The following is a 65276-nucleotide window of genomic DNA, read 5'->3' on the forward strand; positions in this document are numbered from 1 at the left end:
GAGAAGAAGAAGGAAGCTCAAGGAACACAATAGAGAGTGTGTTACTTAGTGTGCAATGGAAAGATAGATAGCCCTAGAGTGATGGGCGTATATACAATGCACGGGGGAAAAAACCTCCTAAAGAGGGAAAAAATGCCCCGGCGGTCCTAGTGTGTTCACACACATCACTACCACATGTATATAGTAACAAATCCCTCCTGGAGTGATGCGGTGAATGAGAGCAGGAACATGAGTAAAGGGAAGTGCCATGCCCTAAGGACATGATCAATCCACACAGGTGAGTAAGCCCAAAGCTTTGCGGAAAGCTTCAAGCTTCTCACGAGACAATGCCTTTGTGAAAAGATCTGCAAGGTTGTCCTGTGTTGGCCCATAAGCCAAGCTGATCTCTCGTGTTGAGAGCCTCTCCCTGGCATAGTGGTAATGCACCTCAATGTGCTTTGTGCGAGCATGAAAAATTGGGTTCCTTGCAACTGCCAATGCGCTCTGACTGTCAGTGTTGATAGTGTTGGCAGTGTCCTGTCCAACACCCAAATCAGCCATAAGGCGTCTGAGCCATACACACTCAACCGTAGCTGTGAAGACTGTCCTATACTCAGCCTCACAACTCGAAGTGGCCAAAGTAGGTTGCTTCTTGCTCAACCATGATATACATGAACTTCCAAGCATGAAACAAAAACCACTTGTGGACACTCGCATGTCAAAACAACCAGCCCAATTTGAGTCCGAAAAAGCATGTAAAGGCTGGCGGCAATGATCCCCCCTTGGGATAAAACAAGCCAAGATGTAAAGTGCCACTAAGGTAGCGGAAAATCCTTTTGACAGCCTGCCAATGCTTAGACCCTGGGCTATGCATAAATTTGCTGACCTGTGAGACTGCAAACTGAATATCTTGCCTCGTGTTGCATACATAAATGAGGCAGCCAACAGCAGTTTGGTAAAGAGTGACATCAGCAGGATCGCCAGCATCATGTAGACTCAACTTCAAACCTGTTTCCATGGGAGTGGCAATAGGTTTGCAATCCTCAAGTCCAAAATTACATAGCAATGTCTCTATGTAACTTTTCTAACACAAGGCAATACCACCATCACACTGCTTAAACTGTATACCCAAGTTATGATGCAACAGCCCCAAATATTTCATCTTGAAAGTAGCATTCAAATCAGCCTTAAATTCACCAATGTGTCTCTCATGTGGTCCAGTGATCAGCAAATCATCAACATAAAGAACCACAATGAGAAGTACATCACCCTCACGCTTTACATACAATGTGCTTTCTGTTGGACTGTTACGAAAGCCTTGTTTGACCAAATGAGTGTCAGCTTTCTCATACCAAGCACGAGGAGATTGCTTCAACCCATACAAAGCCTTGTTACATTTGCACACTTTCTCCTCTTGTCCTTTTATGACAAAACCGTGAGGCTGCGCTACATAAACTTCCTCAAATATGTCACCATTCAAGAAAGCAGTAACAATGTCTGATTGATGTACATCCCAACCAAAATGAGCTGCCAATGCACATAGAAAATGCACAGTAGTCATACGACAAGTGGGAGCAAAAGTCTCTTCATAATCTATGCCTTTTTGTTGTGCATAACCCTTTGCAACAAGTCGAGCCTTATGGCAATCAATCTCACCATCCGGCTTTTGTTTCAACTTGTAAACCCACTTCGTACCAATGGCCTTTTTGCCAGGAGGCAAATCACATAAAGTCCATGTGTCATTTTCTATAAATGCATCATATTCTGATTGCATGGCCGCAATCCAATTTTCTGAATTCTGTGCTTCATCAAAAGACAGAGGCTCCTCAACATCATGTAAGCTAGACACAGCCAAAGCATAACAATCTGATGCATAAGATGCATGGCGACAGCCTAAACGAGTACGACTAGACAAAGGTGCATCCAATTTACTGTCACGCAAAGTGTGCACCAGCCATTTTGGCATACCTCTAGCCTGCTCATTTTCAGCCCTTTCCTCATCAAGTACATCATGTACATCTGCATCAGTAATAGGATGATCTAAAACATTTTCAAAAATCCCCATAGGTTGTACATTTGCCTCATTGGAACTTACCTTCGTATTTCCACCACTGAAAAGAGGCAACAAAGTGTCATAAATGTCTTGTGAGCTTACATTACTATCTCTAGTACATGACAGCAAGGGCTGAACAGAATCTTCCACAAACACTATATCTCGTTAAACCAAAATACGTTTTGTTTGTGGATGATACAACCTGTATCCTTTGCTTTCAGCACTATAACCAACAAAATAACATTTGATAGCCTTATCATCCAATTTTCTTCGCTGCACTTGTGGCACCAAAGCATATGCCAAATAGCCAAAAACACGCATGTGCTCAATAGAAGGCTTCCTATCATGCCATGCTTCATATGGAGTAATAGACTGCAAAGCTTTCGTAGGACACCTGTTAAGTACACCACATGATGGCCTCAAGCCAAAAAGAATGCGGCAAAGCTTGACTTTTGACCATACATCGTGCCATTTCCGTTAGTGACCTGTTTTTCCTCTCAGCAACACCATTTTGTTGAGGGATATAAGGCACTGTACATTGGTGTTTTATCCCATGACTAGCCATAAATGCATTAAATTCATGAGACATATACTCCCCCCCCTCGATCGGAATGGAGGGTGCCCATAGTACATTTCAATACATTTTCAGCCATAGCCAAAAATTGTTTGAAGCACATAAAAAATTCGGACTTCGCTTTAAGCGGAAATACCCATGCATGCCTGGAGTAATCATCAATGAAAGTCACGAAGTACAGGTAATTGCCCAAGGAAGGAGTTTGCATGGGCCCACAAACATCACTATGCACAAGCTACAACCTGCATGTGGCCCGAACTGAACCATCCTTTGGAAATTTAGAACGCTGCATCTTACCCAAAATACAGCCTTCACAAACATGTTTGACAGGTGCTTCAAGAGGCGGCGAAGAAGCAACCATATCAGATTTCTGCAAACGCAGCAAACTGGCAAAATTCAGATGACAAAAACGTGTATGCCAAAGTTTTGCATCTGAAATAGCCCTTGAATCTGCAACATCATTTGCAAAATTTTGTCCACAGTTGTCATACAAAGTGAGCTTATACAGCCCGCGGCACAAAAGCCAAGATGCAACAATTTCATCACCAAAACTGAGATCATGAACTGTACATCTTTCATCCACAAATTTGACTACAAGTCCAAGTCTAGCAAGTGCGGATACAGACAAGAGATTCTTCTTGATCCCAGGTACATAAAGTGCATCAACAAGTGTGAAGGAACTGCCATTAGCAGTAGTGAGCACAATCTTTCCAACTCCCTGAATCGGATAAGAGGCGTTGTTGGCACAAGTGACTGAATTCCCATGAGGGACAGACTCAAAAGAGGTAAAAATTTCACGATGTGAGGTAATGTGCTTTGTAGCACCACTGTCAAAATACCACACATGTGAATCTACAACAACTGACAAGCATGCATCATGGACAGTAGGATTATAAGTGCACTCTGCACTAAAAGCTCATTCTGCATCAACATCAGCAACACAGTCTCCTTTCACAGAAGACTCAACAATGGCTGCATTTGTAGTGGAACCAGCATTTGCAGTGGAACCACCCTCTTTCTTCTTAGCCTCTTTGGCCTTCAACTTAGGACATGACTTGATCAAGTGATCATTGGCTTTATAATAATGGCAACGCATCTTCTTTTTGCCCTCATCACCAGAATTTCCAGACGAATTGCTGCCAGCAGAAGCATTAAGAACATAATTTTTGCCACTCGTAGCAGAACCATAAGAAGTGGCTGCATTGATGTTACCACCCTTTCTTTGAGAAGCAATAAAAGCCAGTTCAACTGCTCGAGGAAAGAGTCATCATAGGATTATGTCATGGGGGTAGACCTTCTATGGAAACCGTGAAAACGTGGATTTGGCAAAATTGGACAAGTAAAAGAATTAAGATCTCTCAAATTTAGTACTTGCCAAACAACTATTATCTCTTTTTTCTGCCCAAGATTGTGGGAGCTGGTCAATGGCTCATTAAAAATACTCCTCTGTCAGTATTTAACTGGTATGCAGGATTCAACCCTACAGGCACTAAAGCCAATGTGTGGATTGATTTCCTTGATCTTCCACTTGAGCTATACCTCTGGATCAAAACTATAGGAGGATGTATGGGTAGAGTCCTAGGATAGAGAGAAATCTCTAATGGCATCAATCCTAAGTGGGATCCTCAGCTTCTGGTAGAAATTGATCTCAGTAAAGATATTAAGCTAATTGTCCCCATCAAATACTCTAGGGGAAGGTATTTACATATACAAGAAGTCGTCTACAAAACTCTGCCCAATGCCTACTTTAACTGTAAACAAGGCCACTATATTAAGGATTTCCCTGACATGAAATCATCTACTGATAAGGAGGATAAAGGGAAAGAAGGACCAAGCAACTCTGACAAGGGTAAAGAAAAGAAGGACTAGAATGACTCCAAAAAAGAAGACTTTTAGCCAGTTGGTAGAAGGAACTCTACTAGAAATAACAAAAACTTTAAAGCTTCCCCTTCCATAAATAAAAACTTGTTTAGTCCTCTTCTTGCTGATGTGTTTGACCCCTTTGTGGTTGACATCCCTGACACGTCTGACATGGAAGGTGAGGATGAACAACAAAGAAAACGAAACCAGGAAGAGGGTTCAAAGCAAGGAACTGGGCAGCAAGCAAGAGAAGAGCCTAACCCAGAAGATCAAGATCCTCGAGATAGTCCAGCTGATAGAGCAAGGGGACTTTCCCCTTCATCCTCTAAAGATGAGGGAGAAGCTATCCCCAACACTCAACCTTTTGGGCAAACCCCTTCTAATCAGTAGGAGAATAAATAGTAGGATAAAGAACAGTAGTCCTTTGAACATCAACTAAATGCCTTGGATGAACAAACCAAGGTTCACCTGGAGTTTAGTACCAAGTCTTGATACTGATACGTCCCAAGCTGAGGAGGAATGGCTGCCTGGACAGGCCAACTCAAAAGCTAAGAGGAAAAACGAAAACTCTAAGGACCCTACTAGAGTCTCAGTGGCAATGGACAAACCACCCAAAAACTCTAAAAAATGAAGTGCCCAACATGAAAGGTTTTACCCTTAATTGTAAAGGGATCACTGACCCTGCTAGAGCTCAGGTCATCAAAAATTGGATAAGTGGAGCTAATCAGATTTATGACATAATCAGATCACTGGCAGGTAAGCTGTTTTAAAGACTCTATTCTACAAACTTCAGATCATGCCCCTGTTTGTTTTGAGTTTCAAAGAGAAGACTGCAAGTTCAAATTTGGGTGGCCTCACATGGATCAAACTCTATTTTGAATAAAAGACGTGGGTAAAAAATTCAAGGAAAGCTTTGATGCAGCCTTAAATAGCCACACCTCACCCTTTAAGGCTTGGGATAAGGCTGTTGGAGAGACTCAGAAAGCTATGATTAGCTTTAAGAGACATGCTAAAGTTATTAGACTTAAAAGAAGAATGATGATAAGGGCTCAGATAGAGGACTTAGAATCCTCTAACCCCCCCCATTTGCCTCCTCCTCCCTCCCTTTTAGAGCTTAAAAATAAACTCCATCAGGAAGCACTTCTGGCTGCTAAGGCTTCCATCCATTGGATGAGTGATTTCTGAGCATGCAAGGTAGACAGGCCATACAAAGACGTGTTTGCTCTTTTTTTTTAAAAAAAGAGTAAGGACTTGTGCCTTTCTCAGGAATAAAGAGGGTATAGTGGCCACTTCTCACAAAGATAACCTCAAAAATTTACATGATTTCTATGCAAAAAATTTATTTGCTCCTCTTGTGAGGGGGGGTGGTCAGGTGACTGCTAGAGCAAATATTGCTAAGGTAAGAAATAAGACTCTACCTGCAAATCTGACCAAGGCCTTTGATCAGCCCCTTTCATTTGAGGAGATTAAAGACTCTATTTTTTCCTTGAAAGCAGGCAAATCTCCTGGTATTGATGGAATCCCAAATGAGTTCTTTCAACAGTATCATAAATTTTTGTGTCCCCCACATCAAAGCCATATGGATGTAAGCCTTTAATATAGGAGCCCTTTCCACTGGAATAAACACAGGACTAGTTAAGCTTATTCATAAAAAGGGGGACAAGGAGGAGCTGGGCAATTGGAGGCCCATTACATGTCTGACTTCTTTGTATAAATTTTTTTCTTTGTCTCTAGCTAGAAGAATTAGCCATGTCATGCAGCAAATTATATTACCTGAGCAAAAAGGATTTATAAAGAACAAATTTATGCTAGATCCTATAATCACCTTGTGGCAAGCTATTGAGCATGCTCAGGAAACTGGTTAGGAGTTTGTCTTCTTCAAAATAGACTTTGATAAAGCTTATGATAGAATGCAGTGGGACTTCATATGGCAGTCTCTCTTTGACATTGGCTTTGGCAAGAAGTTCATTAGACGTATACAAGTTTTGTTTGAGAATGCTTGTGCCAGAGTGGCTATAAATGGTGATATGTCAGATGTGTTTCCTCTTACCAACTCCATTAGACAAGGCTGCCCCATATCCCCCCTCCTCTATGCCATTTGTTCAGATGCTCTTGGTTGGCTAGTGCAGGATGAAATGGAAAGAAACAAGATTAAGGGTATCAAGATCCCCCATGCTGCTAAAGATCTTTGTTTACAATAGTTTGCGAATGACACTAATGGTTCTATGTCAAATGAACAGGAAACTGTTAACACCTTCTAGCAATGTCTAGAGATTTTTTGTGCAGCCAGTGGCTCTGTAATCAACCATGCAAAGACTGGTTATAAAAGCTCCAATGATATGATCTCTCAAGTTGTAACTGATGCAAGATGCAAGCCAATTGGGGATGGGCAGGTATTCATGTTGTTAGGCATACTGATGGGGTTCAAGGTAACATTGAAGCAGAGGTGGGATTGGGTCATGAACAAGTTCAAGCAAAAGGTCTTCAGATGGCAGCAGCATAGCTCCCCCATTGCTTCAAGAGCCTTTGTCTTGAATCATTTTATTTTGCCTAGTCTTATATGTTTTCTGTCTTGCTGGACCCCGGCAAAATATCAACTGGCTCAAGTATTCTCTCTAACCAAGAACTTTCTTTGGGGAGGTAGCATGAGTTCTCAGAAGATCCCAAAGGTTTCTTGGGGGGTTTGTCAACAACCTAAAATTAAAGGTGGTCTTGGATTGCTCCACCTAGAGCATTTGGCTAAAAAGATGGGAGCAAAATGTGTATGGAGAGCAGCCATCTCCAATGACTAATGGGCTCTTCTACTCAAAAGAAAAACTGGCCAGTTCAAAATTGAAGGATACAAAGCTTGGTTTGATCTGGAACTGAGGGAAGTTCTTACCTCCAAAAGGGACATTATTCCTTCTGGTTCCCCTCTAGTGTGCAGATTTTGGAAGTCTTGGAACTGGTCTAGTAATCACTGGAAACCTTCAAATGTGTTTTTTTCTAACTTGCATTGCTTTATGAATGACTCTTGCTGGCTAGGCTTTTTTGCCTGCAGGGCTAAGTCTGAACTGGGAAGGAGAGCTCACAACTGTCATAAGCATGGAATCAGACACTGGAAGGACCTTTTTCATAACCAAAGATTAAAGTCTTCAAAAGAACTTCAGGAGGACTTTGGTATTCTAGGCATCACAGCTGAGTGGTGCCTCTCTAGGGCAAACAAAATTTTGGACAAGTTGACCCTCCCACATAGAAGACATGTTGAGATAAGATCTGCAGCCTCTATATGTGTTGAGATCTACAGACAGATGGATAATAGAGGAGGGATGGAGGAAAGTATGAAGAGGAGACTCAATCAGAAGTGGAAGGTTCAATGGAGCTGCAAGCAATGGGAGTACATATTTAAATGTATCTGGATTTTCCTCTAGCAAGCAAACATAGCCACCTACTATGGTCAACAATGCAACAAGGTATTTGGACTGGCAAGAGAGCCCTCCAGGCCAAAGTGAGCAATGGAATGTGTCCAAGATGTAAAACTTCTATAGAAGATTGTGCCCATCTCTTTTTCAACTGTAGTTACAATAAGTCCTGCATCAGCTTGCTTCAAAAAGCATGGGGTCAGGTCACAGTAGCCCCTTTGATTGTTTAGAACTTGTTGCTAGGCCCTTGCAAAGGTATATAGATGTCATTCTGTGGAACATCTGGAGAGGCATTGTTTTATGGAACAGCTAGCTCCAAAGAAATGATGCCATCTTTGTCTCTTCTCACTCCATGAATCTGGAAGGGTTAAAAAAGGAGTTGTACAAGTCACCTAGCCTAGCATGTGAATCAGTCCAGGACTGCCACTAAGATTTGTCCTTGTTCCAAATACAAAGGGACCACATGTGGAAAAAATGTAAAGGTCTTCTTATAAAGTTTTACTCTGCTCCTAGATTTAGATTTAGAGACTGTATGGAATAATATTCTTGTTCTGAGGCTGACCCACCCCCTACTTGTAGGTCCCATGTACTCTTTTTCCATTCAGTAATTCCAAATTTCAACTTTCCTTGAAAAAAAAATTGCTCTCTGAAAAGTTTCTCAGAGCTACCAGCATAGTTCACCTCAAGATCACACCTAAGTTCACACAAAGTTCACCCCAAGTGCACACATAGTTCACACATAGTTTAGAAATCCCTAAGGTTTATGAGACCAAGGGTTCCACATATTTTGCTCTTTGGAAAGTTTCACAAAGCTAACGCCATAGTTCACACACATACCACACCTAAGTTCACAATTAGTTCACACATAGTTTACCTCGTGTTCAAACTAAGTTCAGAAAGGTGTAAGGTTTATGAGACCAAGGGTTCCACTAATTTTGCTCTCTGGAAAGTTTCACAGAGCCATTCGCATAGTTCGCAACTGTTCACAATTAAGTTCACACTCAATCCACACCAAGTTTGCATTGGTACACGAACTTGCTATGAACAACAAGTTCTCATTAGTGAACAACAAAGGCATAAGGAGATGCATTAAACCATAATTTTTGAGTTTAAAAACACTCTATTAAGTGGTATACAACATTTCATTAAAACGGCTTGCCTCATCAACAATGACTATATTACATTTTTGTCTGATGGCAAATGCCAGGTTACAAATCAGTAGAGCTATATTTCTCAATTCAAGTAGTTATGCCATAGACCCACTAATGCACTTCTTCATCCAAGCCTTCAAGTCTTCCTTTAACGCTTGCACTTGGTCTTGCTTGAACCATGTCTTTGTCAACTGCACAAGGAATACCGTAGAGAAGAATTAGACATCAAAACAAAATAAATAATGAAATTAGTACACATGGAGAAACACTAAAATCGCAATGAAAGGTTGGAATTTGAACTCACAAATGACTTGGACCGTTTCCCATGGGCATCTTCAGTAAGACGCTTTATGTATGTCATGACGTAAAAAGCCACAGTCAATTGCATTAGGTTGTAGAGGAACTTGGAATCCCAAAAGATCCTACGAGGAAGGCAAAGAAAAACGACTATGAGGCTTATTACTAGTCATATCCGAGGACGCTCGCCATGCTCCAATTCATCTCTAGGCGTAACCATGAACTCCTTCAAGGACGGAACCGTGCAATTTGAAGCCATAAATCTAATGCCCTGCATAAAAACACACACTTTAAAGACTATCATTCCATAAATACATACTCACCTGATGTTATTTCCATAAAAAATCAGGGATTACCAATACATGAAAGGCAAATATTCTTTTGTCATCAGATGGCATGGAATTAAGGTACATGACTCCATGGTTCTCCCAAGGAAGCTTTGTTATCTTCTTGATTGCATTATTGTACAACACAAAAAGGCACCAATGATCCCTGCGAAAATAACGTTATTGATCATCATGCACAAGTTGCATTATGAAGTCCTGGTTGACAAAGGTACCTGTCCACAATTGGGAAGAACACAAAAAGATGTTTGCTGGCATCCACACCACTGAAATAGGTTTGCAGCTTCTTAGCGCTTTGGACGTCTCCGATTTCAAAAAGTCAAACCACAAACTGTCAATGAAGCACACACTATCAAGCACGTCTTGTGAGAGAGTGTTTTCCAATCACCTGTCACGATAAAACTGCAAGTTTTTTACTGAGAACGTATGACAATATCGAGGAAGAGATACAAATGCGTACATGCAAAATAATGTCATCGTCCGAGTGGAAGCCTTTTCCTTGCTTATGGAGTCCACTAGCAGTAGGTCTACATCCACGATCAATTTCTTGTGCTCTGAAATAAACTAAATACTTCCTCTAGATTCAAATCTAAAATGAGAATACAAGCCTTTAAAACCACATTAAATTTTTAGCAGTATGGAATCTTACATTGTGGACATTGATGTGTGATTGAACGCAAACCACTAACCTTCCTTCAATTGGAGCTCTCCTCCTGTAATTTTGGATGTCTCGACATCCATGTGAACAGATTTATTTGTCACCAACAACCTGAGGGGAAGAGAAGAGCTTGGCAGTGGTGCATCACTAACCAAGTGCGGAGAGGGACGTTGCACACACAAATGGAACTAACAAAAAAAAATGTGCAATCAATTCTCAAGGAAATATTAGGTGAATGACCATAAAAACGCACAATGCATGTAGAGACAAATGCACGTGGCCTATTTTGCAATTACCTTGGGAAGTGGACTCATAGAAGAGGATATGGGAGACCCTTCAAGAAAAGCCTTTTTGCCATGGATTTTCATTGGCACCAACAAAGGACCTTGTTCATCAGTGGTTTGAAGTCTCTTCTGCAATACATGAACATTCAAGAGACTTTGTACATTTTCCAGACGACAATAGGCTAGACAAACTGATATGACCCTATGCTCGTATCAGTGTTGATCTTGCGGAGCCCTCGTCAGAATCGTGCGTCTCCTCACATTTTTTGGAGTCCTTCTCACATGGACGTCTCTATTGAGTACGACTAACGTCTAAATAGAAAAGATAATATGAATTCTTAACAAAATAAAACAGATGCAAAATAATCATGGACTTACGTGCTTATCGAATCCATCTGCAATCGTTCTACAAATGTTGTTCATTCGTTCTTCACTATCACAAAGGTAAGATTCCATGGCCTCTGATACCTTGAGGTTGAGAAAATTCTCTTTGGAACCTGCATCTATTTTTCCATCTTCCTCAAGCGCATCCCAAGATCTTTTTGCTTTCTTTAACTCGCGCGCTTCTTGTGCCTTTACATTACATTTGAAATTATATTCAACATCTTCAAATCGTGCACGACATTGCTTCTCATATGTTGGTCTTCGGGACTTTGCAATGACACAACCAAAGGGACGACCTCCCTTGCGCTTTGGAATGTCACATTCTATCCCATGGACTTCGAGTAGGTGATCCATCATGTCCCCTCGTTGCAAGTAGCGTACGTGTTGAACCCAACATGCATCATCAACAAGACACATACGTGCTTTTTGCCCATCCTCAAGCACAATGTCATCAAACAATTTTGGCTCACTACTTGCAGCCATGGTGCCTAGTACACTACAACAATGCAGGCAAAGAAGGTTGCATTCGCTTTAGTGTGCATATTGGTGTGAATGGTATGCGTATTGGTGTGAATGGTGTGCCTGAAAGAGTCGGTCGTGTGTATGTTTATGCGTGCAATTATGCGCGTGTGTGAGAGAGAGGGAGAGAGTCGATTTTGCACATACATACATGTGTGTGTGTGTGTGTGTGTGTGTGTGTGTGTGTGTGTGTGATTTTGCACATACATACGGTAGGCCGCCGGATTATTCTTGTGTGTGTGTGCGCGTGAGTCAATTTTGAGAGCGAGTGAATTCCATACAATTGTGTGTGTGTGTGTGTGTGTGTGTGTGTGTGTGTGTGTGTGTGTGTGTGTGTGTGTGAGAGAGAGAGAGAGAGAGAGAGAGAGAGAGAGAGAGGAAGAGAGACAATCCATTAAAAATGTGTCAATAAGCTATGTTGAATGTCTGTATGTGTGTGTGTGTGTGTGTGTGTGTGTGTGTGTGTGTGAGAGAGAGAGAGAGAGAGAGAGAGAGAGCCGGATGGTCAATCACAGGCTTTACTATGTGTGTGTGTGTGTGTGTGTGTGTGTGTGTGTGTGAGAGAGAGACAGAGAGAGACAGAGAGAACGAGTAGCACCTGACAAATCGTGAGCACCCTACAATCCTCAGCTGGCGCGCCCCTTCTCCACGAATAGACCTCAGCGTGCATCCCCTCGCACGCCTTGTGAACTGCCAGTCAATTTGTGTGAACTACGCTTGATATCGCGTGCTGCCAAAATTGGAGGCGGCGCTCTGTTCAACAAATTGATTGCACAATTCTATTATTCTCCAAAGGATTCCCATTACACATCAACGGTGAAAATTCTCCTGGCATCTTGCAACATTGACCCCACCTCCTTTTGGAGGTGTCATTCAGTGCCGAGGCTTATCCTCCCTTCCTAGCCTCTATTTCAACCTACAAAAAGCCTATGACAGCTTAAAAAAAGCCTATGAGAATAACCTCATTCAATGTCCTTGTCTCCTAAATCACACACATTTTCAGTCTTAATCCCTTAAAATTAGGGATCCTTACAAGGCCCTTTTGGGGTTCATATTTTTCCTAATGCAGATGCCAAGTTTCCAACAAGCCTGTGTGTAGCAGCAACGCATGTGCATAGGGAATAAAGCAGAAGATTACGAGAAAGTGCTTTGGGAAATTGGGAGTATTCTTTTCCTACTTTTCCAAGGATGACAAGTGTCGAAAGCCACGACCTTCACCCATAGTGTACTAAGGCCTTTAACAGGCCAAAAAAGCGTTGGGACCACCTACTCACAAAAGGATACTTTTCTTTTTTTCTCTTTTTTTTTTTGGGCAAAATTCACAATCGTGAGTAGATTATATTAACAACCCAAAATAATTACAAATACTAAGCATGCTCGTATCGAGCCATGACATCTTTCAACAACCATCGATACATCAGACATGGGACCATTAGTTGTGGAAAGGCCAAGCCCATAATGCCCCAAATGGATATAGAGTATGAGCAAGCTATATCAAGGAAATCCTAGAGAAGTCAGAGAAGCCCCCAAAGCCCAAAACTGTAAAGGTAAGGCCACTTTTACATATCGTTTCACCGCAGTTGCCCAACAAAAAACGACATGACAAGGACACTTGTCTTGCAAAGAAAATTGAACGAACTTCACCCTTTGAGGACTTAGACCTTTAGCATGTCAAAACAAAAAAAAAAGGTTAAAAGGTTTGGGCAATTGGTGCTTGATATGGTCTAAAATTTGTTGCATGACATTTCGACAACAGGCCTATGTAGACCTTAATTTGTTTGAAGTCGTAACGTGTAAGGGCCCGGGGAGTTTGGAACTGGGAACCAAAAAGTCTTCTTTATGGCTAGAAGGAGGTGTATCCCATCTGAAACCAAAGGGGACATCTTGAAACTTGCGAGGTAGACGGTCAATTCTCCAATTTCCAAGGCTTCCTTTTCCAAAATCTAGAAACAAAGGAAAAGGAAAGGAGAATCGATTGGCAAAGAAGAGTCTATAATTTGACACTTCACCAATTCATCTATTCAGATACCACCTTTGTCAAGAATTTTGAAAGTGTGCAAGATCTTCAACGCAATGAACAATGCCAACAAAAAGCTTACGCTTGACTCCATGTGCATCAAGCTTGCAAGCTTTGAAAAGATTACTTGCACCTTCAAAAGCACACTTGCTCTTTTGGTCTTTGAAGTCCAAATCTTTTGATAACTAGCAGGCACTTTTGGCCATCCTTAGCGACATGAGATTATCATTGTTTGATTAGCATTTTATGATGGTAATTAATCCTGCTACTTTGTCCCATAAAGATTTTAAAAAAAGCATGTATCTTAAGCACCCTTTGGGAATTTGATGGCTAGAAGCCTTCACAAAAAAATAAAAAAGAAAAATCATATCTGCTTGGTTTGTGGAAGGTTTTTTTTTTTGGTTATACACGCAATTGTGAGTGGAGATGTTATATTAACTCAGAAAATAGTATACAATCAACCTCGAGAACTATATCTGTTGAGGGGAAGCACTATATCTATTGAGGGGTATCGCTTTGTAAAGTTTTGGTTTCTGCCAAACTCACAATTGTGAGTGGATGTATTAAATTCTCCAGAAAGAAATGTACAAAAAGTAACCTGAAGCTCATGTCGAGCCTTGAGGTACGCTTGATACATCAAGAAACTACAAAGCGCTACAGACAAAGGCATGCCATTACCCATGATCTCTTACACATTGTTAGCGGTCATGATGGCAACAATTGCCCGTGCCACTCGTCCAAGTTCTTTCTTTTTCTAATGGTAGTAATCACTTCCATGCTTTCTTGGATGATCTCCATGAAGCTAGCTATTGAGAGGTCATTTTTCAATACCCAATGGTTCTTGGCTTTACAAACTTGCTGAAAGTAGTAGAATCTAGCAGTTTATGAACATATTAGCAGCGCTTGGTTTTTTCTCACCTTCCCTCCTAAGAACAAATCGTTCTTGAAAAACCCTATCTTCTAGGTCTTTAGAACCCATTTGCATATCTTGCTTTCCAGTCCTCTAATCGTCGTGCACTCCTTGAATAAGGGAGAGGGGTCCTCGCTTGACGTTTTGCACCCCGAGGACCTATCTGAGCCTGAATAGCTATGGCTAGAATCTTGGTAAAGCAACAGCAGTAGCCACCATGGATTCCAAATGTTATTTTCTACTATCACCCATCTTAATCCCGGCCATTGCTTACCCCAATGCTTGTGGAGGTGTGGGAACCAATTTGTCTTTATCGTTAGAGTGTGGTAGATATCCTTGGTTTGTGGTTTATAAAAATGTCTACTCTTGGGCCATTGCCAGGCTTTTGTATGACCTCGGCTTTGTCTTACCCCCTTGGACATTTTGATGGGTGAACTCACCCCTAAAATTGTTGGAATTAGGGTTGCAGAGAAACACACACAACTTGGAGGAAACAAAGGAAGCTCAAGGCACACCAATTTAGATTGTGTTACTTAGTGTGAAATGGAAAGATAGATAGCCCTAGAGTGATGGGCGTATATACAATGCACGGGGGGAAAAAACCTCCTAAAGAGGGAAAAAATGCCCCGGAGGTCCTAGTGTGTTCACACACATCACTACCACATGTATATGGTAACAAATCCCCCCTGGAGTGATGCGGTGAACAAGAGCTGGCACATGAGTAAAGGGAAGTGCCATGCCCTCAGGACATGATCACTCCACAAAGGGTAATGCATAGTGGTAATGCACCTCAATGTGCATTGTGCGAGCATGAAAAACTGGGTTCCTCAACTCCCAATGTGCTATGATTGTCAGTTTAGATAATGTTGGTAGTGTCCTGTCCAACACCCAAATCAGCCATAAGGTGTCTGAGCCATACACGCTCAACCGTAGCTGTGAAGACTACCCGGTACTCAACCTCACAACTAGAAGTGGCCACAGTAGGTGGCTTCTTGCTCAACCATGATATATATGAACTACCAAGAATGAAACAAAAACCACTCGTGGACACTCGTGTTACCATATACATGTGGTAGTGATGTGTGTGAACACACTAGGACTGCCGGGGCATTTTTTCCCTCTTTAGGAGATTTTTTCCCCCGTGCATTGTATATACGCCCATCACTCTAGGGCTATCTATCTTTCCATTGCACACAAAGTAACACACTCTCTATTGTGTGCCTTGAGCTTCCTTCGTCTTCTCCAAGTTGTGTGTGTTTCTCTACAACCCTAATTCCAACAATTGGTATCAGAGCAGGTTGCGTCCTCCCGGGCTTAGTCGCCAGCAGCTCCAGTACACACCTGCTCACTTTCTTCGATTTCAATGAGCTTTGGCGAGCATTCGCAGGTCGACAAATACTTTGGGACTGCTCGTAGAGCTTGGTCTGCTCAGATTTTTGATTTGGGCTCATTTTGGCCTCCGTTTCCACTATAGTCTGCACAGGCTATTTCGTCATTTTGTGTAGAATTTTTGTCAGTTCCGTTTTCTGCATAACAGGTGCCTTACAGTCTTCTACGGTTTGTGCTATATAGAATGTGTTGTTCCCGCTCCGTTTCTCCTATTTTTGGGTAGTTTTCACATCATGTGCAACATTTACCATGGCTGACAACAACAACACAGATGTGTTCAAGATGTTTGCTGCTGAGGACAGGTTGGATGGGGACAATTACCCTATGTGGGCTTATATGATGCAACATGTTCTTGTGTCAAAGGGCGTCTGGAACATTGTGCAGGGAATTGATGTACGTCCTGGTTCTGAGGATGTAGGGGATGTTGCAGGTCTTGCTGCAAGGATTGCAGCTGTTAGAGTTGTTTTGCCTATGGCAAAACAAGCTCATTGGGATGTTAAGGATGCGCAGGCTCATGCATTGATTGCGTTGTCTGTGAAGTGCACCATTGTTCCTCACATCCGTTCAGCGAAATCTGCAAAACAAGCTTGGGATATTCTAGCTGGTCTTTATGCAAGTCGCAATGAGGCTAAAATTGCTTTGCTGCGTAAAGAGCTGGAATCCAAGATTATGCATGAGGAAGATGATATGGACACTTTTCTTGCTAGTGTCAAGGATATCAATGAGCAACTTATTTCTGCAGGTGAAGTCATTTCAGACGGTTCCCTTGTGCAGACTGTTCTTGATGCCTTACCAAATTCTTACCAGACTTTTGCTAGTACTTGGAGACTTATGACCCAAGGAAATCCTGAAGTTGTCAAGTTTGATGCATTATGCACATTGCTGTTGCAAGAGTCACTTTCTAGAAAAAATAGGACTAGGCAGCGTGCAGTTGAACAGGCTTTTATTGCTTCTCAAAGAAAGGGTGGTAACAGTAATGCAGCCACTTCTTATGGTTCTGCTGCGAGTGGCAAAAATTCAGTTCCTAATGCTTCTGCTGGCAGCACTTCGTCTAGCAATTCTAGTGATAAGGGCAAAAATAAGATGCGTTGCCATTATTGTAAAGCCAATGATCACTTGATCAAGTCGTGTCCTAAGTTGAAGGCCAAAGAGGCTAAGAAGAAAGAGGGTGGTTCCACTACAAATGCAGCCATTGTTGAGTCTTCTGTGCAAGGAGACTATAATGCTGATGTTGATGCAGAATGAGCTTTTAGTGCAGAGTGCACTTACAATCCTGCTGTCCATGATGCATGCTTGTCAGTTGCTGTAGATTCACATGTGTGGTATTTCGACAGTGGTGCTACAAAGCACATTACCTCACATCGTGAATTGTTTACCTCTCTCGAGTCTGTCCCTCATGGGAATTCAGTCACTTGTGCCAACAATGCCTCTTATCCAGTTCAGGGAGTTGGAAAGATTGTGCTTACTGCTGCTAATGGCATTTATTTCACACTTGTTGATGCACTTTATGTACCTGGGATCAAGAAGAATCTCTTGTCTGTATCCTCACTTGCTAGACTTGGACTTGTAGTCAAATTTGTGGATGACAGATGTACAATTCATGATCTCAGTTTTGGTGATGAAATTGTTGCATCTGGGCTTTTGTGTGGTGGGCTGTATAATCTCACTTTGTATGACAAGTGTGGAAAGAATTTTGCAAATGCTGTTGCAGATTCAAGGGCTATTTCAGATGCAAAACTTTGGCATGCACGTTTTGGTCATCTGAATTTTGCCAGTTTGCTGCGTTTGCAGAAATCTGATATGGTTGCTTCTTTGCCGCCTCTTGAAGCACCTATCAAACATGTTTGTGAAGGCTGTATTTTGGGTAAGATGCAGCGTTCTAAATTTCCAAAGGATGGTTCAATTCGGGCCACATGCAGGTTGCAGCTTGTGCATAGTGATGTTTGTGGGCCCATGCAAACTCCGTCCTTGGGCAATTACCTGTACTTCGTGACTTTCATTGATGATTACTCCAGGCATGCATGGGTATTTCCGCTTAAAGCGAAGTCCGAAGTTTTTATGTGCCGCAAACAATTTCTGGCTATGGTTGAAAATGTTTCGAAATGTACTATGGGCACCCTCCGTTCCGATCAAGGGGGGGAGTATATGTCTCACGAATTTAATGCATTTCTGGCTAGTCGTGGGATAAAACACCAATGTACAATGCCTTATACACCTCAGCAAAATGGTGTTGCTGAGAGGAAAAGCAGGTCACTGACGGAAATGGCACTATGTATGGTCAAAAGTCAAGCTTTGCCGCATTCTTTTTGGCTTGAGGCCATCATGTGTGCCACTTATGTACTTAATAGGTGTCCTATGAAAGCTTTGCAGTCTATTACTCCATATGAAGCATGGCATGATAGAAAGCCTTCTATTGAGCACATGCGTGTTTTTGGTTGTTTGGCATATGCTTTGGTGCCACAAGTGCAACACAGAAAATTGGATGATAAGGCTGTTAAATGTATTTTTGTTGGTTATAGTGCTGAAAGCAAAGGTTACAGGTTGTATCATCCGCAAACAAAACGTATTCTGGTTTCTTGGGATGAGTGTTTGTGGAAGATTCTGTCCAGCCCTTGCTGTCATGTACTAGAGACAGTAATGTAAGCTCACAGGACATTTATGACACTTTGTTGCCTCTTTTCAGTGGTGGAAATACGAATGTAAGTTCCAATTAGGCAAATGTACAGCCTATGGGGGTTTCTGAAAATGTTTTAGATCAGCCTATTACTGAAGCAGATGTACATGATGTACTTGATGAGGAAAGGGCTGAAAATGAGCAGGCTAGAGGTATGCCAAAATGGCTGGTGCACACTTTGCGTGACAGTAAATTGGATGCACCTTTGTCTAGTCGTACTCGTTCAGGCTCTCGCCATGCATCTTATGCATCAGATTGTTATGCTTTGGCTGTGTCTAGCTTACATGATGTTGAGGAGCCTCTGTCTTTTGATGAAGCACAGAAGTCAGAAAATTGGATGGCTGCCATGCATTCAGAATATGATGCACTTATAGAAAATGACACATGGACTTTATGTGATTTTCCTCCTGGCAAAAAGGCCATTGGTACGAAGTGGGTTTACAAGTGAAATGCAAGCCGGATGGTGAGATCGATCACCATAAGGCTCAACTTGTTGCAAAAGGTTATGCACAACAAAAAGGCATAGATTATGAAGAGACTTTTGCTCCCACTTGTCGTATGACTATTGTACGTTTTCTATGTGCATTGGCAGCTCATTTTGGTTGGGATGTACATCAATCAGACATTGTTACTGCTTTCTTGAATGGTGACATATTTGAGGAAGTTTATGTAACGCAGCCTCACGGTTTTGTTATCCGCTACCTTAGTGGCACTTTACATCTTGGCTTGTTTTATCCCAAGGGGGGATCATTGCCGCTAGACTTACATGCTTTTTTGGACTCAGATTGGGCTGGTTGTTTTGACACGCGAGTGTCCACAAGTGGTTTTTGTTTCATGCTTGGCAGTTCATGTATATCATGGTTGAGCAAGAAGCAACCTACTGTGGCCACTTCGAATTGTGAGGCTAAGTACAGGGCAGTCTTCGCAGCTACGGTTGAGTGTGTATGGCTCTGACGCCTTATGGCTGATTTGGGTGTTGGATAGGACACTTCCAACACTATCTACACTAACAGTCAGAGCGCATTGGCAGTTGCGAGGAACCCAATTTTTCATGCTCGCACAAAGCACATTGAGGTGCATTACCACTATGTGAGGGAGAGTCTCTCAACAGGAGAGATCAGCTTGGCTTATGTGCCAACACAGGAAAACCTTGCAGATCTTTTCACAAAGGCATTGTCTCGTGAGAAGCTTGAAGCTTTCCGCAAAGCTTTGGGCTTACTCCCCTTTGTGGACTGATCCTGTCCTTAGGGCATGGCACTTCCCTTTACTCATGTGCCAACTCTCGTTCACCGCATCACTCCAGGGGGGATTTGTTACCATATACATGTGGTAGTGATGTGTGTGAATACACTAGGACCGCCGGGGCATTTTTTCCCTCTTTAGGAGGTTTTTTCCCCCGTGCATTGTATATACGCCCATGACTCTAGGGCTATCTATCTTTCCATTGCACACTAAGTAACACACTCTCTATTGTGTGCATTGAGCTTCCTTCGTCTTCTCCAAGCTGTGTGTGTTTCTCTGCAACCCTAATTCCAACAACTCGCGTGTCAAAACAACCAGCCCCAATCTGAGTCTGAAAAAGCATGTAAGTCTTCCGTCAATGATCCCCCCTTGGGATAAAACAAGCCAAGATGTAAAGTGCCACTAAGGTAAAGGAAAATCCTCTTGACAGCCTGCCAATGCTTAGACCCTGGGCTATGCGCTAACCTGTGAGAGTGCAAACTGAATATCGGGCCTCGTGTTGCATACATAAATGAGACAGCCAACAACAGTTTGGTAAAGAGTGACATCAACAGGATCACCAGCATCATGTAGACTTAACTTCAAACGTATTTCCATGGGAGACTGTGGCAATAGTTTTGCAATCCTCAAGTCCAAACTTACATAGCAATGTCTCTATGTAATTTTTTTGACACAAGGCAATACCACCATCACACTGCTTAAATTGTATATGCAACAACCCCAAATCTTTCATCTTGAAAGTAGCATTCAAATCAACCTTAAATTAAAAAATATGTGCCTCATTGGGACCAATGATCAACAAATCATCCACATAAAGACCAACAATGAGAAGTACATCGCCCTCACGCTTGACATAAAATGTGCTTTCTGTTGGACTGTTACGAAAGCCTCGTTTGACCAAATGAGTGTCAGCTTTCTCATATCAAGCATGAGGAGATTGCTTCAACCCATACAAAGACTTCTTACGTCTGCACACTTTGTCCTCTTGTCCTTTCTTGACAAACCTGTGAGTCTGCATTACATAAACTTCCTCAAATATGTCACCATTCAAGAAAGTAGTAACAATGTCTGATTGATGTACATCCCAACCAAAATGAGCTGCCAATGCACATAGAAAAAGCACAATAGTCATACGACAAGTGGGAGCAAAAGTTTCTTCATAGTCTATGCCTTTTTGTTGTGCATAACCCTTTGCAACAAGTCGAGCCTTATGGCGATCAATCTCACCACCCGGCTTGCGTTTCAACTTGTAAAACAACTTCGTACCAATGGCCTTTTTACCAGGAGGCAAATCACATAAAGTCCATGTGTCATTTTCTATAGGTGCATCATATTCTGATTGTGGCAACCATCCAATTTCCTAAATTTTTTGCTTCATCAAAAGACAGAGGTTCCTCAACATCATGTAAGCTAGATACAACCAAAGCATAACAATCTGATGCATAAGATAATGGCGAGAGCCTGAACGAGTATGACTAGACAAAGGTGCATCCAATTTATTGTCACGCAAAGTGTGCACCAGCCATTTTGGCATACCTCTAGCCTGCTCATTTTCAACCCGTTCCTCAAGTACATCATGTACATATGCATCAGTAATAGGCTGATCCATAACATTTTTGGAAACCTCCATAGGTTGTACATTTTTCTCATTGGAATTTACATTCGAACTTCCACCACTCAAAAGAGGCAACAAGGTGTCATAAATGTCCTGTGAGCTTACATTACTGTCTCTAGTACATGACAGCAAGGGCTGAACAGAATCTTCCACAAACACTATATCTCGTAAAACCAAAATACGCTTTGTTTGCAGATGATACAACCTGTAACCTTTGCTTTCAGCACTATAACCAACAAAAATACATTTGACAGCGTTATCAGCCAATTTTTTGTGTTGTGTTTGTGGCAGCAAAGCATATGCCAAATAGCAAAAAACACACATGTGCTCAATAGAAGGCTTTTTATTATGCCATGCTTCATATGGAGTAATAGACTGCAAAGCTTTCGTAGGACACCTGTTAAGTACATAAGTGGCACACATGATGGACTCAAGCCAAAAAGAATACGGCAAAGCTTGACTTTTGACCATACATCGTACCATTTTCGTAAGTGACCTGTTTTTCCTCTCAACAACACCATTTTGTTGAGGTGTATAAGGCACTGTATATTGGTGTTTTATCCCACAACTAGCCAGAAATGCATTAAATTCATGAGACATATACTCCCCCCTCGATCGGAACGGAGGGTGTCCATAGTACATTTTGATACATTTTCACCCATAGCCAGAAATTGATTGAAGCACATAAAAACTTAGGACTTTGCTTTAAGCGGAATACCCATGCATGCCTATAGTAATCATCAACGAAATCACGAAGTAAAGATAATTTCCCAAGGACAGAGTTTGCATGGGCCCACAAACATCACTATGTACAAGCTGTAACCTGCATGTGGCCCTAACTGAACCATCCTTTGGAAACTTAGAACGCTGCATTTTACCCAAAATACAGCCTTCACAAACATGTTTGACAGGTGCTTCAAGAGGGGGCAAAGAAGCAACCATATCAGATTTTTGCAAACGCAGCAAACTGGAAAAATTCAGATGCCCAAAACGTGCATGCCACAGTTTTGCATCTGAAACGGCCCTTGAATCTGCAACAACATTTGCAAAAACTTTTCCACACTTGTCATACAAAGTAAGCTTATACAGCCCACGACACAAAAGGCCAGATGCAACAATTTCATCACCAAAACTGAGATCATGAACTGTACAGCTGTCATCCACAAATTTGACTACAAGTCCGAGTCTAGCAAGTGAAGATACATACATAAGATTCTTCTTGATCCCAGGTACATAAAGTGCATCAACAAGTGTGAGAGAACTGCCATTTGCAGTAGTAAGCACAATCTTTCCAGCCCCTTGAACCGGATAAGAGGCATTGTTGGCACAAGTGACTGAATTCCCATGAGGGACAGACTCAAGAGAGGTGAAAAATTCACGATGTAAGGTAATGTGCTTGTACCACCACTGTCAAAATACCACACATGTGAATCTACAGCAACTGACATGCATGCATCATGGACAGCAGGATTGTGAGTGCACTCTGCACTAAAAGCCCATTCTGCATCAACATCAACATCATAGTCTCCTTTCACAGAAGACTCAACAATGGCTGCATTTGTAGTGGAACTACTCTCTTTCTTCTTAGACTCTTTGGCCTTCAACTTAGGACACTGCTTGATCAAGTGATCATTAGCGTTACAATAATGGCAATGCATCTTCTTTTTGCCCTTATCACCAGAATTTCCAGACGAATTGCTGCCAGCAGCAAAAGCATTAGGAACAGAAGTTTTTCCACTCGCACAGAACCATAAGAAGTGGTTGCATTGCTATTACCACCCTTTCTTTGAGAAGCAATAAAAGCTTGTTCAACTGCACGCTACCTAGTCATGTTTTTTCTAGAAAGTGACTCTTGTAACAGCAATGTGCATAATGCATCAAACTTGACAACTTCAGGATTTCCTTAGGTCATAAGTCTCCAAGTAATAGCAAAAGTCTGGTGAGAATTTGGTAAGGCATGAAGAACGGTTTGCACAAGGGAAATGTCTGAAATGACTTCACCTACAGAAATAATTTGCTCATTGATATCCTTGACACCAGCAAGGAAAGTGTCCATATCATCTTCATCATGCATAATCTTCGATTCCAGTTCTTTTCGTAGCAAAGATATTTTAGCTTCATTGCGGCTTGCATAAAGACCTACTAGAATATCCCAAGCCTGTTTTGCAGATTTTGCTGAAGGAATGTGAGGAGTAATGGTGCGCTTCACAGACAATGCAATCAATGCATGATCATGTGCATCCTTTACATCCCAACGAGCTTGTTCTATCATAGGCAAAACAACTCTAATAGCAACAATCCTTGCAGCAAGACCTGCAACATCCTCAACATCGCCTACATCCTTAGAAGCAAGACGTACATCAATGCGCTGCATAATATTCCAGATGCCCTTTGACACAAGAACATGTTGCATCATGTAAGACCACATAGGGTAATTGTCCCCATCCAATCTGTCCTCGGTAGAAAACATCTTGAACATATCTGTGTTGTTGTCAGCCATGGAAAATGCATGCACCTGATGTGAAAACTGCCCGAAATGAGGAGAAATTGAGTGATACAAGCACGTGCTATATAGCACAACCCACAGCATACTGTATGGGACCTGTTATGTAGTAATTGGCGCTGACAAAAATTATGCACAAAATGACAGAATTGTCTGTGCAAACCTGGCTGTAGTGGAAACCGAGGGCGAAATGAGCCCAAATCAGAAATCTGAGAAAGTGAGCAGGCGTGTGCTGGAGCTGCTAGCGACTAAGCTCGGGAGGACGCAACCTGCTCTGATACCAATTGTTGGAATTAGAATTGCAGACAAACACACACAGCTTGGAGAAGACGAAGGAAGCTCAAGGCACACAACTGAGAGTGTGTTACTTAGTGTGCAATGGAAAGATAGATAGCCCTAGAGTGATGGACGTATATACAATGCACGGGGGAAAAAACCTCCTAAAGAGGGAAAAAATGCCCCGGTGGTCCTAGTGTGTTCACACACATCACTACCACATGTATATGGTAACAAAACTAACCTGGGTTAATCTGATTTTGTGATGATTATTGAGCAAGACCCTAAGGCTATTCTCATTGAGTTTTTTAACCCTCACACTATCGAGTACACACCTTTAACTAAGGGTCCTCCCCCTGAGCATGATGAGTAGAGATCTGTCGGCGTGTCTTTGCCTAATACTCAATAGCATCTCAAAACACTCTCTCCTTCTCTCCCTGTCTCTCCTCTGCACCTTTACCACAATCTCTTATTGGCATAGTGGGGCTATGGCACCCCTAATCAAGTGAATTTTGCATGGATTTTGTAGAGCGGTGTCACTGTCCGTAATCAACAGATGGAACCCTTATTTAAGGGTGAGGAATGCTCCTTTCCCTCACTTAGCTTTGCTTGCATTTGTATGTGTCCTGGAAAGTGATTTCTAGACTTCTACTTTATCATCATCATCGACTGTAACACCAATCGATGCAAGTGACTTACATATGTTCTTTATCTTCAATGAATAGCCATTGATGGACATATTTTTCTTCTACACAATATTCAACTCAGTCTTCAATTGCAACTTCTTTGCCTTTGTGTTGATGGTCACATCCAATCATAGTAAGGTGTCCCAAGCCTCCTTAGGGGTATGTGCATCTTGTATGTGCCCAATCATAATGTCATGCACACTTACAAAAAGCCAGTACATGATCTTCCGAGCTCCCTGATTCCAATCTTTAAACGTCTTTATTTGCGCAGCACTTGCATCTTTCTCTGGTAATGGTGGTGTTGTTTCATGCTCTTCATCAATGTAGTCCGAATAACCTTTACCATAAGGAAATTGATAATTCTGAACTTACAAGCATGGAAGTTGTTCTTTTCCAGCTTCTCACCAACAATCTGGTTAAGCCCATCATTGTTGGATGACATGTTTCCAATTCTTCACCAAGTTTTTGAGCAGCCTGCAAAAAATATTCAGTCACCACCTGTAACCACAATCTGCGTACATACATTTGTTTCACTGTGTTAAATAGTATTTGTGCACACTGCAGCCGAACCAAAGCTTTTTACACCATCTATTTGCAGATTTGCGAAATCCTAAACCTTAGCGTATTTGCATGCGAACATATTCTAACTTCAAAACGGGTCCAATCGCGTCCGAAATGGAAATCCGGCTGCAGATTCTCAACCTCGGGGGGGTCACTATATAGAAATCTTGTATAGCACGTGCATTCAAGAGGTATTTAAAACCCCCCTTATTATACGTTTTTTGAGGTATATAGAGACCCCTTAAGTGCCACGTAAAAAAAAAAGAGGTCTTATGTACCAATTTTTTCACTTTTTCAATTTCAAATACCCATCTGTATGTATATTTTTTGTAAGTTCATAAGAGAAATTGACCCCTTTTATTCTACATAATTTTGAGTGAACCTCTGAGGTCTCAACGAGAGGCACAATCTCTAAAAGGATGCACCTCAATCAGAGATTGTTTGACAATGGCTCTCGAGAATCCCGAGACCGCTACAAGCTCTTAAACACAACCAAGCTCTGATACCATGTTTTGTGTGTGTGTGTGTGTGTGTGTGTGTGTGTGAGAGAGAGAGAGAGAGAGAGAGAGAGAGAGAGAGAGCGAGAGAGAGAGAGAGCTCTTGCAAGCACATACATACACAAAGATGGAGGAAACAAACTCTTCTTCTTCTTCTTCTTTGTTAGGAAATAAGACGTAGCTAAATAGATAATTGAGTAGATTACTTAATGGAGAGAGACAGATTTATATACACGAGATTATAGAGTAGAGAGAGAGAGAGAGAGAGAGAGAGAGAGAGAGAGAGAGAGAGAGTACACACGATATACGTGGTTCACCCAATGTGGGCTACGTCCACAGGAAAGCAGCCACTCAATGGCTTTAGTTCTTCAAAACAAGAAGTAGTTTACAAAGGGATTATACCCTTAATGGAGCTCCCGCCTTGCTTCACTCTCACCACCTCACACTCACCTTGTTGCATCAACTTCACACTATGAAATGTGTGTAGAAATGGCCTCCTTTTATAGGCCAAAAGGGCTGCCCTCTCTTATGAGAGACAGCCATGTGTAACCGCCCTTGTGTGAATAAGTCCAAATCGGACCCTCCAATCCGCCCATGTGTGGCCGCCCTTGAGAAGACAAGTCCGCTTTTGAATTCGGCCACCGACCACCGGCCATTGACTTCCGACCACCGGCCATCGGCCATTGACTACCGGCCACCGACCAACCGACCGGTTGTTTTCCGACCACTTTCCGGCCGCCATCCGGCCATAATATTCCGGCGAAAAAAAAAGTCTCGGGGGCCTCCGCCCCCGAGGCCTTTAAAGTTGCCCCTGATTCTTGTCCATGAAAATTTTTGGTTTCCGGTGAGTGATTTTCCTTCATGCACGATGGCTTCTCCTCATAATGGGGGCCTTACAAATGTGCGCTCTTACCACAGAAAATTACAAAGGGTAAATCAGGCTCCATACTTAACAATCTCCCACTTGGAGACTGATCTCCAAACCAAACCTGTGACTGCTTTCCATTCTGGCTTCTTATCCTTGAATGCCGATTGAAGATGAGCAAAAGCTCAACTTCTCCTTGTTGACCACCTTTGTAAACATGTCTGCAAGATTTTCACTTGTATGCACCTTTCCTAGCTTTAGTTGTCCCTCTTCCAAAAGAGTGCGTATGAAGTGATATCTCACCTCAATGTGCTTTGTCCTTGAATGAAAGGCTGAGTTCTTCGCAAGATGGATAGCGCTTTGGCTATCACTGTACAAGACACAATTGTCTTGTTTGAATCCAAGCTCTTCTAAGAATCTGTGAAGCCACAGAATTTCTTTACTTGCCTCCATCATTGCTACATACTCTGCTTCCACTTTCTGCAGCTTTGAAGCCCAGCTTACTGTTGTGCCTCCAACCGTGAACACATAGCCAGTAGTGCTCCTTCGAGTATCTTTGTCACCTGCCATATCTGCATCAGCATACCCTTCTAGAAAAATATCAGTTCCTCCAAAATACAAAGCATTTGTTGTTGTCCCTTTTAGATACCTAAGTATCCACTTCACAGCTTGCCAATGCTCTTTACCTGGGTTGTCCATGAACCTACTCACAACTCCCACTGCATGTGCAATGTCTGGCCTTGTCCAGACCATAGCATACATTAGAGAACCTACCGCTGCAGCATATGGAACTTTAGACATATAGGCTATCTCCTCTTGTGTCTTTGGACACATATCCTTCGTTAGTTTAAAATGACCAGCCAAAGGTGTAGAAACTGGTTTTGCATTTTGCATTGAAAACCTTTCTAGTACCTTCTTGATGTAATCTTCTTGAGATAGCTTTATTGTCTTCTTCGTCATGTCCCTTGATATTTTCATACCAAGTATCCTCTTTGCAACACCTAAATCTTTCACTGAAAAAGATTTGGACAGCTCCTCTTTTAGGTCTTTGATGTCTTGCATGTTAGCACTTGCAATCAACATGTCATCAACATACAACATTAGGATGATGAATTTCCCATCTCCCAAATTCTCCGTGTAGACGCAGTGATCCGAGTTGCATCTTGTGAATCCATGATCCAACATCCATCGATCAAACTTCAAGTACCATTGTCTTGATGCTTTCTTTAAACCATACAAGCTCTTCTTTAATTTGCAAACCATTTTCTCCTTACCTTTTACTTCATACCCCTTTGGTTGAAGCATGCAGATTTCCTCCTCTAAGTCACCGTGAGGGAATGCCGTATTTACATCCATTTGCTCGAGATTTAGATCATGAGCAGCCACAAGGCTTAAGACAAGCCTAATTGAGTTCATTTTTACAACAGGAGAAAATATTTCATTGACGTCAATACCTTTCTTTTGAGAAAAACCTCTTACCACAAGCCTAGACTTGTACCTTTTCTTCCCACCTTCTCCTTCCTTTAGCTTGTACACCCATTTGTTTTGAAGTGCCCGCTTACCTTTAGGCAACTCAACCAACTCCCATGTTTGGTTGCGATGTAGTGAGTCCATCTCCACTTGTTTGTTTTCTTTCCAAGTAATCTTTGTACATATTTTGTTCATTAAAAATTACATCCCTACTCCTTAAGATTTTACCATCTTCAGGATTCCATAGGCGATACCCAAAGTCTCCTTCTCTATAGCCAATGAAGAAACACTTTTTGGACTTTGCATCTAACTTTGATCTTAGGCTTCTATCTATGTGCATGAAAGCCTCACACCCAAACACTTTGAGAAATGCATAATTCACCGGTTTACCTGTCCATGCCTCTTCTGGAACTCCCCCATCCAATGCTGTTGAGGGTGACCGATTGATTAAGTACATAGACGTACTTACAGCTTCCACCCAAAGCTCAAGCGGTAGGCCTGCATGTAGCCGCATGCTTCGTGCTCGCTCCATGATTGTCCTGTTCATCCTTTCCGAAATACCATTTTGTTGAGGTGTCCTTGGGGTTGTCCTTTGCCTCCGAATGCCATTGCTAGCACAAAAGCTTTCAAAAGCTTGGCTGCAATATTCGCCTCCATTGTCGGATCTCAGGCATTTAACCTTGGTACCTGTTTCATTCTCCACAAAGGCTTTCCACCTTTGAAATATTGAAAATACATCGGATTTATTCTTCATGACATAAACCCATGTTTTTCTAGTCGCATCGTCTATGAATGTTACATAATACAATGAGCCACCAAGTGATGGTGTACTTGCAGAACCCCAAACATCAGAATGAACCAACTCAAGTTTTTTATTTTTTCTTTCATTTCCTGATTTTTGAAATTTTACCCTCTTTTGTTTACCATAAACACAATCTTCACAGAACTCTAAGTCCACTTCTTTCAAACCTGGTAGAAGCTTCTTTGTTTGAAGGATTTGCATTCCTTTGGCACTCATATGCCCAAGTCGGTAGTGCCACACCACACTGTCAACTTTTGTAGTTGCTGCACAAGCTGAAGGTTGCGTGCTAACAGTACACAAGTAAAGTGTACCGACTTTTTCACCCTTGGCAACCACCAAAGATCCCTTTGAGATCTTCCACCATTTGTTTCCGAATGTAATGTTGTGACCTTCATCGTCCAATTGTCCTGTAGAGATCAAATTTTTGCGAAGAGAAGGAACATGCCTAACATCTTTAAGCTTCCATTCATTTTCGTTAGCAGTTTTGACAGAAACTGTACCTTTGCCGACAATCTCACAAGCTTCATCATCTCCCAAGTATACATACCCAAAATTACCTTTGGTGTAGTCTTGGAAATGTTGCTTGTGTGGTGTCGCGTGGAATGAAGCCCCGGAATCTACTATCCAGGAATTACACACATTGTCTAATGAGAGAATTAGAGCATCTTGCTCTACTTTACCTGCCACATTGGCCTCCGATGTTGGCTTGTTGTCTTGAGACTCTGTCTCCTTCTTCTTCTTGGACCAGCAATTCTTCTTGACGTGGCCCTTCTTGCCGCAATTCTGACATTCAAGAACTGACTTTGTGCGTGACTTGCTCCTGTTGGGGTATAGGCGCCTGTGCCTTGCCCGGCCGCCCAGAGTCTGGGCGCCCACTGACTTGTATACCTTATACATAGCATAAGTGTATAGGGGGCTGCTCACTCTTTTGAGTCTCCCCACCCACATCGTGTGTGTGTCTCCTTCTCTCTCTCTCTCTCACTCTCCGTCTGTGGTGCTCCCCGATCCCCTTCAATTGGTATCAGAGCGTAGGTGCGGAAGGAGCGCATGTGGGCACAGTCACGACGACAGCGGAGAGACAGTTTCATTCCCGAAATTGCGTCCGCACGCACACACTTTCAAGAGTGCAAACAGGGTTTCGACTTCGGCATCGGCAAATTCAGCTTTCCGAGAGCGTTTCCAGTAGGCGTCTTGGCGTTTTACCCCCCTTTCGAAGCCATTCGAGCCATCAAAAACTTCATTCGAGCTACGGTTGAGGAGCTGCATTTTCAGCCCTCTTTTGGGAGTTTATGCTGCGTTTTTGGGTCGAAACAGAGGTTTTTTGGCATAGCTTTCACACCCGGACTCGGATACATGTGATCCAGGAGTCTATCTTGGGGTTTTGGCACGCTCCGGGCGCGCTCGTCATATTAGAATTTTAAAATTCTGAACGCTGAATTTTCTGCAGCAGCAGTTGTTTATTGTGTGTCGAAGATTCCACACATGGTTTTGCTCTCAGATGTGACAGTGATATTTGTTGCAAGTTTCCTCACAGGTGGGAGGATACGATGTATGCCTTATGTGGTTTGATGCTCAGAGAGACTAATGTGATTGCATTTTGAGCTCGGCAATGTATGTCTCGAGCATGTTTTCTGGCAGTCACAGGTAGAGCAGATATTTGTGTACTAGATTTGCAGGTGTTTGCAATGATGTATGCAAAGTGTGGAGATTGGTACATGCATTTGGAGTGCGGTTTGATGCGCTTTGGTTGCTCATGGTTTTGAGCATGCAGTCAGTTTGGTTACTGGTTTTGTGGCCGTTTTACTGACGAAACTCTGGTGAAATTTTCCCAGGAGTTTTATGCGTATCATTTATGCGATCTAGGTAGAGATTGCGGGTTGCACTCAGCATTTGCGTGCGGTGTTCTCTGCAGGTGGGAGATTTGTGTATGAGTATGCATCGATACCGCACAGTGTGGGCTTGGTGATTAGCTCACGGGTTTGACAGGCGTACAGTTATCTTGGCACACTCACAGGAGTGAGTATTGTGATGTATGCTTGTGTGGCTACAAGCTAGGTAGCCGGATTCGAGCACTAATGGCTTGAGGTTTTTCAACAGGTTTCAGCTACAGGTTTACAAGTTTACAGGCAGGTTTGAGGTTTTATTTGGGCGCTGAATTTTCAGCCATTGTTTCCTCTTTGCAGGTGTCCATGTATGGCTCAGTTGTAGGCTGATCTAGGACACGTTTGTGACTTGTTTATGCAGCTGTTTAAGAGCTGAATTTTGGGGCTGTTTTGCAGCCATATTTGCGGACTTTTGTTGATGCGATTCGAGCCAGTTTAGGGCTGATTTGGTTGACATTTGCTACTCATTGTTGGTTGCTCTTTTGCGAGCATTATGGCTGATTTTTCATTTGACTTCCAGCGTTATGATCTGACACAGTTTGATGGTGTAGATTTTGTTGCTTGGAAGGAGCATATGCTTGTTGCATTGGCAGATTTGGGGCAGGATAAACCCTTGCGTGGTTTATTGGCGAAGCCCAAGTCTATGCGTGATGATGATTGGCAGGATCTTGATGAGTTAGCCATGTCTACGATTTGTTTGCATCTGGTTGAGTCTGTTTACTAGCAGGTCTCCAGGGAGACTACAACTCATGCTTTATGGCAGAGTTTACATGCTATGTACGCGACATCCATGTCTACAGGGGAGTCTAGTCCTACTTCTATGTCCATGGGAGAGATTGGTCCCACACGCAAGTCTCGACGGCATAGAGACTTGACATGTTGGCATTGTGGACATAGAGGGCACATTAGGCGTCGATGTTTCAGGCGTTTGAGACAACGGAGGCGACATATGCGTGATGCAGATTTGGGCATGATAGATGCTAGTGAGATCAGTATGGTGGTTACTGAGTATGCTTGTGATGGCGATGTCACATTTACATCTAGCTTGTCTTCAGACGATCTTATGTCTACGGATTGCATATCGGATTGCACATTGTCTTCACATTGGTTACTAGATTCAGATGCTACTTTCCATGTCACGTCGCATCGTGAGTGGTTTAGCACGTTTTTTAGTGGGAGACTTGGTTGTGTGCACATGGATGATGGTGTTGTGTATGACATTGAGGGTACAGGAGACGTATGTTTTTCCTTGCCCAGTGGTATGAGATTTACCCTGCGTCATGTGCGTTATGTGCCAGATCTGAGACGGGATTTGATTTTAGTCAAACAGTTACGGGATAGTGGATGTCGGGTATCGCTGCTTGAGCGATCTTTTGCTTTGCATTTGGGTTCGCTAGTGATTGCCAGAGGTGCCAGGAGTGGTACAGGTTACCCATTGCATGTGGATCACGTGAGAGACGGTGTTGTCTCTGTGATCATGCAGCCAGGTAGATAGCGAGAGAGCAGGCGAGTCTCTTTTGCTTATGGGTTGCATGATGCTTTGCATGGAGTGCAGAGTAGTGAGCTCGTTGTGCACACAGTTGGGGCACGACTTGAGCAGTCACACAGAGAGGTGACAGAGTCAGACATGCATGCTTTGCTAGTGACTGAGCAAAGCAAAGAGTCAGTTGTGCGAGATACTTCTATGCAGGATAGACAGGTAGAGCGGTCTTGCTCTAGTGAGTCACGACAGGAGGACGTTGTGAAAGAGTCTATGCATACGGAGTTAGAGCATGAGAGCTCTAGTGAGTCACATCAGATTGAGTGGTCATGTTTGCAGAGGAGGCTGAGATGTCAGCGATTATGCATTCATTCCTTTCTATGCTCGACAGTGAGCATGGGGATATAGTTGTGCAGGATATGTCTTCCAGCAGACACCTAGAGCAGCTGGTTTGCTCTGAGGTTGCACGACACGTGGATGCGTCTTTTGTGGACAGTCAGGAGATGCATGTGGCTGACACGCCTTGTCAGTTAGAGATGCCTATTGCTAGGGATATATATGTTGATGCATGCTCCGTAGAGCTAGCAGGGCCCGCTAGCATTGCATCGGCATTCGGTGGTCTCATGTATGAGATGTTGATCTTGAGACCAGATATCGCAGCTGCAGTGGGAGCATTTGCAGTTGGGGTTGTCAGTCGTTTGTTGACTGATGATGGCATAGTGCACGAGGGAGATATGCAGGTATTGCGTACATACTTGCAGTATGTGTGCGGTACATCTGGTGGTGTATGGACTTACACGGGAGCAGGACAGCCGGATGCACACGATCACAGCCAGCCAGTGGGCATCGGTTGAGAGCGGTTTTCTCTCGCCTTTTGTAGTCTTTAGACTAGGTTCTCTTGGTTAAAGGCACAGTCGCCTTTAAGTGGGAGGTTGTTGGGGTATAGGCGCATGTGCCTTGCCCGGCCGCCCAGAGTCTGGGCGCCCACTGACTTGTATACCTTATACATAGCATAAGTGTATAGGGGGCTGCTCACTCTTTTGAGTCTCCCCACCCACATCGTGTGTGTGTCTCCTTCTCTCTCTCTCTCTCACTCTCCGTCTGTGGTGCTCCCCGATCCCCTTCAGCTCCGCCTTGAGCGATCACGACCCTTTTGGTTTTTGAACCTCTCCTTAAGCCTTCCTCTTGTTTCCACTGATAGTGCAACACTTGATGATTCTCCTGTGCTTCTCCTTCTCATTTCCTCGCTTAGGAGAACACCCACAACATCATCAAACTTAAGAGTATTTGTGCCAGAGATAGAATTACTTACAGCCATCACAAGGCTGTCCCAACTATCTGGTAGAGATGATAGTATAAGGAGAGCTCGTACTTCGTCATCGAAATTGATTTTCACTAATCGAAGTTGACTTATGTTTGTGTTAAAGTCATTTAGGTGTTCTGCAACTGAACCATTCTCTGCCATCTTTAGATTGAACAAGCGCTTCATAAGAAATACCTTATTGGATGCCGATGGTTTCTCGTAGAAGTCGTCAAGTGACTTCATCAAGTCCTCCGTGGTCTTCATCTCCGAAACATTGAAGGCCACCGTTGACGCCAAGCTTAACCGGATTGTTCCCAGTGCCTTTCGATCAAGGACAATCCATGCTTCATCTGCCATTGTTGCGGGCTTCTTCGCAAGACCGCCTAGTGGCAAATAGAGGTCCTTCTGGTAGAGATAGTCTTCAATCTGCATCTTCCAATGTTGGTAGTTTTTGCCGGTGAACTTCTCAATCTTGAGCTTCCCTTCCTCCGCCATAACTCCCACTCAATTCAAGGAATCCTTTCCTTGAGATAATTTAGCTACGAGCAAACCTTGCTCTGATACCAGTTGTTAGGAAATAAGACGTAGCTAAATAGATAATTGAGTAGATTACTTAATGGAGAGAGACAGATTTATATACACGAGATTATAGAGTAGAGTAGAGAGAGAGAGAGAGTACACACGATATACGTGGTTCACCCAATGTGGACTACGTCCACGGGAAAGTAGCCACTCAATGGCTTTAGTACTTCAAAACAAGAAGTAGTTTACAAAGGGATTATACCCTTAATGGAGCTCCCGCCTTGCTTCACTCTCACCACCTCACACTCACCTTGTTGCATCAACTTCACACTATGAAATGTGTGTAGAAATGGCCTCCTTTTATAGGCCAAAAGGGTTGCCCTCTCTTATGAGAGACAGCCATGTGTAACCGCCCTTGTGTGAATAAGTCCAAATCGGACCCTCCAATCCGCCCATGTGTGGCCGCCCTTGAGAAGACAAGTCCGCTTTTGAATTCGGCCACCGGCCACCGGCCATTGACTTTCGACCACCGGCCACCGGCCATTGACTTCCGACCACCGGCCATCGGCCAACCGATCGGTTGTTTTCCGACCACTTTTCGGCCGCCGTCCAGCCATAATATTCCGGCGAAAAAAAAAGTCTCGGGGGCCTCCGCCCCCGAGGCCTTTAAAGTTGCCCCTGATTCTTGTCCATGAAAATTTTTGGTTTCCGGTGAGTGATTTTCCTTCACGCACGATGGCTTCTCCTCATAATGGGGGCCTTACAAATGTGCGCTTTTACCATAGAAAATTACAAAGGGTAAATCAGGCTCCATACTTAACATTCTTCACTAATTCAAGATAAGAGGTCTACAAAACATAAAGGAAAAATACATCATAAAAGGGAACTAGTACAATGGTCTAGTGTAAACCTCTAGTGAGTGAGGTGAGTGGATAAGTGTGACATCACTCCGGTAGGTTGACCAACCAATGTAGTACAACTATAGTATCACTGTCGAAGATATGTGTATCCACCAAGGCACCCTAGTGATGATGACTTCCAGTGGTGGTCATCTAGGAGTCGTACTCGTTGAGCTTGACATCTCAACATTCACAACAAGGGCCTCAAAACCTGGTCCCACCTCCCCACCTGTGGGATCCACTAGCTCATAATTGGCTCACCGACTTAGACCTCTCCCTTCAGTTCAGAGTCAAACCTTGGGAGTTGCAACTTAGTAGGAGCAGGATCAAAGTCTTCCCTTTGGATTTGGTTTGGACCCTCCACCCCCCCCCCCCCTCTAGATCTTCGAGCCTTCACGTGTTCAACCTTAGCAACCGTGTTTGGGATTCATCCAAAACTAGAACAGAAGATGGAAGGTCAATCTCACCCAAAAGCAATGGGACTTCAAATTTAAATAGATTTGGTCGCCGTCAATTGAGCCTAAGAAATTGTACTTCTCTGGCTCATTATGCACAAGGCTATTTGGACATGCAAATGTGCACTCCAAGCTAACGTGGGTCAGGGTTGTTGTTGCAGATGTTATTAGAATATTGAGGATATAACCCATTTATTTGTAGCTTGTCCAGCTAACGCAAAGGTTTTGGCTCCTTTAGTTAAAGTTCTAGGGATTTTTCCTTCCTGGAAACAACTTTTGCTTGGAGATCATGTCGGCCAGAGTAGAGGTCCTTTGGGTTATCTGGAGGCAACGAAATTGTTTGATGTTTGAGGGACTTCACCAAACTCCAAGTCTGAGAATATTGTTGGCTGATATCCATTTGCAGGCGATAAGGATTGCAGACGATAAAGTTACAATCTATTGAACCCAAGAAGGACTTCTTGAAGGACACTGAATTCCATTTCAAGCCGATGAGAGTGTGGGGAGGCTTTTGTCTTGAAGACAAGGACCTTACCCGCACGAGGGGTGGGAGAAAAAGATCGACATCGAGATTTGCCACCTGGAATCTTAGATTCAGAAGGGCACTATTTTATTGAACGGCCCCAAGCGGACCTAGGTGGCTTCCTTGGAAGAAGTGAAACCCATGTATGAAGTCTCTCTTTTGACTTCCTATTGTTTACTCTGATGTACGGGTCCCCCCTCCATGATTGATTGTTTGGGTCGACGAACCCCTCCCTTGTATTTGAAATTGGCCAATGGTAGCCTTCTGAGCTCCACTTTCTGTAATTTTGCTTTTCTAATTCAATTCCCTGCGCTTATGGTAAAAAATAAAAAAAGGGGCACTAGTCTGAACCCGCCCTAAAGAAACACAAAAACTTGAGCAATGAGGACTCAGGAGTCGGTGAAATTCACTGCTAGAAATGTATTACACCGTGTGCGTGTCCGCGCGCGTGTGTGTGTGAAACACAGAGAGAGAGAGAGAGAGAGAGAGAGAGAGAGAGAGAGAACTATAACTACTGCTGAATACCTGGAAGACAGGTGCCTGCAGTGCAGCGCCAGTTCATTTCTGCATCTCCATTCCTTCCACGAGAGAGAGAAGAAGAGAGTTTTAACGTCGTAGGAAACTATCCAGAGAGAGAGAGAGAGAGAGAGAGAGAGAGAGAGAGAGAGAGAGAGAGAGAGAGAGAGAGAGAGAGAGAGAGAGATGCCTTCGCCTCAGAAGGTATATGGGTTATCACTGCTTCCGACGGTCCCACATCAGCACTTAGTGCTGCTCCTTCCACTGTAATCTACGTCAACTAAATGGGTTGTGTTTCTTTCAAGGGCTTCAGCAGAGGTCCTGACGAGGCTAGCTGGTATTTGCCCATGTCGCACAATTCATCCGCTTCTGCGAATCGGCAGTTTAGCGAGGAAAAGGATGCTGATTACGGGCATGTTTTCTCTCTGCCATCCAGCTCGTATGGAGATAACAAAGCAGAGACAGGTCAGGGCAGTTTTCTCAACATTAATAGGACCAAAATGAAGCAATGTAAGGTTCTGTCGCCTGACAATTCTTTTGCATTTGCACAACCAATCTTGCATTGTAAGGATAGCAATGATACCCATGCGAGCAACAAAAACATGGGTATGAAGCCCTTTGGCATACACAAGAGCGGCGCTGAGCTTGACGATGAACAGCAGCATTTTCTCCTGTGCGACTACTTGCATATGCAGCACATGGTGGGATCCAAGGGCACAAAGGGGAGTTGGTTGGACGATGAGAGTAAGGGTCCCTGCATGGGGGATGCTGATGCAGTTGTAAAGAACGAGAGGAATGATGCAGGCATAGACTTCCTATTGCAGGAAGGTGATCATCAGAGCAATGTCGAAGGCAAGAGTTTGGATGTAAGTCATGCTGGTGCGAGCACCGGTTCAGATTTTGCAGAGTTGCTAGATTGCATCGATGAGCGGAAGAGTGGCTTTAGACAACATAACATAGAGATTATTAACATGCATGAGCTTATGGAAGGGCTTGAAGACAATTCAAGAACACCCTCTTCTTTAAGGTCCAGCATTCGTGGTACACTTAGCATACCAGACAGAGAGATTTCATTGAATGCCTTTCCCGGTTTAACAAGTGCACCCAGGGCGGGTGACCTCGGCTCACCTGTATGGAAAAAATATTACATGCCAGACAATGGAGTCGCTTGTACAAATGCTTGGAACAGGTGCTCCCCGGCTTCCGGCTCTCCATTCAATGAATCTCCAAGAAGGGCTCCGTCCCAGAGTTCTTTCCTTGAAGTGGATGATTCTAGAAGTGTCTCTTCTGTTGAGCTTCCTGATGCTAGTGCAATTGGATTGAAAATCCTACTAAGTCCGGCAAATTCATCTTTCCATCCGTCGCCCATGAACAAGGCACATTCTGTTGTTTCAAGCGTTGATGGAATTGCACATGGTACAGATATGACAAACGGAATTTGTGATGGAAGTACTACACATGTATCTGGGTCTTTGTATGAGGTCAATAACCCCTATATAAGCAGGAACCGGAGTCCGAGTATGGAGAGCATGTCTGGAGGATTCATTGAACACGAATTTGTAGGCATTGATATGAAAAATATGTACAAGAGCCCACCAAACATAACAAGATCCAGCAGTAGAAGACCTAGCATGGAGAGTGGGTATGAATCGGGAAGTCCTCTGTTTGATCCATCTCTCATGGCTACTTTTGAAGAGGCTTTGAAGGCATCGACAGGTGCAAGTGGCTATGATGATTGGCTTCCCTTTTCTGTGGATGAGAGTATTACACTTTCTTCATCTTCAGCTAATACTTGGGAGTCGTTCGACACATCTATGGATGCAAAGAGCTCGCCACCAGAGCAAATTACAGGTATGCTTTTTGCCTTAAGAGGTTCCTTTTGAGACCTCAAAATTTGCCTAATGTTTTCGCTATTTGCATTTCCCCATGTATTTTTTTACTATCAGATTCTTATGCCTTCTCATGGACCTCATTATTGCATGAAACTCTCATTCCTTTTCAGAGACATCGCGGCTAACAATCCCGATAATATATGAATATGGAGTAATGAGCAAAGGAGATTTGACAAGCTATGAAATCAGGTGCCCGCCAAGAGGGGAAGGCAAAGTAGTGCTCTACTTTACCAGTCTTAGAGGTGTAAGGAAAACATATGAAGATTGTTTCAATGTGAGACTCATTCTCAGGGGTTTAGGGGTTCGAGTCGACGAAAGAGACGTATGGATGCATTCAGAGTTCAAGAGTGAACTCAGTGACGTTCTCAATGGATTGTTTATGGGTATGCCACGGGTGCCTCAGCTCTTTGTCAAGGGCAGATATGTGGGGGGAGCAGAGACGGTAATGCGGCTACATGAAGAAGGTGTATTATCATGCTTGATGGAGGGTCTAGCTATGTGTTTCATTCATAGTGTATGCAGTGGATGCGGAGATGCTAGATTTATCCCTTGTCTAACGTGCAATGGCAGTTGTAAGGTGCTTAACGTGGTCAATGAAGTCACACATTGCCTTGCTTGCAATGAGAATGGCCTAATTATGTGCCCAATGTGCATAATATGATTCAAACTTTCATGTGTCCAACCGGTCATCAAGAGCACTAAAGCATCTAGAGCACTCGACATTGATAAGAGTTGATTTTTGCCAAGAAGTTTATCATAACATAGAGAGGAGTTTTCGTCGCCATCTCAATGTCATCCTTATTGAGCTCTCTCCACCCTTGCGGACGCTCCTCACACTTGCAACATGTGTACATTTATGAGCATACCATACAAGTAGTTTCAGTGAAATTTTGTTCAATAGCAGATATGGACAAAAGCCTATTATGCCTACATAAGAGGAGGTGTTAACTTGGAGCATTTTACCTTGGGATACATGCGATTAGAGAAGGCACATCTCATTATGGCTAGCTCATTTTGATCTTGCATCCCTTGTTGATAAGTGACACATTCGGAGTTGTTGGACCTGACCTTGGTCCTACTTCTTTGTTGGTATCCCTGATTTTACTGTTTTGAGGTTTTTTGTTATAGCATGATCTACTAGTTTGTGCCCATTACCTGCCCATTGTGATTCACTTCTTCTCCTCATTATTTAGTATGATCTCAATTCAAATAAGGATGATAGAATGGTTTATGCATTGTACACTCAAGCTATAAATTGTAGATGCTCAATAGGGAGCCTTTGTGATGTAATCCCAAGGTTGAGATTCAGTTTTTCACATACAAAAGTCAAATGAATGCCTAAAACCCTTTTTCTTGTTATAGAAAGCTAAAACTACTGTGCACGTATGTTGACGTGTTATGGAAGCCAAAAATAGTCTCACATATGCACACACGTATGCACACTCATGGTAGAAAACTCTCTTATTGAGGGGATGCAAATCCATGTGCAGACGTACAAAACCCTCTTGATCTACATTTCTCTAAAATTATTATCACCCTCCATATACATATTGTTACCGTATACATGTGGTAGTGATGTGCGTGAACACACTTAGAATCGCGGGGGTATTTTTTCCCTCAATGGGAGGTTTTTTCTACGTGCATTGTATATACGTCCATCACTCTATGGCTAACTTATCTTTCCATTGCACACTTTTAAGATACTCTCTATTGTGTGTCTTGAGTTTCCTTCGTTTTCTCCAAGCTTTGTGTATTTCTTGTAACCCTAATTCTAACAATTGGTATCAAAGCAGGTTGTGCCTCTCGAGCCTAGTCGCTAGCAGCTCTAGCACATGCTTGCTCACTTTCTTCGATTTTTGTGTTTTCTTGTAACCCTAATTCTAACAATTGGTACCAAAGCAGGTTGCGTCCTCTCGAGCCTAGTCGCTAGCAGCTCTAGCACATGCCTGCTCACTTTCTCCGATTTTTGTGAGCTTTGATGAGCGTCAGTAGAACTGCGTTTCCACTATAGATAGTATTGCACAAGCTATTTTGTTATTTTATGAAGAATTTTTGTCAGTGTTGTTTTCTCCATAACGTGTCCCTTACAATCTTCTACAGTTTGTGCTTCCTCTTTTCGGGCAATTTTTATATTAGGTGCAACATTTGCTATGGTTGACAACACATATGTGTTCAAGATGATTATTGTTGAGGATAGATTGGATGGAGACAATTACCCTATGTGGGCTTATATGATGCTTGTGCAAAAATATTGTGTAGGACATTGATGTACGTTCTGGTTCTGAGGATATATGCAATATTAAGGATGCAGGTTTTGGTGGTAGGATGGCTGTTGCCCCCAGAGTTGTTTTGCCTATGGCTGAGCAAGCTTGTTGGGATGTAAAAGATGCGCAGGCTCATGCATTGATTGCATTGTCTATGAAACGCACCATTACTTCCTCATTCATTCAACAAAATCTGCAAAACAGGCTTGGGATATTTTGGTTGGTCTTTATGCAAGTCGCAATGAGACTAGAATTGCTTTGTTGCGTAAAGAGTTGAAATCGAAGATTATGCATGAGGAAGATGAAATAGACACTTTTTTTTGCTGATGTCAAGATATAAATGAGCAACTTACTTCTGCAAGCGAAGTCATTTTTGACAGTTCCCTTGTGCAGGCTGTTCTTGATGCCTTGCTAGATTCTCACCAGACTTTTGCTAGTACCTGGAGACTTATGACCCAAGGAAATCCAGGGTTGTTAAGTTTGATGCATATACACATTTTTGTTGCAAAAGTCACTTTTCTGAAAAAATAGGGCTAAACAGCTTGCATTTGAACATGCCTTTATAGCTTGCAATTGAACATGCGTTTATTGTTGTTCAAAGAAAAGGTGGTAACAACAATGTAGCCACTTCTCATGGTTCTTTTGCGAGTGGTAAATCACCTATTACTAATCCTTCTGTTGGCAGTAATTCATCTGTGAATTCTGGTGAAAAGGGAAAAAGAAAATGTGTTGCCATTATTGTAAAGCTAATGATCACTTGATCAAGAAGTGTCCGAAATTGAAGGCAAAAGAGGCTAAGAAGAAAGAGTGGTATTTTGATAGCGGTGTTACAAAGCACATTACCTCACATCGTGATTTGTTTACCTCTCTTGAGTCTTTCCCTCATGGAAATCCAGTCACTCGTGTCAACGTCCTCTCTTATCCGGTACAGAGAGTTGGAAAGGTTGTGATTATTGATGCAAATAGTAGTTCTTTCACACTTTGTTGATGCATTGTATGTACCTGGGATCAAGAAGAATCTTTTGCACTTGCTAGACTTGGATTTGTAGTCAAATTTTTGGATGACAGATGTAAATACATGATCTCAGTTTCGATGATGAAATTATTGCATCTGGCATTTTATGACGTGGGCTGTATAAGCTCACTTTGTATGACAAGTGTGAGTAGAAGCTTGCAAATGCAGTTGTGGATTCTAAGACTTTCTGTTGCAAACCTACGTTTACAAAAATCTGATATGGTTGCTTCTTTGCCACCTCTTGAAGCACCTGTCAAACATGTTTGTGAATGCTGCATTTTGGGTGAGATGCAATGTTCGAAGTTTCCAAAGGATGGTTAAGTTAGAGCCACATGCAGGTTGCAGCTTGTGCAAAGTGATGTTTGTAGACCCATGCAAACTCCGCCCTTCGGCAATTACCTTTACTTCGTGACTTTCATTGATGATTACTCTAGGCATGCAAGGGTGTGTTTGCTTAAAGGGAAGTCGAAAGTGTTTATGGGCTTCAAACAATTTTTGGCTATGATGACTGAAAATGTCTCGAAATGTACTATGGACACCCTCCATTCCGATCGAGGGGGGGAATATATGTCTCACGGATTTAATGCATTTTTTTTAGTCGTGGGATAAAACACCAATGTACAGTGCCATATACACCTCAACAAAATGGTCTCACTGAGAGGAAAACAGGTCTCTCACGAAAATGGCACGATGTATGGTCAAAAGTCAAGCTTTGCCGCATTCGTTTGGCTTGAGGCTATCATGATTGCCACTTATATACCAAAAAGGTGTCCTACAAAAGTTTTGTAGTCTATGAATCCATATGAAGCATGGCGTAATTAGAAAGCCTTTTATTGAGCACATGCGTGTTTTTGGTTGTTTGACATATGCTTGGGTGCCACAAACACAACGCAAAAAATTGGATGATAAGGCTGTCAAATGCATTTTTGTTGGTTATAGTGCTAAAAGCAAAGGCTATAGATTGTATAATCCGCAAACAAAGCATATCTTCGTCTCATGGGATGTTGTGTTTATGAAAGACTATTTAGCTGTTACTATCATGTATTAGAGACAATAATGCAAGCTCACAGGACATTTATGATACTTTGTTGCTTCTTTTCAGTGGTGAAAGTTCGCATGTAAATTCCAATGAGGCAAATGTACAGCTTATGAGGGTTTTCGAAAATATTACAGATCAACCTATTACTTATGTAGATATACATAATGCACTTGATAAGGAAAGGGCTGAGAATGAGCAGGGTAGAGGTATGTCAAAATGGCTCGTGCATACTTTGCGTGATAGGAAATTGGATGCACCTTTCTCTAGTCGTACTCGTTCAGGTTCTCGCCATGCATAGATTGTTATGCTTTGGCTGTGTCTAGCTTATGTGATGTTGAGGAACCTCTGTCTTTTGATGAAGCATAGAATTTAGAAAATCGGATGGCTGCCATGCAATCAAAATGTGATGCATTTATATAAAATGGACTTTATGTGATTTGCTCCTAGAAAAAAGGCCATTGGTATGAAGTGAGTTTACAAGTTGAAACGCAAGCCGGATGGTGAGATTGATCGCTATAAGGCTCCACTTGTTGCAAAGGATTATGCACAGCAAAAAGACATAGATTATGAAAAGACTTTTTCTCCCACTTGTTATATGACTACTCTGTGTTTTCTATGTGCATTGGCAACTCATTTTGGTTAGGATGTACACCAATCAGACATTGTTACTGCTTTCTTGAATGAAGAGGTTTATGTAACGCAGCCTCACGGTTTTGTCATTAAAGGGCATGAAGATAAAGTGTGCAAATGTAAGAAATCTTTGTGTGGGTTGAAGCAATCTTCTCGTGCTTGGTATGAGAAGGCTGGCACTCATTTGGTCAAACGAGGATTTCGTAATAGTCCACTAGAAAGCGCATTGTATGTAAAGCATGAGGTTGATGTACCTCTCATTGTTGTTCTCTATGTGGATGATTTGTTGATCACTGGACCAAATGAGAGATATATTACTGAATTTAAGGTTGATTTGAATACAACTTTCAAGATGAAAGATTTGGGACTATTGAATCATTACTTGAGCATCAAGTTTAAGCAGTGTAATGGTGGTATTGCCTAGTGTCAGACAAGTTACATACAAACATTGCTATATAAGTTTGGACTTGAAGATTGCAAACCTATTGCCACTCCCATGGAAACATGTTTGAAATTGAGTCTTCATGATGCTGGTGATCCTGCCAATGTCACTCTTTACGAAATTGATGTTGGATGTCTCATTTATGTATGCAATACGAGGTCGAATATACAATTTTCAATCTCACAAGTGCGCATATTTATGCATAACCTAGGGTCTAAGCATTGACAGACTGTCAAGAGGATTTTTCACTACTTGAGTGGCACTTTACATCTTGGCTTGTTTTATCCTGGGGGGATCATTGCCACGAGATTTACATGCTTTTTTGAACACGCAAGTGTCCATGAGTGGTCTTTGTTTCATGCTCGAAAGTTCCTGTAAATCATGGTTGATCAAGAAGCAACCTACTGTGGCCACTCCTAGTTGTGAGACTGAGTACATGGCAGTCTTCGCAGCTATGGTTGAGTGTATATGGCTCAGACTCCTTATGACTGATTTGGGTGCTGGATAGAACACCACCAACACTATCTACACTGACAGTTAGAGTGCATTGACAGTTGCGAGGAACCCAATTTTTCATGTTCGCACAAAGCACACTGAGGTGCATTACCACTATGTCAGGGAGAGGCTCTCAGCATGAGAGATTAGTTTGGCTTATGTGCCAACACAGGACAACCTTGCAGATCTTTTCACAAAGGCATTGTCTCGTGAGAAGTTCGAAGCTTTCCGCAAAGCTTTGGGCTTACTCCCCTTTGTGGACTGATTATGACCTAAGGACATGGCACTTCCCTATACTCTATGTGCTAGCTCTCGTTCAGCGCATCACTCCCACGGAGGATTTGCTACCATATACATGTGGTAGTGATGTGTGCGAACACACTTAGGACCGTTGGGGTATTTTCTCTCTCACTAGGTTGTTTTTTTTCGTGCATTGTTTATATGCTTATCACTGTAGGACTAACTTATCTTTCCATTGCACACTAAGTAATATACTTTCTGTTGTGTGCTTGAGATTCCTTCGTTTTCTCCAAGCTGCGTGTGTTACAATCTATTTTTGAAAAAGTGTGGGAACATGCTAGTGAAGATAAAAATTGGTAACTTTTCAAATGCTATTGAATACCCTTGAGGTTGTGATTGTGCAACAACTGGTGCGTCTCTACAATGGCACTCTCCTCTTAAGAGTTGATCTACGTTTATCGTAATCACTTCACATACATATCTCTCACCTTTTAAAGATTCTTCAAAAAAAGAAACTCCTCAAATATTAACCAATGATTTGAGGTTATAAAGTTCATTCTTGTTAAAAGAGCAGAATTTACCGTTCTTTGTTGAGGCTTAGGGCCCATCAAAATGACTCGATTCTGGTTTCTATCGTTTGCCTCAAACTTTGCCTTCTTTATGTAGTTTTTAGCCCTTGCTACCACATTCAATGGTGTCTTCATGCACCCCTTCAAAAATCTACTTCATGCTTGAAAATTTTTATAACATTTATTCCCTTATTATTATTTTGGTTGTATTGAAGTCTCTAGAATGTTGCTTAAGGGTGTAGAACTCCATCTTCTTATCCATCCATGGTATAATAAATAGAGGCAAACCTTTTTTCTACTTTGTTTTTGAAATCGTCCCACCAATTTGGACCTAACTTTTTTCTTTGCTTTAGATATGCCTTCTTTGGTACTTTTTGCAAATGCAACAAGGTAACTTTAGCTTTGGCTTCTCTTCAAAGTGAAATAATCTTTTAACTCGCCAGTCAACCCAAGCTTTAAGATCTTCACCAGAAGGTCGACTCCTTCAAATTCATCAGTTTTGCCTTCTCGAAGACTTGCTTAAGAGTTTCTTCTCCAGCATCCTTGTCATATTTCATTTCTTGTCTCCACCATCTCTATCAGATCCACACAAAAATGATCATCTTCTATAGAAATCACCGCCTCTTGCTCGACGATTTGCAATTTTTAAATCCATATGCAAACAACAAATCAAATCCTCTTGCTACTTAATTTTTCTCTCATATCCCTCCATAGTAGTAAGATCAAACTCCTATGATATCACTTGTACCTCCAAATATAGCAATTGACAAGATACACATTTATATAGAAAGAGGACAGAAGGAAATTGCAATTCGAAAGCAAAGAGAAACTGCTTGAATTATAGCATTGATGTTTACAATCAATCAATAGATGCACTTTGTACAACAGAGCTCAAACCTCCTCACCACTTAACAATCCTAGCTTACATGTAACCATCACAATCGCTATCAAAATCTCGATCTCTCAATCTAAATCGCACTCGCAATCACAATCTCAATCTCTCAATCTAAATCGCACTCGCAATCACAATCTCAATCTTATAAAGGCCTTGTCAAGAATACAAAGTTTTGTCGTTTGGCAAAACGTATTTTCTTCTGAACTCCAAAATTACCCCTAAGAGCAAATCGTCCACTTGCATGTCAACCTTCCAGAAATAGTCAAAACATATGCGCACTACAAAAATAACATACGCAAGAAAAAGACATCAAAACGAGAGAGAATTAGAGTTAGCTTGTGAGCTATCAAAACATTCATATTTGAAAACTCAAGAAGAGGCTGTGAGGGACCTAGTGCCAAGTTTCAGCGCATTTTGATACTGGGGTACTACATGGATCACAATCCATGACCCTTTCTCTCACAGATTCAGCCTAGATTGATACCAGAGCTAGTACTAGTTCATAGGGGCATAATGGTCTTTTCAAAGTTCAATTTGATTTGTGTTTCTTGCAAGAAAAATAGGATTTTGTGTCAAAAGTGCCATAAGATTCTGATTTGAATAGATTTTGACTAAAAGAGCCGCTGTAGACTTATAGCCACCATGTTGGTTTTGTACAAGTTGTGGAAATCAGAGTTTGCAAATCAAGTTTCTATTGATTGGAAGGCTAGATGCACCATAAAAGGTAACAAGTCAGGGTTTTGCAAGCGTAATTTTCTTGATGTATTTGCGATTAAGCAAGTTATATCAAAATAGAAATACTATTGTTAGAGACCAGTCAAGTCATATTTCAAGAGAAGGGAGTCTCAATCAAGGAACTTTACCGACCTTAGAGACAATTTTGGCGGAAGCCTTTTTGATACTTCATTAGAGAGATCTTATACCTATATGGCAGAGGGATCCAAAAGTGCTAGTTTCAAGGAGGAAACCAAAATGGGAATGGGATGATCACAAATAGTACTAACTATGAAACTTTTGCACCTACAGTACCAGTTTGAAAATGAACATGTGCTTATATCTACGAAGATGGTATGGATCATTACTGTGTAAAAATAAAAGACTCGAAGACCAATTTAAGAATTTTGAGACTCATTCAAGTCCCATTTTCTTAAATAGACACTCAAGAATTAAGGATTATTTAGATAATAGAACTTTGTAAGGGATAGCACATAAAGGTTTTCTTATAACTAAAGCAAAGCTCGCCAGGCTAAATCCACTATGAGAATTTTGTTCATACATTTAGATTTGAGTCTCTTCTTAGGATTTTATTACAAAATAGTGAACTAATTATAAGCCTTTATAAATACCATCTCTTAGTTTAATCCTACAAATCTTACTTTTCATATATCCCACAATTGTAACCTAGTGATAGGCTGCAAACAAAAACAAAAGGTCTAGTTGAAACTTAATCTAGAGTAGAGGAGTCAATATAGAGATACCTAGTTTAAAATGTAGTAATCTTAGGAAAAATTTTGTATATCTAGTCATTTTTAAAATCTAAGGATTTCATCAAAGTCCTCATTCAACAAAGGCCTACAAAATTTCAAATTCCAACATTCATTATGACAAGGCATGCTAGGATTTATCTTAGCTTTCTTTATATACATGAACTTGTGGAGTTGAGGCTAAAAATTAAGGTCAAGCCTCAAAATTGAATTTTTTGTTGATGGATGTACAGATCAATGTCCAACTAGCCAATGGAACAAAAAAAAAACTTGTAGATACTAGGGCGTGCATTAATGCTATGCGAATTCTACATACCTCAAACTATCAAACTCCATGATCAAACCAACCAAGATTGAGCCAAAAGCAGCTAACAAAGGAACAACGATTAGTTTGACCAGTGTCTCAATTAACATTGACCATGTCACTACCCACATCAAATCCACATCATGGATGGTACGAACCTTAATGAAGAAATCATCTTGGGAGTTTCATGAATGGGCACTTTCAAAGCAGTTCTAGAATGGAATGACAATACTTTGAAGTACAATCTCAAAGGCATAGCTTATGTTATACCCTTGGCACAAACATATCACATTCGGGGTGTATGTCCTCAGTCATGAGAATCGGTGATAGGGGATTCGCAGTCTGTTATTCAACCGCAACATTCTCTAAGCATTCGTGGGAAAAAGATGAAGCAAGTTTGGGTGAAAAAGTCAATTATGGAAACCAAACTAGAGCAAACATGGGATACCCAAAGCCTTGAATTCCAATCAATCTTCCAACTTGATTGAGCCAAGTTCCAGGTTATCAGCCAATTAATAATAATTTTGAGTAATTCTCTTGTCTTTTTAACCTAATAATGATAAAAAATAAATAAGCAAAGCAAAAGAAATTGGATTCAAGTTTTGAAAGAAAATGCCAAGCCTACAAAGCAAGAGCTTCAAGCATGTCAAATATTAAAGGATTTGGCACATGCCAAAATTTGGGCCAACTTAAAATGGACCAAAATTGTAGAATCATGACCAATTAACGACTAGGTGTCCAATTGACGAGCCGTTTGAGCCGTAGGTGGTGTGACATGGAAAACATGAGCAAGCTAGGTAAGTATGCACAGTGCACTTGGGACAATACAGGAACATATAGGAAAAATGGGCATATCAAGGCTCATTTGCAGTTAGACACTTTGAGAGAGAGAGAGAGAGAGAGAGAGAGAGAGAGAGAGAGAGAGAGAGAGAGAGAGAGAGAGAGAGAGAGAGAGAGAGAGAGAGAGAGAGAGATTTTTTGACGTACAGCACTCCATTGGGTTTTTTCCTGCTACAATCACATCGGACACCCACTCTACACTAGATTTCATAGGTATGATCATTCTCAGTACATGAGTAGTTGTATACGGTCATATCTGCACAAAAATACAAACAGTAACATAATCAATCAAATTTAAGATGGGAGTTTGGGAAATTGTTAGAGCACTCTTGGGAGGGTTAACTAAGTCTAAATTCATAAGAAAATTGATAGGAATGTTCCAAATTGCAGTAGAACCAGGCCAAATCATCAAAGTATGAAAATGGGGTAGAACATAGATCGCGATCCATGACCCCCCACTTCAATTTGCAAAACTAAGTGGTGCAAAATGTTGATGGTGAAAGTGACTATCCACTGCTGCAGTCACAATTTTCTTTTTTGTTGCTAAACATGCATCACAATCCACGCCCCACAACTAGCCCAAACACAAAATTTGTGGTACATCGAGTTTGCAAATGCCTTGGGGAGTGTGCCCTACAAATGTGGTGTCAAATGGACATGAGAACCACCAAAAATTAAAAAAACTTAGGATTTCAGACACCAATGGTCATTTGACCCACAAATGGAAAAAAATTATCCAAACCTAGAAAAAAGCGCACCAATAGCATAAGGAACTGGGTTTGGGTTCAGAATATGGATCACGATTCATGACCTCTACAAAAATTCAGTCTTTGTTCATATAAAGTGCTTCATTCAAAGTTTAGCAGTGCCAGAGTGTTAGAGACTGACAGTGTGTTTTTGGTCACAATGCAAAGTCAAGAGAATTTGTGAGCTAGTGTTAACTCAAGAAAAGCCAGAAAATGCTTGGAAAGTGTTCCTAACTTCCCAGGGAGACTAAGTTAATCAAAGAGACTCCAATTGGGCCATAAATCCACATATTGTTGGGATTTGGACACTACTTCAACTCCAAATCATCAGAAAAGAAAAATCCTAAACAAAGTGATCACCATCACGGATCAAAGTTTCCAACCAAAACCAAATATGGCAACCTTGCTCTCCACACTTGAAACACTTGTTATCTTTATGATAACATTCAACCTCTTCAAGAGAAATTTTATTTTTACCTTTGTAGTCGTTTTCTTTTGCCTTTCCTATGTTGTTGTTGTTGTTATCCCTGGGAGAATTCTACATAACATCGTTCTTCCCGCTTTGGCTTATTTAATTCTTTGGCTTTTGTTGGCTTTAATCCATTCTTGGTCCCTTCTTGGAAATGAATCCTCAAAGCAACCATAGTATGATGTATGATCTCTGTAATAATTTTAGGTCTTTGTGAGTTGTCATACTCACTCATCTCCTTCTATAAGCCAACACAAAATCGTTTCTTTTGTTTTGCAAAGTATATCTTTCTGTAGACAGTGGCTTTGAGATGTAAGCCCCAAAACTTATCCACATACTTTTGGACAATCATATGTGGGGCTATCTTCAAGATTTGCCATTCCGTGAGGAATTTGTCTTTGGTATCACTTGGAAGGAGGTGCTTTGTAATAGCAATCCTCAAAGATTTCCAATTCTTTGAAGCTTTACCTCGGCTACGTAAGATTGCCCACCATTGATGGGCTGAATTTTGGAAATACATAGAAATATTTCGTAGCTTTGAAGATTTTGAGACATATTCATCTCCAAAAACTGCGTCAAATTTTTGGATAAGGGCCAACACTTTATCAATTGTGCTTCAAAGGTTCCATCATAGGTAAGAAAGCCAATGTACTTTCCTTCCTCTTTGAATTTCTTCAACTTACTTGACCTCTTCCATGCCGCATAGCTCCTCCGTTTACCCCTTCTCTTCTGTCTCCTAGATGGAAAGTGGCTATCCACCGTGTCTAAAGATGGGGATGATGATGAACAGAAAGAGGAGGAAGAAGCTGAAGACACTGACCGCTTTCTTCACTTCCTCTTGCTTGGATCTATTTCTCCCTTCTTTGGCATGTGAGGGAGTACTTGACTCACTTCATCCTCCTTTTCGGAGGAGTAGGTAAAAGACGTGCCCGCCATCTTATTGGGACAAAATCTCTTTCAGAGGTAGATAAAGTGTCACTTTCATGCCTCTCCCTTGAAAGTTGAAGGTGCACTTTTTATTCTCAAAATGTTCACCTTCAAGGTCCTCCGGAATCTACTTTTTATTACACAAAGAGATTCCTCTTTTGGAGGCCTCATTAGGAGGTCTTGCAAGAACTCTCTCCTCCTAGACATGTAAGGTAACTTGAGCTTGAAGAGCTCTAATTTGGCTTTGATCCTCTTCTTACAAACTAGGGTTTCCCATTGCTTCTTGTAACCTATCAACAAGGTAGTTGATGACTCTACAACCTTCATCAAATGTTATATCATACGCCAAATCTAAGTTCCCCATATTAATTACATTATCTTGATTATGTTGGACCATGATTAAATTTCTTTATAAGTGTATGCTAATTCTTTCTTAGATTACTCAAGGACCTCTCTTCTTAGGCAAGAAAAGAGAAACCTTGGATTTGATACCAATGTCAAAGAATCTAATGCTAACTTTTAGATTCAGCAGAATTTAACTATGAAAGAAGATATTTTTCTTTTAAGAGAAAGATAGCAAGGAGAACATAAGTTGTGCCAAGCTAATTACTTTACACAAATAAAAATGAAAAATTTAACCATGTGCATAATTCAAAGATAATAACCAATCAAGATTGACAACACCAATTAAGATTGACAAATTTGCTTAGAGCCGGTCCCCCCTCTAAAAGTAATTGTATTATAATCCTCTCAAAAGAGATCTTTGATTACAATACATGTTTGTGCTCTTGCGGAGGCTTGCTTGAATCAAGAAGATAGTATCTTAAATATTCCAAGGTATAACCCTCCTTCTCAAACCCTAAACACCCAATGGGGAGAAAGGAACTGCGGGAGAAGAGGAAGATGAGGGTGGAAAGAAGTATTTGTGAAGCAAGGGAATGGATTCTTTGAATATGCTTGATCATGATCAAGATCTAAGCATAGCATAGTATAACAAAATAGTAGAGATGGTGAAATAAAAGATTTCATTGGCTTGGATTTGGATTTATAGTCAAGAGCCTGATCATAGAGTTTGTCTCTACTAGAGATTTCATGAGAGAGGGAGATAGAGAGAGAGAGAGACTGCTTTGACAACTTGGTCACTTGAGAGAGTGTGTGAGAGGAGCAAGAAGAGCTAAAAAATCCAACGATCCCTCTCTTATATAGCTATGCTACTGTGAAACTAGACTTGAATTAGAATGCTTCACACTTGACCAATGAGTTGGGAACTCCTCCAAATGTAACTCAAGCATGCCAACACTTGTCCACTCTTGCCTCACATTCTAAAACCTCTCTAAAAGTAATTGTATTATAATCCTCTCAAAAGAGATCTTTGATTACAATACATGTTTGTGCTCTTGTGGAGCCTTGCTTGAATCAAGAAGATAGTATCTTAAATATTCCAAGGTATAACCCTCCTTCTCAAACCCTAAACACCCAATGGGGAGAAAGGAACTGCGGGAGAAGAGGAAGATGAGGGTGGAAAGAAGTATTTGTGAAGCAAGAGAATGGATTCTTTGAATATGCTTGATCATGATCAAGCTCTAAGCATAGCATAGTATAACAGAATAGTAGAGATGGTGAAATAAAAGATTTCATTGGCTTGGATTTGGATTTATAGTCAAGAGCCTGATCATAGAGTTTGTCTCTACTAGAGATTTCATGAGAGAGGGAGATAGAGAGAGAGAGAGACCGCTTTGACAACTTGGTCACTTGAGAGAGTGTGTGAGAGGAGCAAGAAGAGCTAAAAAATCCAACGATCCCTCTCTTATATAGCTATGCTACTGTGAAACTAGACTTGAATTAGAATGCTTCACACTTGACCAATGAGTTGGGAACTCCAAATGTAACTCAAGCATGCCAACACTTGTCCACTCTTGCCTCACATTCTATAACCCCCCCCCCCCCCCCCCCCCCCGCCCCCCAAGACTCATCTTGACAAGTGGAAACACCACATACACTCACACACACTTGTTAAGTTCACTCAAAGCTAGTGTAGGCTACTTTGGACATGTGGCTTAATTAGCTTAGTAAACCAAGACTAGAGTCAACTTACTAAATGAGGAATGGCTGATCTAGGTTTAGTCTTTATCTTTTCCCATTTACCTTTTTATTAATTATCTCGGGTGCAAGCCTTTGCAAAAACCTTGGAGGCTTATGAAGCTGGCTACATCCCACCTGCTAATTTAGGACCTACTAAATTAGGATAAAGCTTGGTAAAAATAGAATAAACCTTTGATCAAGGCTGCCCAAGATACATTTATCCTTCCTTGACCTGAACTTATGATTGAGATAACTAGTTAGCAATTACCCTTTCTCTTTTATGGACTTCCCCGTTTTGGTCCCAAGCCTGGACCGATTGGTTCATTAGCACTTAATCAATTTCACTTGTCCTCTTTTTTTTTCTCTCTCTCTGGACTTAGTGGCCAATTTATGTTGGAAAATACTTTTAGGAGGCTAGAAACTAATATTCATGACACGTGCTTTCTCCTATAATGATGAAGGGTCATGATATGCTTCTCCTCTAGTGTGGTGGGTCATGTTTACTTCTTATCCATTATGGGAGGTCCTCTTTTTTTGGATCTGTAATGCATAAAGCCTATTGGTTGGCCTCCCAAGGGTCCAATAGCAATTTAGTCAATTTAATTAATTGTTTATGCATTTATCAAGTCCTCTCTCTCAAAGGGGAAGGGGGACACTTGTCCCAAGGCTATCCCTTGTTGATTGATATGCACTAAGCATGTGATTGTCCAGGCTTGAGGAGGTCCAATGAAGTGAAAGCTAGTGCTAGAAGAGGGGGTCGACCAAAGCAAGGAGGGGGCTAGCTTCGGGGGGTATACTCTCCTACACACACACACACACACACACACACACACACACACACACACACACACACACACACACACACACACACACACACACACACACACACACACACACACACACACACACACACACACACATTGTGGAGTTGCAAAGTGCAAGAGCTCCATCTCCTTCTCCAAGCTTGTAGAGAAGTTGAGAGCCTACACCAACACTCTTGGTTGTGGAATGCAAATCCAACCAGGAGCCATGCTCCAATGCTTAAGCTTGCCATCTTCACTACTATGCTATTATGTATGCTAAGCAAGAAGAGTGATAATAAGTGAGGAATGTTTCTTTCTCCGATGAATGTTTCTCATTCCTCTTCCCTAACCTCATTCCCCGCTAGCTCTTTCCATATTTGAAGGTGTTTGAGGCCTTGGGACTGAGGCTGGGGATGGTTAATGATTTTTACAAAGTCTATGTTATGCTTGTGATGCTTGAAGCTTCCCATATTCATTGCATCACCTAGGTCACAAGGAACACAAAGATTGTATTGTACCAAGTCTCTCTTGATGGGAGAATCTATAATACAAAATCCTATTGGAAGAGGGACCGGCTCCACGTAAGTCCGGTCCTCAACTGTTGTCAAGTTCTCTGAACTCTCTCTCTTGCAAAGGTATTATTCATGCCAAGTTAATTAAGTATTATGGTTATGTTTCTACCTCTAATCAAGTTCACCCTGTATGTTCTCAAAGTAGTCTCACAAAAATGCTCACTCTAATTCTCCTAATTCCACTATTCTAAAAGCTCAAAGGCCATTTCCATTACATTGGTATCAGAGCTATTGGTTTCTCTTTTCTTGTTTAAGAAGAAAGGTCCTTAAGTTTTCCATGAAAGGTTGGGCCTGTTTATTGCAATAGGGTAAGTGGGATAGGGATCTATTATCTTGGTTGAGAAGGACTTAGTTCGAGGTACACCGTTGGGAACTACAATCTTAATAATGGAACCTCTCGGGGCTTGCCTTTGGCTTAGCCATTATTGAGCTACAAGCAAGCTCAAAAGGAACCATAATCAATCGAGAAATGTTAGACCCTCTCCACTAGTCTTTGCAATCAATAGTGTCTAAACCACATGTGTGGCTGCTTGAGAACTAATTTTCAAAGGTAAAGAAGAGTAGCGACTAAGGTTTTTGAGGATACCAAATCACAAATTAGTCTATACATAAGTTTAATTAGCATGACTGACAATAACCAAGAGAGTAGAATGAACATTGATAACTTTGATTTTGCATATGAAGGTGCTAATGATGATGCCCCCATGTTTGCCAGTTATCTTGCTACTAGGTTGCAACAAGCTATGGGCAACCCTGCTTTACAAGCCAAAGTTACTCAACAACTTTGTGCTTATGGGATTTCCCTTCCTCTTCAAGAGGAGAGAGAGCTTAGGAGGCCTATTGATGAGACCCCCAAAAGAAGACTCTCTCCAATAAGAGAGGAGGAATCTAAAGAACGAGAAAGAAGCAAATCCCTAAGTCCCTCTGAAGATGTGGCTCCACGAAGAGGCCGGTCTAGACGATCACCAATTCCTCCCAAGAGGAAGTGGTCAACCCACATTCCTTCTCCTTGTCACTCCAAAAAGGAAGAGAGGAAACAAAGGAAGAAAAGGGTAAGAAAGACGTCACCCTCTTCTCCCTCTTCTTCACCTTCCTCCACTTTCGATGAAAGCAATGGTTATTTTCCTAAAGAATACAAAAGGGGAGGACATCACAAACATTACCCTGCATGGCAAAGGTCCCAGAAACTCAAGAAGCTCAAAGAGGGAGGAAAGAGTATCTCTTTTCTCAGCTATGATGGCACCTCTGGTGCTACCGACAAAGTATTGGCCTTCATCCAACAATTTGATGTTTCCTTTGGAGATGAGGGCTTCACGAAGTCCTCCAAGCTACGTCATGTAGCTATGCACTTCCATAAATCTTTCATCAATAGTGGTCTAGCCTTTGTGGCAACGGCGAAGCCCCAAATACATGGAGAACTCTTTGAGTTTTCATCATGAAGCAATTCCTTGCAAGCGATGAAAAGGACAAAGTGATTACTAAATGGTGGCATTTGAAGATTCTCTCCTATGAGTCTATCCACAAATATGTGGACAAGTTTTGGGATTTACATCTCAAACCTATTGTCTTTCAAAAGATAGACTTTGTCGAGCAAAAGCAACAATTCTGTGTGGGATTACCTAAAGAGATGGCCGAGTATGTCAATCCCCAGTCGCTTGGTTCTATCACCGAAGTAATCCACCATACTATGGTTGCTTCGTGCATCAATTTCCAACAAGGGGCTAGAAGGAATGCCAAGCCCATGGAAAGCAAAGCCAAAAGTTATGCAAAGGGGAAAACCAATGCACAAAATTCTTCCCAAGTCAATTCCAACAACAACAACAATCGGTCCAAGGAGAAGGGAGTTTACAAAGGTAAAAATAAACTCTCTCTTGAAGAGCTTGAAGCTTTTGGCAAGGACTACAAATGTTTTAAGTGTGGGGAGCAAGGACATGGCTATCGTTCTTTCCCCATGAGAAATTTCCGCAATGAGACTCCCAGAGCTTCCACAATTAAGCTCCAAAAAAGGATGCTCATTGCAAAGGATTAAGTTTGACCATCTATTTCTGAATGATCAGCCGTACTAAGATTAAGTGTAGTTTCCAACTTTGAACACAACTCTCCAAAAGTGATTATCAAAATTTCCATCTCTGTCACTAATGATACTAGCTGTCAGACCATACAGTCTATATATATGCTCTACAAATAGCCGTGATAATTTTGGCGTCTTAACTGTGTTGAGATGTCGAGCTCTACATCTTGAGCTGGCATCCACTACAGGTCTTGGCCGCTTACGGCATTTACTCACTAGTGCGTTAGGTGACCGACACAGAGGATCTCTGCGAGTGATTCTACAGCTGGACTACACTTATAGTGCCAGCCTAGTACGCTTTTAGCGAGTTCACACTTAGTGACCGCATGTACATATGTGCTACTTTTCAGTTTTAGCACTTAGTCATTTTTGTACTCTCTTTTCTGTACGAAGAAGAAGAAGCTTTCCATCTCTGTGTGCTTTGTGCTTGTCTTGTGTAGCTCTCTTGCATCCTCATTCTTTACATGGTATCAGAGCCTGGTGCAGGCAAGAGAGGCTAAGAGAGCAAGAGCATCACAATCCCTTCGTTCGCAATCCACGACCAGGTCTCCAAAGTTTCTGAACAGGTCTCAAAAGTGCAGTACATAGAGATTTACTGTACAAGTACAGTGGTTGTATGTATGCTTGATTGTGGACACTCGTTGAGTGTAGAAAGTGTTACATGTACCATGATAGTAGGTTCAACAGATTTGCAAGTTTTTGCAGATTGCAGCTATTTTGTCTTAGTGCTTCAAGATGTCTGACGGTTTCAGCCAGATTGTCACTGAGAAGCTTGAGAAAAAAAACTACCGTGCATGGAAGTTCAGAATAACAAATTTCCTAAAAGGAAAAGGTTATTGGGACTATATAGAAGGAGAAAATGAAAAGGAACCAGAGATTCCTGAGGCAAATGCTACAGCAGAACAAAGGAAAGCTTTGAGGGACTGGCAACAAGGCGAGAGCAAAGTGATGTATTGGCTTTCTATGAGCATCACAAATGGCATGATGGGCTATCTATAGGATGCTGAAACCCTCGCCATTGCATGGAACAACTTAGGTAGAGTGTTCAAGGTGAACACCAAGGCCAGGAAGCTTCAACTAAAGTCGGAGCTAAATCAGGTTAAGATGAACAACCTCTCCATCAATGATTATGCTTTGAAGATCAAGAGTATCATTGAGGCTCTTGGATCTATTAAAGTCTCAGTGGAAGACGATGACATTGTCCGTGCATGCTTGGATGGTCTAGGAGATGAGTATGTACATTTCAGGTCTTCCATGAATACAAGAGATGACATCCCCGTGTTCCAAGATTTGATTTCTATGCTTATTCTTGAGGAGAAGAACCTTGGTCTTGACACATCTTCTTCTCGTGGCAGAAATAGGTCTGAACAGGCCTTCTATTCTAACTCTAGAGGGCAAATGTGTGAGCAGAATGTTTACACTGAATGTAGATATGCCTGAGGTAAAAGTTGCATTATTTGCATAGGGCACAGGTGTTGTGGTTGATGTTGACATTTGGCACAAACGTATTGTCCATGTCAATGAGCAGAGATTGTGTAGCATGCAATCAAAATAGATTGTAAAAGGTTTGCCCAAATTCAAGGTCGATGGTATGTATAAACGCATTGGCCATGTCGATGAGCAGAGATTGCGCAGCATGCAATCAAAACAGATTGTAAAAGGTTTGCCCAAATTCAAGGTCGATGGTGTGTATAAACGCATTGGCCATGTCAATGAGCAGAGATTGCGCAGCATGCAATCAAAACAGATTGTAAAAGGTTTTCCCAAATTCAAGGTCGATGGTATGCGTAAAGTGTGTGCAGCATGCCAGTTTGGAAAACAGTCAAAGGGCTCATTTCCACATGAGCGCAATGTATGTAAAAAGCCACTTGAGGTGGTGCACACAGATGTTTGGGGTCCAACCAAGACTGCAAGTATACATGGTTGCAGGTATTATGTCTCTTTCATTGATGACCATACAAGGAAAGTATGGGTCTACTTCATGCGTAACAAAAGTGAAGTGTTTGGTTACTTTCAGGACTTCAAAGTCATGATTGAGAAGGAGACAGATATGCAAATCAAGACATTGAGGTCAGATGGAGGGGGAGAGTACTTCTCAAACGATTTTTCAGATTTTTTGCGAATGCATGGTATACGCAGGCAGTTTACATGCAGATATACTCCACAGCAGAATGGGGTCGCAGAAAGGAAAAATAGGCACATTGTAGAGGTTGCACGTGCATTGATGAATGAGAAGAACATGCCTCATCATTTCTGGGCTGAAGCTATAAATACAGCTGTGTACATTATGAACAGGACACCTATAGCTGCGGTGCATGATGTAACACTTGAGGAAAAGTTTACAGGTACAAAGCCTGATTTGGCACACTTGAAAGTGTTTGGCTGCATAGCTTACGTGCATGTACCAGATGAGTTGCGTAGGAAATTGGATCCTAAAGCAGAGAAATGTATTCTTGTGGGATATTCCCTTGAACAAAAGGGGTACAGGTGCTACAATCCTACTACACGAGAATTACGAGTGAGAAGAGATGTATTCTTTGATGAGATGAGCAGCTGATACAGTAATGCACATGGCACTATTGAGGCTGATGTAAAATATGATGTGGTTGTACAAAATGTGAGTCCACAGTCACAAGTTTTGAGTGGACCACAAGAGTCCTCTTCTCGTGGCTCTGTTGAGAAGCCATGGAATGGTAGACTATGTACGCAGGTTACTCCACCAGCAGGTACAGGGAACGCATCACAAAAAGGAAAGGAAAAGTTTGATGAACCTCCCCTTATGGCTGATGCATCATCAGGTTTTTCACATGTAGACATGGATTCAGATGGTTGTGAACAAAGTCCTGATGAGTAATTTGGAATTCCGGCTGTCAGGACACCTGGTGTAAGGAAAGTACAAGAAGATGCTAGAGGGCAAAGGAGTGACCCAAGACCGCGCAGATCTAATAGAGTCAAAAATCCGGTTCAGAAATTGACTTATGATGGGTATCCAACGCATCACCAAGCCTACATGGCTAAGGTGATATAGAATGTGGAGCCCACATGTTTTGAGGATACAGTTGGAAATGTGCATTGGGATGATGCAATGAATGAAGAGATGGTTGCATTGGAAGCAAACGACACATGGGAGTTGGTGCCATTGCCAATTGGCAAGAAAGCTATTGGCTGTAAATGGGTGTATAAAACCAAGCATAAGGCTGATGGTAACATTGAGCGTCACAAGGCAAGGCTGGTCGCAAAGGGTTATGCACAGATGTATGGCATAGACTATGAGGAGACCTTTGCTCCAGTGGCAAAGATGACGACTGTGAGAGCTGTCATAGCAGTGGCTGCATCTAGAGGATGGATTATGCATCAAATGGATGTAAAGAATGCCTTCTTGAATGGTGAGTTGCAAGAGGAAGTGTATATGGATCAGCCACCTGGTTATGTCAATCCAGGTTACCCAGATTATGTATGCAGACTTCTCAAAGCTTTGTATGGTTTGAAGCAGGGCTCTAGAGCATGGTATGATAGGATTGCCAAGTATCTTGTCAGTATTGGGTTTAGGAGAGCTCATGCTGATCATTCACTCTATGTACGTGAGAGTGATGTGGGGATTGTGGTCATTACCATATATGTAGATGACCTTATTATTGTGGGTGACAATGCTATGGAGATTGACCATGTGAAGGGTCTTCTCAAACAGGAGTTTGAAATGAAAGATTTGGGCGAGTTGGGCTACTTTCTTGGCATTGAGGTGATCAGGACTCCGGAGGGTGTATGGCTATCACAGAGACAATATGCTTTGGACATGTTGTCAAAGTATGGTATGGCTGATTGTAAGCCAATTTCTATTCCCTTGGATGTGAATGCAAAGCTGAGTGCAGAGAAGGGTGATGTTGTTGACGATGTCAAGATGTACAGGAAGATTGTGGGTAGTCTAATCTACTTGACTATCATGAGTCCAGACTTGAGCTACATAGTAGGCTTGGAGAGTCAGTTCATGCAGCTTCCAAGGAAGCCACATTTGGATGGAGTACAACGCACACTTCGGTATGTGCAAGGGACTCTTGACTACGCATTGTTCTATGCAACAGATGCGCCATTAGCATTGTATGGGTATACAGATGCAGATTGGGCAGGTAGCATTGTTGATAGGAGATCTACGAGTGGATTCATGTTCTCTTTTGGGAGTGCTGTTGTTACTTGGAGAAGAAAAAAGCAGCCTACGGTTGCTTTATCGAGCACAGAGGCCGAATACAGAGGTGCAACAGTTGTGGCGTGCGAGGTAGCTTGGCTACGCACATTACTTGAGGACTTGGGAGTGCAGGTGGACCAACAGATTGTCATCCATTGTGACAACCTCAGCAGCATGCAGTTGGCTAGGAACCCAGTGTTCCATGCCATGACCAAGCACATAGAGGTCCATTACCACTACGTTCGAGAGCGAGTGTTGGCGGGCGACATCGACTTGGTCTACGTCATCACACAGGAGCACATAGAGGATATCTTTACCAAGGCCCTCGGAGCTGAGAAACTTTGACGTTTCCGGACTATGCTTGGACTTTGTGACATGCAGAGCTCGAGGGGGAGTGTTGAGATGTCGAGCTCTACATCTTGAGCTGGCATCCACTATGGGTCTTGGCCGCTTACGGCATTTACTCACTGGCGCGTTAGGTGACCGACACGGAGGATCTCTGCCTGTGATTATACAGCTGGACTACACTTATAGTGCCAGCCTAGTACGCTTCTAGCGAGTTCACACTTAGTGACCGCATGTACATATGTGCTACTTTTCAGTTTTAGCACTTAGTCATTTTTGTACTCTCTTTTCTGTGCGAAGAAGAAGAAGCTTTCCATCTCTGTGTGCTTGTGCTTGTCTTGTGTAGCTCTCTTGCATCCTCATTCTTTACAAACTGTAGTCTTAGTGGGAATGAATCGACCCATCTTTGTTAGACGTTTTCTATAATTACCCATATGGCATCATGGCCACGATTTGTAGTAGATAGTCCTACTATAAAATCCATAGACATACTCTTCCACTTACCTTGTGTAATCTCTAAAGGATGTAAAAGGCCACCTATCTTGAGGCGCTTTGCCTTATTTACTTGGCACTGTTGGCGGTTTAGTATGTACTCTTGAACATCATCATGTAGGCCAGGCCAATAAAATTGCCGTCGAACTAAGACATACGTCTTACGAATAGCTGGATGACCAACACTTGGACTATCATGACACTCAAATACTATTTGGCGCCTAGTGTATGTGTCCTTTGTCACACATACTTTACCCTTGTGAAGTAAGTACCCATTATCAATGGAAAAATTCTTCCATCGCTTAAGCTCTTCTTGAGTAGGGGTGGAGCTCTGTGTGTTGGAGTTTTTATCTGCGTGTGCAGAGACATGTTGATCTCTCTGTACAGAGACATGTGAGTGTGAGGGATCCCTTTTTAAAACCGTATTAGGATATTTCGGAGGTCATTTGGAGGGCCATATGAAAGAGAGAGAAAATAGAGCGTGTCCAATGAGCAGGAGGGCTACGTTACGTAGGAAAATACGTGAAAAGACTCAAGAAAAAGGAAAATATTTTAAAAACTTTCACGAATCTAGGATTGTGGCATCGTAACTCCTTTGCTTTTACCAAGCTGTTACGTGCATGTGTGGTCCCACTGCTGATATTCTCTTATGGTCATTAACGTTCTGGAGGGTGACCATTAAGCCCGCACAAGATATTGGAATTGTAAAACACTTTCCCTCCATTAGGACGCTTTCAAAGTGAATCTCCCTCCACTAAAGCTTTTCTCTCAGAGCTATGGCTTCCACGTCTTCCCACCCAAGAAACTCTAGGTATTTATGGTCTCTCACACCAACTAGAAACACCTGCACTTTGCCTAGAAGGCCAAGTAGTAGCATATCATCAATTAAAATAAAGGATAAACAAAGGTTCATGGGTCCTCATGCAACGAAGAAGAGCCAAGAGGTCTAGTGCTATCAATGTTTACCGCTCAGCATGGAAGGCCAGAGTGTTGGATTTCAAAGTTGAAATCGGCAAAAGATCTGTAAAGGAAGTTCTTGTTCAGCATGTGTTTACCCATCCAGACATGATAGCAAACGGTGGAAATGTGTCAGATATACATCAACCATGTTGCAATTGTAAGTATTCTTCACATCTCAACTGCATTTGATTTGTCGTTTCACTTATTGATACTCTCATTTTAACTTTTCTTATATATTTTGCAACGTTTATCCCTCTTCTTATGAGCAATGGCTCCATTCTTCACATCTCAAATACATTAGATTTGTCATTTTCACTTATTGATACTCTTAGTTTAACTTTTGTTATATATTTTGCAGATGTTTATCCCTCTTCTTATGAGCAATGGGAGCTTGTGGAGTGCATAATAGGCCTCTTCCTTGTCGTTCATGCCCACATTGGTTCTCTACAGTATTCATAGAGAACCAACAAAAGCCTGGCTGATGAAGGAATATTTTTCTATGACCACTTCTACCAACTCTGCCTAGGGAATAAGAATGGCATGCCGGTGAAAGTGCCTCTACCAACCGACTGTAACACTATGGACTGGCCAGTTCCTGAGGAAACAATGGTGGAGGCAATGCGAAGTAAGCTCTACAAGGATATATAGAGGTCTCTACGTAGCTCTATTCCCACCAAACTGGTTAGAATTGCAAACTTTTGTCCTGCTGCACTGTTCATAGAGTTGTTTCATAACTACAATATATGTGTTACGAAAACTATGTTCATGTGCAAGTCATTTCAGCAGTCATCCTGTGACAAACTTCTTGACAGAGGATGGTATTTAAAGGAAGAGATTGGCATACGCTGCGAGGTCCCGCTTGACACTCTAGTTGTCAAGTACATGATTGCAAGCCAATCATTGTTAATATCCTTTTGGTATATGCGATCACAAATGCTCAGAGGTAAGTACATTTCTATGGACTAGGTTTTTGCAGGTTTGGAAGATAATCCTGATGTAGATGTGGAAGTGTTTGATAAAGAGCATTGCCTAATGTTGGTGGTTACAATAAGGGAGATATGCAGTCTTCTGCAGTTGCGGCACGACATAATTGAAGAGTCAATGGACAAGAACCTTTCAGATTTTTCCTTTTTCCTAGCTGGCTATAAGCTGATGTGGCGTAGGGAAAAAGATATTTGTGCAAAGAGTTGGATGGTCGGGTTGAAATAGTGTCAGTGTAACATAAATTCTTGTGAACCCAAGTGTATACGAATGACTTTCAATACATGAAGTTTTTTTGAGCTCATTTGTCAATTGTGGTCTGTGAATATAAGTGTTCTTGAAATACATTTCTTTAGCCATTGCCACATCTCTCTCTCTCTCTCTCTCTCTCTCTCTCTCTCTCTCTCTCTCTCTCTCTCTCTCTCTCTCAATGTTCGGCAAGACAAAGACATGATAGAAGAGCCATCTTAATTCATTAGAAAGTACAAACTTGTCCGTGAACAATGGACTGAGATACAATTTTTGTAAGTATGGAATCAAAATGTCTTCAAGATAAAAATCAAAGGTATGCCCCTCAAAAGAGGGTGGTGAGATAGTTGTTCCTGGTAGATTTAGGTCTCCCTTTTCAGGAGTATTATCAATCAGTAGTGTATTATTTGCATCAAAGGGTACATCGATTTGGCTGAACGGTTTGTACAAAAGAGGTAAGTGTGGTTTTTTAGGGTGGTAGTGGCCCTCGACGGTAACGCATTTTCTCTGATCATACAAAAAGGCAAAATCTGACGTATCAGCACCGCATACACCGTAAACTATTGTAACTAGTGGCGACAAGTTTTTCCTTTGCATTGAAGACCATACGGAAACTCTGAAGCGCGGAAGAAGAATCTGAATAAATTCTTTGGTTCTTGGACGAATCATGACTCGACAAGTACCCCTCCGAAATGTTTGCGAATCCTCGAAGGGGTCTGCTATACCCAGAGGCACGCGCATCAATAGCAATCCATTGATGTCCAAGATAATCAACCTCTGTAAAAGTTGACAAGTACATATAAGTAGTTAGAAGCTGAACATATTTTTCCATACTTGAATAGACATTACCGGAACAACCGTATCTACAGGTAGTAAGGGTCCATACTGGGTCTCTATAGTGTTGTTGTCGTTGTTTCTATCCTCTGCTTTAGCTTCATCGTCGTAGTCGTCGTTGTCATCTTCATCAAGGGTCTCCCCCATGACTCTTTCTGCCTCATTCAGGGTGAAGGTCTTTTCCTCTCCCTCCGTTGGCCGGATTGCATCATCCATATCCTTTTGAGGCTCCTCCATTGGCGGGATTGCCTCATCCATCCTTGCCTCATCCAGGGTTTCCTCCATGGGCTCTTTTGGCTCCTCCACTGGCCTACTTGCCTCTTTCATTGTCTCCTCCATAAGCCCCTCTGCTTGTACACTAGCACCTTGCATAGCCTCATTTGACCTTTCTTCATCCTCGGCTCTTTCATATTTGGCTGGTATGACCCCCTCAGCCCGTTGTGATTCCACTGTATTTGATGCAGGGGCTTGTCGTGGTGGCTCGTCATGTATTGTCATATCAATTGTGCGATCGTCCAAGCAGCTATCTTCAGCTTCTCTGGGGTTCGACATAGTGAGCAGGTGTTGTATTAGAATTTCCCGATATCTTTGCAAATAATCATATGTGTAGTGATGCACAACACTCTACAAAATTGAAAGACCACATGGTGAGAAGTCTTGTATAAAGAAAACCAAAATTGACTGAATGCATTGCCAAATGGTTACCTTAGTCATGAAAGGTTTTAATGCAAAGTAGCTTTGCAGAACATATTCTGCATGGAGAAGACATCTCCAGCCGCAAGAAGTTGCATCGGTTTGATTTGGTACATGCACATCTTTGATTGCGGCCTTGTATAGTTCATACCTTCCACGCTTGCCATAAGC

General features: G+C 41.9%; 1 protein-coding gene and 2 pseudogenes across 1 annotated transcript; 2 read left to right on the plus strand and 1 right to left on the minus strand.

Moving 5' to 3' along the window:
• Positions 1 to 4637: 4637 nt before the first annotated feature.
• Positions 4638 to 5097, plus strand: LOC147459613 (uncharacterized; annotated as a pseudogene).
• Positions 5098 to 9113: 4016 nt separating this feature from the next.
• LOC147459614 (uncharacterized) lies at positions 9114 to 11468 on the minus strand (annotated as a pseudogene).
• A 25119-nt stretch (positions 11469 to 36587) lies between these two features.
• Positions 36588 to 39644, plus strand: LOC147459615 (uncharacterized). Its single transcript, XM_086510832.1, has 2 exons — positions 36588 to 38443; positions 38595 to 39644. Exons 1-2 carry the CDS (start codon positions 36877 to 36879, stop codon positions 39143 to 39145), a joined length of 2118 nt encoding a protein of 705 aa, XP_086366958.1. The 5' UTR covers positions 36588 to 36876; the 3' UTR covers positions 39146 to 39644.
• The last annotated feature ends 25632 nt before the right edge of the window (positions 39645 to 65276 follow it).

Source organism: Adiantum capillus-veneris, chromosome 4 (genome assembly GCF_014529385.1).
Source record: "Adiantum capillus-veneris isolate H3 chromosome 4, ASM1452938v2, whole genome shotgun sequence".
Taxonomy (NCBI): Eukaryota; Viridiplantae; Streptophyta; class Polypodiopsida; order Polypodiales; family Pteridaceae; genus Adiantum; species Adiantum capillus-veneris.

Bases quoted from the DNA above. Each gene is read 5' to 3' on its own strand.
- LOC147459615 (XM_086510832.1), top strand. From the start codon at position 36,877: ATGGGTTGTGTTTCTTTCAAGGGCTTCAGCAGAGGTCCTGACGAGGCT. The intron at 38,444-38,594 runs GTATGCTTTTTG...ATTCCTTTTCAG, and splicing joins GCCACCAGAGCAAATTACAG to AGACATCGCGGCTAACAATC.